Raw genomic sequence first — 72,089 nt, forward strand, 5'->3', positions numbered from 1 at the left:
TTCTGTTGTTGTTGTTGTTTTTTTGCTTGGGCAGTTGTGCTCTTGGAGCTTGGGGCGGCAAAAAACCTAGAGCCAGCCCTGGCTGTGCCTTTAAATTTCAGGACTTTTTCCTGGTCCTGCTTGCAGTGTAGTTACCTCTGTAGCAGTGGCAGAGCTAGTAGGAGAGGTAAGGTGGCAACTGCCCCCTGCTGGTCTAGGTATATGTGTGAGTCCTTTCAAATGGCAGTGGAGAGACAGGTTGCCCTATACCCACCTACCTCCTATATACCATGGGGCTGGGCCTGGCTCCCCACCATGGGCGTTGCAACATGACACACAGGGTCACGTTGTGACCTAATGTACCATGTCACACCACCATTCAGTCACATTTGCCCAGCTGCCCCTCTGTCATGATGGAGGGGTGGCTAGGCCAAACCTGAATGGTGCATAGGGTTCCCAACTTTGGTTGGATGAATTCCTGGAGATTTCATCATATGACATGATCTTTAATTAAAGATTAATCTTTAATTCCGGGAGACACCAGGACAGTCCTGGAGGGTTGGCAACCCTAATGGTGCCGCAACCCCCGGCACCAGGTTGGAACTCCTGGGAGTGGTGAGCTAGGTCCAGCCCCACAGCACAGGGGCTGTCACTGCCAGGTGACTGCAGAGCAGGCTCACTCTCCAGCTCACCTCCAAATATCCATCACATCCCACCTGCAAAACCTGGCTTTGCCACTGCCTTGTAGGGAAGTGTGTGATCTTTGCCTAGCAGCAGTCAGTTTGCGGACAAACAGCCCACAATAATAATAATATGGGGTGAGTTGTGCCTCTCTGCTATAGTGAACAGCCTGCTTTGTCTACCTGTTTCCAGATTATTGGGTGTTGTTGTTCTGAATTCTAAGAAATAAAGTCATGTTATATTGCAGCCTTCCAGTAAGAGTATGTATGGTTTTATCTAACTTCTCTATGTGTGTGCTATGAACATAACAGCAATGTTATAATTATTAACTATGATAAGGCCCTTGCAGGCTTCAGTCACTCTGCATGGGGAAATATCAGTGTGAAAAACAAACACCAGCATCTTGCCACACATTTATAGATCCAACAAATGGCTAAATTTAAGCTAATGATATAATTACTTCTTATAAATGTGATATAAATTGGGGGGGGGGGGAAATCAGGAAATGAAAAATATTAATCACATCTCATGATTTAAAAAAAAAGTGTACAGATAGTGCAGGTCACTGAGGACTAGATCTTTGACTGGTGTAGACTGGTGCAGCTTCATGGAAGCTAATAGAGTTATGTTGATTTACACCAGCTGATCATCTGGCCCTCTGCACCCACAGGCTGAGAAGCACTTGTTCTCACATATGCAGTGTGAACATACCTTCAAAACAAACACTGTAAATTACATCTGGCAGCTCTGAACATCCTACTTATGGTGACAACCTGCTGAAAACAACATAATCTGTAATGCTGGCAGCATGAGATCCTGCATCAGCCAGGATTCTGTTAGGAAGATTATCAGGAGGAAGGAAAGCCAAAATATATGGATTAATTCAGGTAAATTTTGTATCAAATATACTGCTGCTCTGGAGATTAGGAAGACTTAAGCTCCTCCCAGCTGCATAGTTCAAGTAGCCCAGAAGGACATGGGCAGCTATAAGAAAGATTTTCCTGCCTGATCGGCCGCTGCTGGTAATCAGCAGTGGCTTGAGATAGAATTTTTAGTATCTCCACCCTCCTCCAATCGACTGTTCCTACCCAGGCCTGGAAATATCTGCTCCCTGCTTAGAGCAGGATGAGTGAAGGAGATCAGATGCCTGGGTTCCAGTCTATGTGGGCAAGAGTACAGGCTTTTTCATCTCAATTTCCACTGAATCATAGGTAGTACAGGATGGGAGATGTTCAGTTAGCCTGGTGGTGGCTCAGGAAGGAGCATACCAGCAGCCCTATCATGGTTGGGAGAAAAAGATGTTTTAGGATTGACTAAGACGAGATGTAGGAGAAAAGAAAGGTGAAGTGAGGGAGGAATAGGAGTATAGAGATAAGAAAGTGAGGAGCGGGGATATAAGAATGAACTGAGAGCCCAGCTGCGATATTGTGAGCCTTGTTTTATTGTATAATTCTGAAAGTGTACTTGTGGTGTAAGACTTCAAGAGTGTAAGTAGCAACTAAGAAAGGACATATTTAAGGAGATACCAGAGATATCTATTGAACCCCTGTCTATGCAACAATATAAAAGAAATACTGTTACTTGTTTTGCCATGCTTAATACATTATATTCCACAGTCTTAATAAGATATCAAACATTGTTTTGTTTTCCCTAATACTGTCTATTTTCCTCCATAGAAAATAAAAGATGCCCCCGAAGAAGACTTCAGGAGCTCAGTACGGGAAGTGAAAAGCTCAGTTGGAATGTAGTTTGCAGCAAGGGGCAAATTTCATAGGAAAATATCTGAAACGGAACAACATAGACCAGACTCTAGGCAGTAGTGATCATCCCAGTGCAGAAGAAATTGAGGAGTGAAGTGTAAATGATGGAAGTCCTATTACTAAGGAATTAACAGATTGGCCTGAAGGTAAGGAATGGAAATGATGGAGAATCATCCCGTTTTCCTGGCAGCCTAAAGGAGAGTGATGATAAAGAAGAATGTGGCTCATATGAAAAGGAGAGTAATGACAAAGAAAAATCTGACTTACATGGAAAGGAGAGAAACAGCCTCGCATGATGACAGAAACAGCAGTGAGAAACTGCACACCACAAATTGATACATCAGATCCTGCTTTATGCCAGCGATCCTAAATTCTGCCAATATTGATCGTTAAATTTTGAACTGGCCAGACAAAATCATGGCTATGACATTTCCAGTAAATGAGCAGAAGCAAGACTTCTCAACTGCAAAAGAGTGTTTGAGAATGGTGAGAAACTGAATTGGCATTGGCTAGTTTACTCTAAATCACCTGACAAAGTGCTCTGGTTTTGTTGCAAAATATTTGACACGAATGCAGAATTGTTGCATGTGCTTTCCACGTACAATTATTGGCATCACTTAGCAGATGCTCTGCAGCATCATGAAAAGTCAGCCAGCCATTTTACAGCCTACTCCAAATGGATGGAGGTCGAGTCCAGACTCCAGCTGACTAAATGCACAGACTCAGAAAACCAGCACATTATTAATGTAGAAACTCAGCATTGGAGAAATGTGCTCAAGCGTCTGATCTCAATTACTCTCTTCCTTGCAAAGAAGAATTTGGCTTTCTGGGGCTCATCAGATAAGTTGTTCATTGAACATAATGGTAATTTCCTCAGTCTGGTAGAGTTCCTTGGGAAATACAATGATGTCATGCCTGAGCACCTACGTTGAGTACTTCATAAAGAAGCTATGGACCATTATTGCAGCAAAACAATTCAAAATGTATTGATTGACCTTATGGCAAGGAAGCTGATTGATAACATATTGATGCAGCTTGGCAAAGCAGAGTATTATGCAGTAATAATGGACTGCACTCCTGACATTAGTTACCATGAGAAGATGTTATTTACAGTAAGGTTTGTTGATGACAAGGATGGCTGTATCCAAGCAAAGGAACATTTGATCTGTTTCTGGTCTGTGGATGATTCTACTGGAAAAGACCTAACCAAACTGTTTATAAATGTTTTGAATGAAAATAAAATAAAGCTTCAGGACGGCAGCAGCCAGGGCTACAACAATAGTGCAAACGTGGAGGGAATAAACAGTAGTGTCCAGGCAAGGATCCTTGTGATGAATCCAAGAGCTTTCTTCATGCCTTGTAGCTGCCATTCCCTCAACCCGATTGTGTCAGATGTAGAGTCATCTTTAGATACAGTATCTCTCTTTGGAGTACTGCAAAGAATATATGTCCTGTTTTCACCATGAGCTATCAGGTGGAAGATCCTCATGGACAATGTTACAAATGTGACTGTGAAGCCACTGACACTCACTGGGAGAGCCGTATTGACAGCATAAGTCCAGTAAGGTACCAAATGACTGAGATTTACGATGCCCTGTTCAAACTAGCAGAGTCGAGTAAAGCCAAAGCCAGAATCCCACACAAGGCTTAAAGCTTGGCAAACCAGATTACTCACTTCAAATTTCTGGTCTCAGTTGTGGTTTAGTAAAATATCTTGTTCCAAGTAAATGTTGTAAGCAAGGCATTACAAAACTCAGTCAATGACATTGTGACTGCTGCTACTTTGATGAGAAGCTGCCTTGATTTCATTGTGGCCTACAGAGACAACAGATTTGAAGATGCTATCACCGTTGCTAAAGAAATGGTGGAAAACTTAGGAGTTGAGCTGATCTTCAAGGCAACTCGTATTCATCAGAAGAAGCATCAGTTTGTTTGTGAGGGCAGAGATAAGTTGATGGGACACTTGAAAGAAAAATTCAAAAGGGAGATTTTTTGCTCACTTGTTGACACTGCTTGAATATCCACTGAAGAAAGGTTTGGACAAATGAAGCACCATGAAAAGACCTGGGGGACAGGGGGAGTTGTATGACCTTAGTAAGCTACTGGTAGACAGAAAAACACTCTTGAACAATTGTACAGACCTTTACTGGATGCTGACAAATGGGGAATGTTCCGACATCCATTATAAAGACCTCTATATCGAACTGGACAACATCCGTCACATTTCGCAAAATGAGAAGCACTCTCTACTCCAAGTTATCCAATTCATTCATGATGCAGAGCTGAAGGATACTTTTCCTAATGCATGGATTGCTATGAGGATTCTGCTCATGCTGTCTGTTACGGTCACAAGTGGTGAGCGCAGCTTTTTGAAGGCCAGGCTCATTAAAATATATCTTCAATTGACCATGGCTGATGAGAGATTGACATCACTTGCTATTTTATCACTTGAAAATGCCCTTGGCCAGTCTTTAGATCTCTCTGATGCTGTGCTTCAGTTTGCAAGGGCAAAGGCAAGAAAAGCAACCTTTTGAACTAAAGGACTAGGGTTGACATTCTAAGGCTATTTAATACTGGGCCACCCAATGTTGGTGCACAAGTCAATTTCTTGATGTTAGTACATTTCAGTTACTCTTAAAATTAAAAAGTTTCTATAAGCTAGAGGAAATTATTTTTTTTTAATTTGCATATATATGGCATGAATAAAGAACAGATTTACAGATCCTAGCATGTAAATTTATCGTGTTATATGACAGGGATAAATCATGCATGCAAACTGTGCATCAAGGTTGTGAAATGGGCTACAAATGCAATAAAAAATAAAGTATTCAAAAGTTGAACAAATGAGGAGTTGCTGAAGATGCTCCTCACCTGGGGCACCATTTGTTCTAGGGATGGCTCTGGTGGGAGGTTGGGGAAGCAGGGAAGAATGAGAGAAAAAACATGTACAATAGAAGTACACCACATTGAACCTTTGCCCAGTACTGAAGTCCATTGAGTTTGTAACTTGATACATAAGAAATGTATCTTTTAAATATATATACTTTATACTTCTGTAAAGTGGTAAACTATCAGAAGTGTTTAGCCAGGTTACTGTGGCCACACACTCACACACACCATTGAAGTGTATGCGTACAACCTCTATGGGTGCTAGAACTGGGAGTTCTGGGGGGTGCTACTGCACCTGGCTTGAAGTGGTTTCCATCATATACAGGGTTTACAGTTTGGTTCAATGGCTCTCAGCACCCCCACCATACAAATTGTTCCAGCGCACACACCTTCCCACATGTGTGTGGGCACATACGCTGTCATTTTGAAGATTTCCAATTAGAAAAACATATAGCAACTTCCAGCATCAGAAAACAAAAGTGCTTTCTCCACTAGAATAACAAAAAAGTTTTGCAGATTCTAGGAGACCATGCAATTAATGAAAGATGCCTTGCAAATTCTTGATTTGTCATTGTTTAAAACTGTGAAACTTGCACTGTTATTTACTGGTGGGTGACAAGCTACTGTAGCACTAGATAAAATATATTTTTTACCAAAGCTCTGGATTTAAAAGCAACATCAGAGCTCACTGACTCAAACATTTAACGTGATTTATGGGTTGTACTGGGAGAGTACTAAGGCTAAGTCTCACTAAGATCGCTTTAAATTACTTTCAAAATTAAGTAAAGAAGCAAACGTAATTCCTAATCTAAACATGCTGTGAAACATTAATTATGCATTTCAAGTGAAGGGAATAAACAAGAAATAATTTAATCTGTGACATAAAATAAATCCCAAAATGTATCCTTGCTGAAGGCATTTTATAAATAAACACTTATGTTTAAGTCGCAAAGGAACTGAAGATGAAAGCATTAGTAACTGAGTCAGAAGCTGTTTATTATTATTATTTTTGCAGTCATCTCGTAAAAACACAGAAGCCAGTTCTAAAGATGAATATGCTGACAGAAGAGTAAAAGGACCCTAACACGAAAGGGAAGGGAAGATCTTTAATTTATGCCTAATAAGGTTTATTAAAAGAGAGCTCAAGATTTCCGTTGCAATTGCTGAGCCAATGTAGAAGCACATCTGAATGGTGTGTGCAGCTGTAATATTTTTGACAACATTTTACACCCCTCTGAAAAAACTGCCAGCATCTGGAGACCTCAATATTTCCCTAAAGGAAAGGTTCATAATACCTGAGGTGTAAATTCCTTTGTGTTTTATCAATATGCAAAAAGTTCTCTATATAAAATAAGTTGCACACATTACAATATATGTATTTCATAAACATATTCAAGCAGTGTGCAACGAAAGGGGCCTAATCAATACTAGAAATAAGAAAGGATGGGAATACTTACCTGTAAAGTAAAGATCCCTTGTCCCCCTTGAGGAGCTTGCTTTAACCCCTTCATTGTGGTTTCTGTTATACCTTCAGCACAGCAGTGGAACACACCAATATACTATGGAAGCACCTGGAGCTTCAAAGGTATCTCAAGCGAGTGTCACAAATAGCAGGCACATCTATTCAGCAGAGAAGCAGTTAAAGTCAGAGACGCTAAAAGTAAAATCCTCATGCCCTCCAAAAACTATCAAAGAAAGGAAAGAAAATGGGAACAAAAACATTGAGCTGTGGACTGCCTACCTCTTTCTCCCCTCCCCACACAAATAACCCAAGTAACATGGAGTGCTCTAGAGGGGGACCTCGCGAGACACATGTACCGCTCTGCATATTTAATATGGAAGAGACGGCTAAGATTTCAGGATGGGAAGAGACCAGGCAGTCTATCCAGGTTTCTTCACCTATCTGCCTTGTGTTTACACTCTGTAGTGTTTTCCGCCACCCAACATGTGCCTTTCTAACTCTTTACTGACTGTGTTCATAGTTACAGGATCTCTTGCTGCTTTCTATAAGCCATACCACACATTAGTTGCTTTCTAGGTAAATGTGTTTTCCTGAACTATTTTAGGGACTGGATCTTTCTTTTCTTAATTATTTACATCGCTTTATTGTTATTAATGTGGTAATGACAAAACGTCTGAGGGTTGGGGCCCATTCTGCTAGGTGCAGATAAGGTCCTGGCCTGAATGAACATACGGTCTAATTTGAATCAAGATATAACAAGTGACTGTTTTCAGTACATATCCTCAGGGCTTGGAGCTTTTGTTTAGTGAAGGGAGAATCTCCAGAGGGACAGAGGTTAGATTTCCATAAGCATCCAAATGTTCAACATCTTTTTCAAAATTAAATCAATCTACTCATACTATGTATATTCAGTTAGGCCTGATTCTAATCTCACACTGCTGCAAATCTACATCCACTTCAGTGAAGTCAATAGAATTATGTCATCATAAAACACTGTAAGCACAAAGACAGACAACCTCTACAATCTCTTAACTGTTGAAGAACCTCTCTCTCCTTTAAGGTGGCAGGAATCTGTGAGCTGGAATGTGCCTTATAGGCACTTGTACAAATTGAGAGTGCCAGGAGGCATTGTGCTAAAGAGAAGACATACTAGAGGAATGTTGTTGCAGCATCCCTTAAAGGGGGACAATGTGTTTTCTCCTCCAGAGCAAACCAGTTCTGCTGTCCAGTTGTGGAGGGCTTAAGGCCATTATCGCAGTCTTTGAGTTGGCTAGCTGCCCTTAGACTTGTGCAGTGTCTCTGCGTGCAAGCACGAGGACTGAAAAGGTTCTTGCTCCCTATGTGGGAGCATTAGATGGGAAGTTCCTTGGACAAGCATGTATGCATGTCTTGTGCCCCAGTGTGAGCAGGCCACAATCTAGTCCTTTATAGGCAATTGTGCCAAGATTGTGTTGTTAAGCAGATAGGTACAGACAGATTGCAGTGCTGTAACACTAATATCAAAGTCTGTTCAGTTCATGCAGTTCAGGAGTTCAGTAGAGCTGGATTTATGAACTTCAGTAGCTCATTCAGAGGTTAGGGGTCTATTACAGAAGTGGGTGGGTGAGGTTCTGTGGCCTGCAATGTGCAGAAGGTCAGATTAGATGATCATGATGGTCCCTTCTGACCAAATCTATGATGCTATAAGCTTTCCTGTCACGTGAATATTTTTGGGAGTTCAATTTTTTCCTCATCTCAAACTGCAAAGAAAAATCAAAATCTCAAAAATATTTGCAAACCAAAAACTCAAAAAAGTTTTCATTTCTAGTCCATCAAAATGTTTTCTTCTGATCATTTCAGAACATTTAGTTTAGATTTCAATCTTTATTTAAAACTTTTTTTTCAGTGCAATTCACTTAAATTTTGAAACAAAAAGTCATTTCTTTCAAAAATACCAAAATGAAATGGTTCAACAGTTTAGAAACTTTTTACCTCAACATTCTTTTCAAGTAAGGAAATTCATTGAACCCAGCTCTGTTTCACAAACAGTTTTGGCTTTCACAAGTTGGCATTTTTGATGAAAAAATTAATCAAAAATTCCTGATCAGCTCTAGAGTTCAGGTCAAGGGAGAACTCATTTGGGTCAAGAATATTACTAGTTATTCTACCATGGGATTTAGTACTTCTATCATTTTTTCTTCTTTTACTGGATTCTGCCCTATTAATACTGAGTAAAGATAAACTATCAGCCACATCCTATCTCTTAACACTTGCAAATCAACAGAGAAAATTACTGTCTGAGTGTACATTATTTCAGCAGATGTGTGTCTAAGATACGGGCACAGAAGACCACATTCCCAGTTGCATTTCAGGATCTTTGCACCACCTGAGAATTTCCCAGGCTGAACTGGACCTTGTCAGCACTCAGTCCCCATCAGCAGGACCCGGAGTCCTGGACAGATAATTCTGCATTCCAGCTATGCTCAACCAGCACATAGTCCTTTAAGATCTTCAGGTTACTCTAATATATACCAAAGCTAAGGCAGCATAGAATCAAATTTTATCATCTGGCAACCCCACCCATCCCACTCACTGCACCAAACTCAGCTCAGCAGACTAGCAATAACATTTTGAAGTAATTCCAGCAGATTGTGTATGATATATAAAAAAAAATCACAGTGTTCAGTGATGACAGCTTTATAATCATGATTGTGCCTATATGTTTGTTCTGTGTTATAACCAGGTGCACATTATTCAGCTCATAAACATGCACTGGGAGAAGCAGATCTATTGATGACATCTCTCTCAAAAAAGAGACAAGGTGTTTTTAAAGCTGATTATTCACTTGTTTTCTCCATTCTAATATGTTATAGGAAGATACATCATATAAGTTAAATTACGTATAAGAAAAAATACATTTAACTGAAAGGAATGCACTGGTTAAGTTCACAAGAATCACCCTGAAATCTGAACCTTTAAGTGTAGGAGATCCTTCTGGGCACTTATTTCCCTAGAAAAGATTTACCTTTTTTATTCAAGTTATGACAAGTGACGCTTGGATGAAAAAGCAAACATCTTTTTTTTTAATGCTTGATGATACATGAGAAGATCATGTACACACTGGACCAAAGATATTGCACATCTGTGTACTTCAAGGATGGTTTTAAACTCTACTGGGATTCTTAATTGTCTTTTAAGGGGAGGCGGTAAATGAACTTGTGCTGATTTATTTTTCTCCTGTGTCCTTAAAGTTGTATTGCAGTGGGTTATTGTTTTGAAAGATTGAGTGCACAATCTCAAAGGAATAAAAGCACTAAGTTGCATGCTTCTGAAGCTTAATCCATGTGCAGTTTTTTTGACAGTCAAACCTGACCTCACACACAATGCACACACCTGAACCTATATACAGCTCATGCCCTCAGTCTGCTCATGCTGCAGTGTGTTCATTGAGAAAATTACCCCATATATTCAACAGCTCTTCAGGATTCACACTTGGAGTCATTTGAACTTTGCCCAAGCTTCAATAACATGCTTTTTTAAATCAGATTTCTCATCGCAAGGATGACACACCACGGACGGTGAGCCTGAAAGCCTGGACGTGCCATTCCACCTATGCTTGAATCTTTGGCAAGCAGCTTATATTAAACATTTATTTTAGTTCTTTTACAATCATAAATTATTTTGGGATATTCTTCTGTAGCAGAAGAAAACTTTACTAGTGAGGTTAATAAGCTGTTTAAAATGAAGAATAGCTCAGGATATATATAAAGTAATCTGTTACCTCCATCTGCCTTTCCTTTTCCTTTTTACTTTTACTAGCAGGCTGATTTACAGCTGTAGAAAACATGACTTTGAATTCCCTAAGTTTGGTGCATAAACATGAACTGATATTAGGCCGGGGAGGGGAAGTTGGTTCTCTATTATATCTGCCATGATCCCAAGACTGTGTTATAAACATGCCAAACTGCCAGCATTTTTTAATGTAACCATTTCATATATGGAGTGCTACCAATTTCTAACAAGCATGGAAGGATTGGGAGAGCGGCAAGACTGGAGTATTGACTCATGACACAAATATTTTGTCTAGTAATCAAAATAGTACAGTTCTAAACATGCACCTGTCAGCTGGCCTCGGGTCATGCAATAATTTTTGTAAATCTGCAGCACAGCCTTTTATGATAAGAACATGTGAAAATGGACCCAGGAATGTAGGGAAAATGCAGCCAAGAATGTAATGAATGGTTTGCTGCAAACTATAATATCTGGCAGTATCATCATTTAGTAGTTCTACAGTGGTCTCAATCCAAACTTGCACAGATGGCTATTCACTGGATATTTGTTTTTCATCGCTACAGATAACAATGTCACTTCTCTGGGACTTGTGCTGCTTCATCTAAGCAGCACAAGTTGTATTTGGTGTTGTATTTTACACATGTTTCAGAACTAATGGCTTACGTATTCTCAGAGACACTGCATGGTTTGGTAGACTGAGTACAAGCCTAAAAGCTGGGAACTGATGAGTTCTAATTCTGGCTCTGACACTGCCTTGCTGTGTGGTTTAGATTTAAACTCTCTGTCTCATTTTCCCCCTAAAAGTTAGAGGTGGTGATATTATTTATGAACCATTAAGAGGGTTTGGAGAGACAACTGTGATTATGGTTTTACAGTGCTTTGAAAATATAAAACAGTAAATCTGTCTACCATGACAACCACAAGCAGCTGGGGTTGGAACAAGGTTTTCCTGGGCATTGGATGGAGGGACGAAAAAATCTTATGGGCTGACTCCTCTCACTGGGGAAAGAGACTTAGTTAGGGGAAGATGTATGTACTCGTGGTTGTGGGATAGGCCATACTGAACTACTTGGGGATATTATTCGTCCTGGCTGGACAAAAGGATGTGTGGTAGTTGCGGCAGTCTCTTAGTTTGTGGGGACTGCTGGGTTGAGCACTCTGCCAGAGGCAGGGTGAGTTCACTTCCACCTCCTTATTGCCCCTCACCCAGTTGCAGGTAAAAGAGATCTATCCTGAGATGAGAGAAGGCCCTAGGTCACCTGGAATCACAATGTGATTGGAACAAGGCTCATGCCTGGGGCAGGAGCAGGGAGGCAGCCAACCCAAATGCAGGGCCTCAGCAGCATGCCCTAAGTTGAAGCGTAGCATGTGTAAGCAGGCAGATGTTACTGTTGTGCGTTGCACTCTCAGCCTGAGAACATCAGCAGCTTGAGGTAGCTTTGCCAGATGCTTCACAGACAGATGCTCCTTGCTCCCTGCCAACGATCAGGAGCGGAGCAGCTTCCAGGCTGTCTGAGGTACCAGTCCACTGGCCCAAAGTCAATTAGCTCAATCTGGACCTACCTCAGGTCATGGAGTGGCAGAGTTATAATACAGTTACTTCTGCAGCTGTGAGACTGCAGTAGCCTCAACTGTTCTTGTTTCCCTGCCATAAAATGTGGGCCATTGGCTAGGGGAGCTACACACTTCTCTTCCCAATTCAGCGGGCCAGGGACAAACAGCAGATGATGGATGCATGCCCCTTTCACAGAGCTCTTCCCACATAGAATCCTCACACCAGCTCTATGCTTCTTGAGCCCTCAACGATGGTGGGAGAATGTTTCTGATTAAAATAATCCTCTACATGAATGTGGAGAAATGTGGGGGATTGAGGAAATTGGGGCACTGAGGTAAATAGTGTATAATAATAATTAGCAAATGATAAGAAACAAGCAAACAAATATATATGCTTGACTGGGAAGATATTGAATATTTATAGCAAGGGGAAAAGTTACTACATAAGGTCAGCAAATGCTTGGTGCATCTTACTTTATTTAGTTAGTTAGTTGCATACTTTTATTTCAATTTATTTGACATTAGCAATCAGTTGAATAGCCCATTTCACTCCATGAGAAAGGTATATATCCTATATACTTGGCTGCAAAAGCAAGCATATTAAAATCATAATTTTAAAAATTGGTCTTTATGCCCTCTGTTCCCAGGCTACATCTTTCTTATTTTACCAGATCCCCAACTAGATGACATAAACTGATGAATCAAGCTGTGATTTGAGGAATAGCTGGAAAAATTCTGCACCAGCATTAATTTCTGTTCTACTTAAAGCTCACAGGGAATCCACATCTTTTAAAAATATTTACACCAAGGCTGTCAAAGAAAGCAATAAGACATTGGAATCAGAGATTCACTTTCAACATACACATGCTTCTGCTGCCCATTCCACTGCTCTTACTGGATTGTAGGGTCTAGCCTGTGGCCACCAGGATAGGTGGCATACACAGGAACAGCTTCGATAGAACATTCATAAAAAGAATTGGGACAGAAAGAATGCACTGTTCTGGTATTTCTACTTGGAAATAAAGCAAAACAATACAGCTCTATCATGTTTTGTTTCCCAATCTGAAAAATGCAAGGTATTCCAATATACTGGTGAGCATTAGGAAGTCAACACAGTGCATACTGGATTTACTGGAGAACAGCAAGAAGGCTACAGTGTTAACTTTAACAACTATTAGAAATCCTTCAAAACATTGGTTGGGTATGGAGGTGATAGCTGGGTATAGTGGAGGAGAATTAGAATTAATTAAAGACAAATTATTACGCAAAAGGGTTAGAGCTCATGTCCTCCACCCTATCTCCCCCTAAAATACAAACACTTACAAAAGACAGCAATCATGCCACTTTATGCTCCAATCTTGTCAGCTCTCACAAACCAAAGGCCATTGATATCTTTGGGGGACAGGAATAGACCAAAGCCTGGCAGACTAGGTCAGTATTTAGATGGGAGACCTCTGAGGAACACATGGTTCAGGAAGCGGTATAGATGATCCATGAAATGGCAGTCTTCCAGATGAAGAAATACTGAATCAAGTATCCTGGTGTAATGCTCAGGGAACATTTCTCTACCACTCTTTGGCTGAGATTTAAATGACTTATTGTCATTACAGAGCCCCAAGAGGTGATCAGAGAGCAGAATCTGAATTTGTAGCAAATCATCATTGTTCATGGCCATGTAGCTGAAATGAGAGAATTTGGCACTCAGTGTGTGCACGGGGAGGCCGGGAAGGGATGAATCTGAAGTTTTTCTTAAATGTTAAGTATCATGGGGCCTTCACATCAAGGCCAGTTTCAAATGGCATTTCAAAATTTACTTCCCTTCTCCCCACAAGATCCTTGACATCGCTACAAATCTAACTGGGTAAATAGATAGATACTAAGGTCAGAAGGGACCATTATGATCATCTAGTCTGACCTCCTGCACAACGCAGGCCACAGAATCTCACCCACCCACTCCTGCGAAAAACCTCTCGCCTATGTCTGAGCTACTGAAGTCCTCAAATCGTGGTTTAAAGACTTCAAGGAGCAGAGAATCCTCCAGCAAGTGACCCGTGCCCCATGCTACAGAGGAAGGTGAAAAGCCTCCAGGGCCTCTTCTAGGGCCTGGAGGAAAATTCCTTCCCGACTCCAAATATGGCGATCAGCTAAACCCTGAGCATATGGGCAAGATTCACCAGCCAGATACCCAGCCAGAAAGAATTTTCTTTAGTAACTCAGATCCCACCCAATCTAATATCCTATCACAGGCCATTGGGCCTATTTACCATGAATATTTAAAGATCTATTAATTACTAAAATCATGTTATCCCATCATACCATCTCCTCCATAAACTTATCAAGTTTAATCTTAAAGCCAGATAGGTCTTTTGCCCCCACTGCTTCCCTTGGAAGGCTATTCCAAAACTTCACTCCTCTGATGGTTAGAAACCTTCATCTCATTTCAAGTCTAAACTTCCCAGTGACCAGTTTATATCCATTTGTTCTTGTGTCCACATTGGTACTGAGCTTAAATAAGTCCTCTCCCTCTCCCGAATTTATCTCTTGGATATATTTATAGAGAGCAATCATATCTCCCCTCAAACTCCTTTTAGTTAGGCTAAACAAGCCAAGCTCCTTGAGTCTCCTTTCATAAGACAGGTTTTCCATTCCTCAGATCATCCTAGTAGCCCTTCTCTGTACCTGTTCCAGTTTGAATTCATCCTTCTTAAACATGGGAGACCAGAACTGCACACAGTATTCCAGTTGAAGTCTCACCAGTGCCTTGTATAATGGTACTAAAACCTCCTTATCTCTACTGGAAATACCTCGCCTGATGCATCTCAAGACCGCATTAGCTTTTTTCATGGCCATATCACATTGGCGGCTCATAGTCATCCTATGATCAACCAATACTCCAAGGTCCTTCTCCTCCTCCGTTACTTCTAATTGATGCATCACCGGCTTATAACTAAAATTCTTGTTATTAATCCCTAAAGGCACAACCTTACACTTCTCACTATTAAATTTCATCCTGTTACTATTACTCCAGTTTACAAGGTCATCCAAATCTTCCTGTATGATATCCCAGACTCTCTCTAAATTGGCAATACCTCCCAGCTTTGTATCATCTGCAAACTTTATGAGCACACTCCCAGTTTTTGTGCCGAGGTCAGTAATAAAAAGATTAAATAAGATTGGTCCGAAAACTGATACCTGAGGAACTCGACTGGTAACCCCCTCCAACCTGATGGTTTACCTTTCAGTAGGACCCCCTGTAGTCTCCCTGTTAACCAATTCCTTATCCACCTTTCAATTTTCATATTCATCTCCATCTTTTCCAATTTAACTAATAATTCCCCATGTGGCACGGTATCAAACGCCTTACTGAAATCTAGGTAAATTAGATCCACTGCGTTTCCTTTGTCTAAAATATCTGTTACTTTCTCAAAGAAGGAGATCAGGTTGGTTTGGCACGATCTAGCTTTTGTAAAACCATGTTGTATTTTGTCCCATTTACCATTGACCTCAATGTCCTTAACTACTTTCTCCTTCAATTTTTTTTTCCAAGACCTTGCATACTACAGATGTCAAACTAACAGGCCGGATCACTTTCTTTCCCTTTCTTAAAAATAGGAACTATGTTAGCAATTCTCCAATCATACGGTACAACTCCTGAGTTTACAGATTCATTAAAAATTCTTGCTAATAGGCTTGCAATTTCATGTGTCAATTCCTTTAATATTCTTGGATGAAGATTATCTGGACCCCCCCCAATTTAGTCCCATTAAGCTGTTCGAGATTCACTTCTACCTCAGATATGGTAATATCTACCTCTATCTCCTCATTCCCATTTGTCATGCTACCATTATCCCTAAGCTCCTCATTAGCCTTATTAAAGACTGAGGCAAAGTATTTGTTTAGATATTGGGCCATGCCTAGATTATCCTTAACCTCCACTCCATCCTCAGTGTTTAGCGGTCCCACTTCTTCTTTCTTTGTTTTCTTCTTATTTATATGGCTATAGAACCTTTTACTATCGGTTTTAATTTCCTTTTCAAGGTCCAACTCTACTTGACTTTTAGCCTGTCTCACTTTATCCCTACATGTTCTGACCTCAATAAGGTAGCTTTCCTTGCTGATCCCTCCCATCTTCCACTCCCTGTAAGCTTTCTGCTTTTTCTTAATCACCTCTCTGAGATGCTTGCTCATCCAGTTTGGTCTACAACTCCTGCCTATGAATTTTTTCCCCTTTCTTGGGATGCAGGCTTCCATAGCTTCTTCAGCTTTGATTTAAAGTAATCCCAGGCCTTCTCTGCCTTTAGATCCATAAGTTCTTCAGTCCAATCCACTTCCCTAACTAATTTCCTTAATTTTTGAAAGTCAGCCCTTTTGAAATTAAAAACCCTAGTTACATATTTATTTTTGTTAATCCTTCCATTCAGTTTGAACTGATTTAGCTCATGATCACTCGAACCAAGATTATCCCCTACAACCATTTCTTCTATGAGGTCCTCACTACTCACCAAAACAAAATCTAAAATGGCATCCCCTCCAGTCAGTTCAGCAACTACTTGATGAAGGAATCCATCAGCTATCACATCTAGGAAAATCTGAGACCTATTATTATTACTAGCACTCGTCCTCCAGTCTATATCTGGGAAGTTAAAGTCTCCCATGATCATGCAGTTTCCATTAGTATTTACTTCATTAAAAACATTAAAAAGGGCTCTATCCATGTCCAAATTAGATCCCGGCGCACAGGATATATAGCACACCCCAAGCACTATCCCAGGGGAGGCTCTACTTGTTTTCTTCCCCAATGTAATTTTTGCCCAGACGGACTCTGTCTTATCCATTCCATCGCTTCTTATTTCTTTACATTCTACCTCATCATTGATATACAATGCTACTCCACCACCTTTATCTTTATTTCTGTCTTTCCTAAACAGCACATACCCTTCAATACCTGTAGTCCAGTCATGACTACTATTCCACCATGTTTCTGTTATCTCTATAATATCTGGTTTCACTTCCTGCACCAGTAGTTCTAGTTCCTCCATTTTGTTACCTAGGCTCCTCGTATTGGTGTACAAACGTCTTAATTTTTGCTGTTTGGCCTCGCTCACATTCTGTATTGTATGTAGGCACATCCTATTAGGCACGGTCATTCTACAGCCAGTATAACCTATTAGACTGGTATCCACACTGCCCTTCCTCCTTATATACATTCTCCTACCCACGGCTGTATCCTTTCTTACTTCGTTTTCTTCCCTCTCAATGCTAAAATCCGGCGTGGAGATTACCTGGACATCTCCCAACCATCTCCCCCAAATTCCTAGTTTAAAGCTCTCTTAATCAGTTGTGCCAGCCTCCATCCTAGAAGTCTATTTCCTTCCCTACTCAGATGAAGTCCATCCCGAGAGAACTGTCCTCTGTCCATGAATGCCTCCCAGTGGCCATACATCCCAAAGCCCTCCTTATAGCACCACTGTCTAAACCATCTGTTGATAGTCAAAATCTTGTCACACCTTTGTTGCCCTTCTCTAGGAACAGACAGAATCCCACGAAAGCTCTCCTGAGCCTCGATTTCCTTAAGTGTCTTCCCCAGCCTAGCATAGTCTCCCTTAATACTTCCCAGCGAGAATCTAGCCGTATCATTTGTTCCCACATGAAGGATAATTAGGGGATTCTTTCCTGCTCCCTTTAGGATCCTTTTCAACCTCAGGTCTACATCCCGTATCTTAGCACCTGGAAGACAGTATACCCTTCTATTCTCTGGATCAGCTCTGGTTACAGGCCCATCTATTCTTCTCAGTAAAGAGTCCCTGATCACATAGACCTGCCTTTTCCTGGTAACGGTGCTATTCTCCAGTCTATCTCCTGTTTCCTCTGGCTGCAAGTTCTTTCTATTCCTATTCTCCCTTGTAATCCTCTTCAACCCATCCTATATCCTCCTGGGGCTCATATTTGCTACGTTATTCCCCTTTGCCTATAGGACTAGTCGCTCTTCTCTTCTTCCTTGCCCCTTCAGCGACTACCTGCTGAGCCCCTTCCTAATTTTTCAACTCTGCAAACCTGTTCTTGAGCTCTATTTCTCCTTCACTAGCCCGTCTTTTCCTCTGCCTGGTTCTTTTAGTCACATGCTTCCACTGACCACTTTCCTCACCCAGTCTCCCCTCAAAATTCCTCAGTCCTGCTTCCATCTGCAAGTCTAAACTTTTCCCTTCAGATACCTCATGTCTTTGCTCCATAATCTGCTCGAACCCCTTTCTAAACTCAACCAGACTTTCCACCTGCATCTCCAAACTTCGGATCTTTTCCTTCATCAACTCTATCAGACGGCATTTCATGCAGACAAAACTCTTACCAGGTGCCCCCTCCAGGATCATGTACATACCGCAGCTTCCACATCCAATCATCTTCATTGTGTCTTCCACTACATGAGTCACTCCCACTGCTGCCTCTGTATCTGTCATAGCCTTCCCACTTAAATCCTGTTAACCTGGGAAACACAAACCACACCAAAACACCACCACCCACAGCAAAAACAAACCCCAAACAAGTACCACAATACATACGCTCCTTTCAAACTACCACTGAAACTCCCCTGTTTACAGCTCAGTTTGCTGTCTCCTGTGTCGCTACAGTTGTCTGTGCCACTGCCTGACTGGCTGGCTACCTTTATAGGATCCCTAGTCAGAGAAGCCCCACCCCCTAATCAGGGCTCAGCTTCTCTCCCAGCACAAAGCCCCTACAAGCCTCTACACATACAAATAATACAAAGACAAAACCAAATACAAATACCTTCTCCTCCAACAGAACTCCCACCCAGACTCCCCTGTTTACAGCTCTGTTTGCTAGCTCCTGTGCCGGCAGCTGTCTGTTTGCTCCTCCTTCCTGAATCTCACAGGAAAATGTAATTCTGGCAGCCAGTATCTACAGAGAAGAGTCAGAGTCAGAGGTTATAGGCGTAAAGGTAGGGGTTTGTTCCTACTGGTACTTCCTGGATATTACCATGGTACTTTTGGAAAGTTAGGCTAGTTGAACTATTTGATTTTGAAAATTCCATTCAGTTCAAGCCATTGTACAATTATGTTTAAAAAAACATAATATGAGAAATGTTAATTAGTACTCTAATTAATGATTTTAAGAGATTTTTTTAAATTAAATGTAAATGTCTGAGTTTTGAGCAGGAAGCATAAACTCTTTATCTTTGAATATAAACCCTTTTGTATTTTCCTTAAATATGAGTTTACATTCTCTACCAGTCATAATGTCCATTATTCATTCCATTCATGTCCATTATCATAATGTCCATATTATCCATAGGCCAAGTGGTACAATCTTTTCATATATTAGGGCAGGTCTACACTACAGTCGGAATCAACGCTCTGAGATCGAAACACGGTGGTCGATTTAGTCGATCTAGTGAAGACCTGCCAAATCAACAGCAGATCGCTCTCCAGTCGACCTCTGTACTCTACTCCCAATGAGAAGAGTAAGGTAAGTCGATGGGAGAGTTTCTCCCATTGACCCCCCCATGGTGTAGACCCCATGGTAACTCAACCTAAGATATGTCAACTCCAGCTACGTTATTCACGTAGCTGGAGTTGCATAGCATAGGTCAACTTACCATGGTAGTGTAGACATAGCTTTAAACTTTGACCTATGGTAACCAGGTTTTAAAATTAGCTTTAAAAAAAATCCCATGGGGACATTTGTATACATCACAAGTTTGCTCACTCTAGTTTGGCATGCTGGGAGCATAGTAGACAGAGTGCTGAATGGGATTGAGGTGTGTTGTTTCTGTAGGGAAACTTGAATACATATGAACTATAGCCCAGGCTTTACCCTCTGCAGTTTCTGTCATGAGTACTGAAATTCACTGATTTCATTTAAATGTTATAAACATACCAAAACATTATAATAATGGAATAATAATGTAGATTACACAGGGCATGTAGCAGGTCAGTCCTGAGTGGGAAGGCCATTCATCCAGGTTAAAGTCAGACAGTCCTCGATTTGTGCAGCACTGTCCCTATCCGGTAGGGCCTTAGTACCAAATGTGATTTTGTCCGGTGACAATGAGAACAGAGAAGGAGAAGAGTGTGGATGCAGGAGGATGTCAGAGGGGGGCAACAAGTTGTGAACTCACGCAGGTAGGGGTGTGCTCATGCAAGCGGGCTAACGTGTGCAGGGGTAGGGATGATCTATATTGTGGGGATGTGTAGGTGGCCACCTGAGTCCTGAGGCCACATTGCCTAAAGGTTAAGCCATGCCTTCACAATTCTTTGCACTCTCTTTGCTCTGGAGTGGCCCTGCCAGGTCATACACAGAAATCCAAGCCCTTCACAGATGTCCCCTTGGACTTCTGTCACAACAGAGGGTAGGGGGAACAAGGTATGGGGATCCTGGCCTGCCTACTGCAATGGGTCCCAATTCAGGGCCCTAAAAGTTTGTTACAGTATCTTGACCACTCATAGACCCACCACTCTCTCCCCTGGTTTACTTCCTGCTGTGCTGGAGCTCCTCCATTTGAGGCATGGTCCCAGTCTTAGTAGCAGTTTAACCTGTTAGGGGAATACCATCCCTCTCTTATGTCCTCTTTTGGCTTCCCCAACTCCAAAAGGGAAGAGAAGCAGGAGCAGATCCAGATCACTGCTTCCAGAATGACCTTACCCACAGCTCCCGGTATCAGCCTGTCACTTCCTGATGCAGCCTTTAACTCCTTCCACTGGGCTGTCAGTGCCCTTTTACTCTATCCTTGCACATGGAGCATGCCCTGCAGCTGCTGAGAGGTGGTGCTTCCCTAGGCATACCTTGTTCTGGCTTAGTGTGGGGTCTGTAAACCCCATCACAGGGTACAATATTGCCAACATTTACACACGTGAATAAGGGCTCATAGTTAGGTAGGGGTAGTAATGTACAGCATCTGAAGAGATGCATATAATGTAAATTCTGCTGGTAAACTAGAAAATATTTATAGCCTACTCCTGCCCTCTAGTGTACCAAGTATAGCTATTTGCAGTCTTTTTGAAGTGATAATGGGGGAAATTATATGACAAGATTGCTGCAGACACAGAGGCACTTTAAAATGATTTTAAAGTAAAATAATTCCCAGAGAATCCAAGACATTACGTAAAAAATATCTAGTGGTAGTCTTTGATGTTTTTGTATATGCCAGCTTTGGCAAGGTGGAAAGCAACACCCCTCTTATAACTGAGGGAACAGGCATTCTACCTATCAAATGTTTTGCTTCACAGACCCTCTGTTTTGCAACCTTTTTGCATCATGTGACAACAAAACAGATTGTTTGCTAATTGATATAATAAAGCAAGACAACCCAGTGAAGGCTGATAATCTTACTCTGGCTAGCAGCTGACGTTAAGCTTGATAGGAATTGTTATTTTAAAACACAAACTATCCCATTACAAAGATTTTTTTCTCACTATAAAAATAGATATAAAAAGATTTGGAGCAAGCCTGGTAAGCAGTATATTAGCTAAAAGTTTGAGCTGATAAATCTGATACAATAGGTCTGAGATTGGTAGCATTACTGGCAGGGTTAGTGAAATTGTTTAAGTACAGAGGACAAGACAGGCACATTTATAAAGAACTGGAATTTTTTAAAAAAATTAATAACATAGTGAAATATATGTTCATGGAGGCGAAATTGGACAAAGGAATCTGGTGCACAAAGAATTAATATTACAGTTTAAGAAAGAGGGAACTGCATGCACATAATTAGTGCATTAAACACAGAATAGGAAAAAGACAGAAAACAGCAGAAATTATTTGTGCTATGATGTTACATATAACCCCAAGCATAGAGCAGTGCATAGCTGTGTCACCCCAGGAGCAGCCCAAAATCAAAGTTCCTCCTAGGGTTTATCCCTTATTCCAGGGCTGGGGGAAATAATCTGCTACCACCTTTGACAAGTAGCATATTCGTTCCTCATTTCTCCTGCACACACACCTCCGTGCCCTTCTCGGCTCAGTCTCTGCTGTGCAGGAATAGTGACCACATGGAGCCTCCTCTCCAGCCCCCATGCATACCCCAGAGATCCAGGGGAGCAGTAGGGGAAATAGGAACCCTTTCTCCTCTGCACAGATTCACAGTCCCAATTTTACCTTATATTTGTCCTAATTCCTGATTAAGTTACACCAAGGGGTATTGATATATACATATCACTGGTACCTGAGACCAGTGTTGCCAAATATCCATTTTTATAGCATAGTTCTCTTTTCATACCAACCGCAATTAGTTGGTACGGGGGGCGGGGGCGGGGATGGGAAGAGGGAACTGCCTGGACAATTTACATGATCTGTAATATCAAAACCACTTGATCCATAGTAAGGATAACCATTGGTAAAAATCTCATTCTTTAAAGTATTCCTAAACCAAGACAGAACAATTGAAACTATGAAGACAGTACGTTGAATGTCAGACCTGTGCAATTTGATGAACTCGGTTGGAATCCCCTCCCACTCCGCAAAAAAACAACCAAAACTAGAGTTTATCATGGGGCCACTGACAAATTCTTAACTTAAGCATTAGTGAAATGGAATTATTATACTGACATCAGTTGCCATGGAGGATAAAGCAAGTTTGACAAGTTCATTCTTTCAGCAAATCTGATTTGATAACTATTATTATTTTACATGGACCAGCCAGTAGAGGAGATTAAAAATTAAACAGTCGTGGTTTTTTCCCCTCATACTTATTTATGAGATTCCCATGTACATATAGGGCTCACAGTGAATAGTACAGATAGACTCTGTATTCTTTAAAAAGCAAATTCTCCTGTTAAATCAGTTTTATTATGTATTATTTTAATTTTGTTTCCAAATTCTTCAGAAAAGTTTTCAGAGCAGATTGTATTTATAGGCAAGGTTAACCGCTGTGTTAATCTGTTTTTACACCAATGTAACTATCAATACTTATTTAAATTATTTGTTATAGTGTAGTAAAGAAGAGTGAATCAGGCCCAATAGCTTTATTCCTAGATCTAGGGTAAAGTTCTGGCGATGGTAAGATAGCTGCTCAGTTAACTATATTTGTGAGACACACTGCAAGTTGGACTTACATCAGAAACATTACAAAAATATAAAAAGCCTCCAAAGCTATGTAGTTGAGATGAGATTTAAGAATACAACCCAGGGTAAGGAACACCGTGACCCTTCTAAACAATAGGAAGTACTGTACATAATCTCAAAATTCAAATAATAATAATGATAATTGTGCAATTCAGTAGCACTAAGAGTATGTCTATAGAAAGAAAAATCCATGGCACTGAGTCTCAGAGCCTGGGTCAAATGATTCGAGCTTGCACGGCTCAGGCTGAGGAGCTAAAAAAAGCAGTGTAGACATGGGGTTCGACTGGAGCCTGGGATCCGAGACCCTCCCCATCAACAGCTTTCAGAACCCAGGTTCTTGCCTAATTCCAAATGTCTACACTGCTATTTTTAGCCCTGTAACCTGAGCCTGAGTCTAATGACCTGGGCTGAAACTCAGTGTCACAAGTTTTGTTGTTATTGTTTTTTAGTGTAGACATACCCGTAGAAGCCCCAAATGAGATCAGGGCCCCATTGTGCTAGGCACTGTACATATTCATACAAAAAGATAGTCTTTGCCATGAACATCTAAGCAGTCAAGACAGAAAAAAATAAATCAATATTGCCTGTTTTTCTAAAAGGTATGCTCTAATAAAAAAAATAATTACTTCAGAGAAGTCCTGTGACCTGTGTTATGCAGAGGGTCAGACTAAACAATCACAATGGTCCCTTTAGGCTTTATAATCTATGAAAAATGGTGCAAGGTGAAACAGAGGCCCAGAGAGGTAAAGCAACTTATGCAAGTGTAATGCCAACAGACCTTGATTGGCATTGAACCGGGGACCTCTGGAGCTTAGTGCATGAGCTGCTACAGCATGAGCTGAATGTCAACTGGCTGTTAGCTAAGGCTGTAGAGCAGACTCATTTTCTCTCTCTCGCTAAGTGGTCTCAGTGCCATTAAATGGGACAGAACACCATACCCAGAAGGTGTGAGTGTTACACAAGGTCACTCAGCATCAATGAAAGAGTTAGGAACAGAACCTACATCTGCCAAGTTCCAATCCAGTGTCCACACTCCACGGTTGGACAATACTGACTCACTGTCTAGAGGGAACAGTCCAAGAAAACTCAAGAAACTTCAAGGAAATCCAAAACAGAGTCCAACATGTTTTACATCTAATTTCATTTAATTTCAAAACTATAATCCCTGCCAATTTGTTTTCCCATATCCCTTGTGCTTTTATGCCATAGTACCATATGCCACAGTTTGGAGTACTGCCTCACTCAGTTATCCTTTAATTGACTTGACCTATGGGAAATATGGCACAAAACCAAGCTGATTATATAAATTCACCTCAGGCTCTATAAAATCTGCTGCAGAATGACATGTGAGGTGACAAAATTTAAAAAATAATAATACAAATTAGCATAATTTCTGTGTATAGTTTCACAGTATCTTTCCACATGCAGTACTCCATAGACTGTGTTTATTATCAGCCTAGTGACTTTATTCAAAATGTAAGCTGACTTCAGATCTCATACACCTAAATAAATAAATGTTTTTAAAAAAAAAAATCACAGGGCAAATGTCTAAATATCAGAGGATGTTTTTTTTAAAAAATAAGAGATTTCCAGAGAATAAAAACCACTAGCAGTATGTTAGCAGGTGCTGAAACAAGCACCTCCCCAACCCACTTATAGGTTACCAATTTCTGAATAAAAAGACTTGACATTTCTGTCTTCCAGTCAACATGCAACAACAATAGATAATAGTTGCTGTGTGGTAAATTGAAATATTATTTATAAGCTTCTGTAAAACTGTGCACTGATGCCTAGAAAAGACTGCTGCAAGTGATAAGTGACATGAATTAGGCAGTAAGGGAGATCCACAACTATATGAAAGTCACATTCAAAGCCAAAATTATATGTCTCATGTGCCAATAAAAAACATATTATCCCCAGCCAAGTTGTGTCCATTTTATACACTGATATTTGAAATTATGTATACTCATAGGGCTTGAGAAATGCTATCTCTATCATATTTCTAGCTACTTGAGGAATGAATCACTATTTCCCCTGACTAAGATTTTCAAAAGTGCCTGAGTCAGTTAGACACCTACATCCCATTAAAAGTCAATGTAAATTGGTACCTAACTCAGTTGGGCACTTTTGAAAATCTCATCCTTACCTGACAATCTTAAATACATTTTAAAGAGTTTTGTACTGTGTTCCCGTAGTGAAGATGAATTAAAATATTGTTTTCTTCTAACTGTAATATTTAAAAGCATTTAAAAAACAGGGAGACAACATTTTCCAACTCCCTTTTCGTAGAACTGCTCCTATATGACATAGTGTGGGAGGCGGGGAGGGGGTGGTATTATCAACATGAGTTTAGGAACGTTGCATTACTCACAACTGATAAGGCCATGCGTTCCTCTCCCATCCCAGTCCTCAGAAAGGGTTAATTTTAGGGGGGACATTCTACATTCAAGGTGATAACGAGGAGACCTTTCTTTCGTTGACTTCAAATGGTAGTGACTATAATTGAAGATCTTAAGAAGTTTGGAATATTTAATGAGATTCCAGTGGATTTAATCTGAGCCAAGTGATGTAATCTAGAAGGTTTCTGATAAATTGAACAGGTATTTATTGCAAACATGTGCAATTTATTACATGTATATTAGGTTCATTGCTGATAGATGATAGATACACACATAACATACATTAAAATAATATACACACACAATAAAATACCCTTCTACAATGTACTCTGATTACAACATTGCTTCTAGAGATGGGAGAATATTCCTAATAAACAAGCCCACCTTAAAAAAGAATTCACAGAATAACTGTAGAGGTTTGCTAAGGATCAAAGATGCATTTTTAGAACTAAAATAGAGTTTTCAGGTTTCAAGCATGGCTATGGCTATTTTGGGGTCTGTTACTACACCCATTTAAGTCAACTAAAAACTTGAGTTGACTTCAGGGGGCATTAAATTGGGCCATATCTCCTCAGTGAAGCAATTTATATGATGACTAATGCAATCAATGCTACATGTTCCTCACTTCATAGGCTTGAGTGCAAGATTTCTTGGAAACCATGAGACTGCCACACTATTTTGCAGTTTCACGATGTCAAGGTTCCTTCCCCACTCTGAACTCTAGGGTACAGATGTGGCGACCTGCATGAAAACCCCCTCAGCTTATTTTTACCAGCTTAGGTTAAAACTTCCCCAAGGTACGAACTATTTTACCTTTTGCCCTTGTACTTTATTGCTGCCATCACCAAGCGTCTAACAGATATATAACCAGGAAAGAGTCCTCTTGGAAACATCTTTCCCCCCAAAGGCTTTCCATAGTTCCTGCCAGGAAATTAGTTCCTGCATCTGTGAGGATGTTGGAGGGCCAACCTACCCTGGCAAAAATGTCTGCTAGTGCCTGGCACACACTTTTAGCCCTGGTGTTGCTTAGAGCTACTGCTTCCGGCCATCGGGTGGCAAAATCCATGAAAGTCAGTAAGTACTGCTTTCCTCTGGGTGTCTTTTTTGGAAAAGGACCCAGAATATCCACAGCTACTCTCTGAAATGGAACTTCAATGATGGGGAGTGGCTGGAGAAGGGCTTTGACCTGGTCTTGGGGTTTTCCCACTCTTTGGCATACCTCACAAGACCGGACATAGAAACATCTTTGCCCATTCCCTCCCAGTGGAATGACCTCCCCAAACGGTCTTTGGTTCTGTTCACCCAGCACGGCCACTAGGATGATCGTGGGCTAAGCTCAAGAGCTTGACCCGGTACTTAGTTGGAACTACCAACTGTCTCGGAGGATGCCAGTCTTCCTTGTGTCCACCAGAAAGAGTTTCCCTGAAGGAGGATAACTACCCTGCCTTTAGGTAGAGAAAACTCTAGCTCACAGAAAACAATTCCCTTTTGTCTCTGCTCTGGCCCCCAACCAGAGACAAAAAAAAAAACAAAACACTCTAACTGCTTTCAGCCGAAAACCTGCTTTCCAGCAGCCCAAAGGAAAAAAAAAAATCCTTTTTAAAATCTGTGCTTCTTGTTCAAAAAACCAAAATCCTTAAAAAAAACCCAAAAAACTAACACCTTTGTCTCCAGGCAAATAGACAGAAAACCCCTCCAGTTGCTCTTAGGTAAAAAATAACTTCAGGTCTGTGAAGACTTGTGAATTTCCCTGCAGGAGGTTAACTACCCTGCCTTTAGGTAGAGAAAACTCCAGCTCACAAAAGACAATTCCCTTTTGTCTCTGCTCTGGCCCCCATGCAGAGAAAAAAAACCTCTAACTGCTTTCAGCTTAAAACCTGCTTTCCAGCAGCAGAAAGAAAAAAAAACATTTCCTTTTAAAATCTGTGCTTCTGGTTCAAAAAAATCTCAATTGATCTCAAAATGATTTCAAGTTAATCCCACCACTCTGCCACCATGTCAAGGTTCCTTCCCCACTCTGAACTCTAGGGTACAGATGTGGGGACCTGCATGAAAACCCCCTAAGCTTATTTTTACCAGCTTAGGTTAAAACTTCTCCAAGGTACAAACTATTTAACCTTTTGCCCTTGGACTTTATTGCTACCACCACCAAGCGTCTAACAGATATATAACAGGGAAAGAGCCCGCTTGGAAACATCTTTCCCCCCAAAAATCCTCCCCAAACGCTACACGCTCTTTCCTGGGGAAGGCTTGATAAAAATCCTCACCAATTTGCATAGGTGAACACAGACCCAAACCTTTGGATCTTAAGAACAATGAAAAAAGCAATCAGGTTCTTAAAAGAAGAATTTTAATTGAAGAAAAAAAGTAAAAGAATCACCTCTGTAAAATCAGGATGGTAAATACCTTACAGGGTAATCAGATTCAAAACATAGAGAATCCCTCTAGGCAAAACCTTAAGTTACAAAAAGACACAAAAACAGGAATATACATTCCATTCAGCACAGCTTATTTTATCAGCCATTTAAACAAAACAGAATCTAATGCATATGTAGCTAGATTACTTACTAAATTCTAAGACTCCATTCCTTTCTGTTCCCGGCGAAAGCATCACACAGACAGAGAGAACCTTTGTGTCTCCCCCCGCTCCAGCTTTGAAAGTATCTTGTCTCCTCATTGGTCATTTTGGTCAGGTGCCAGTGAGGTTATCCTAGCTTCTTAACCCTTTACAGGTGAAAGGGTTTTTCCTCTGGCCAGGAGAGATTTTAAAGGTGTTTACCCTTCCCTTTATATTTATGACATGGGATTATACATCTTTGAGTTGCCATAGATACTGCACATAGTTTATATATATATTTTTGCAGGCATGCTAGTTTTTCATGGGACGTTCCAAAACACATTCTCCATAAAACAAGCCACTTAGACAAGTTGTATTTGCCTATCTTACTTGATATCTCATTGTGCAGGTGGATATCCAGTAGTCCATGTCTAGGTTGGGATTGTCAGATTATGGGTGGGAATAGGAGTCTGCAACAGAGTCTTGTTTTAGGAGGTAGTGCTTGTGAAAGTACAGGAATGGAGGATGTCAACAGACAGAAAATACATTACACAAAAACTCAAGTTGGGTTTGGAACCTGGATTGTTTCGTCTTTTGCACACTTTACAACAGTTTAAGTCATGCCCATTGTCTTTCTCTCCTATTTTCTAGAGTTTTGGCCTGCTTTACTTTGCTTTTGTTTTTTTAATACTAGAGTCATTCAAATACAAAAAAGATGATTTTGTTAGGAATCCATTTACTTCTGCCACTTATTCCTCACTTATCCTCATAATCCCTTTTTGGTGATGTTTCAGTCAGCTGTTGCAAAGACAATTATGATAGATACCAACCCATGATTGTAAGAACAGGCAATGAAAAGCACAAGCCAAGTGAACTTCTAAACAACTTCTAAGCCAGTTTACATGTAAATATCCTCACCAATTTCAACATAGTCTCGTATTCAGCAGAGTCTTTGATCTCTGCTATCCACAAGGTCAGATTAGATGATCAGAATGGTCCCTTCTGGCCTGAAAAAAAAAAAATAAGAGCAGAAAGAGCTGACAGTATATTTTATGCAATATAGGAAAATCTGTTTCTTACTCAAATTTTAAACTTTGTGGGGAAGGGACTGTCTTTTTTGTTCTGTGTTTGTGCAGAGCCTCACTCAGTACAATCCTGGATCATGACTGGAACGCCTAGGTGCTATGACTATACAAATGCAGAGATAATAAACAACACATTTTTTCAAACTTTTCCATACTACTGCTCTTAATGTGAGCTTGTGATCCTCTTTGATTAGAAGAATTGGCTTTACTTATACCCCTGTTACACTGAACCTTTTTTAAAAAAAATCACAGGTTCCCAGGGGGCTTTAAGAGATGTGACAGACAAATGATTTAGACTCAGGTAAGCATCCACAGTTTATCCAAGATTTTTGAGATGTGCATATCATAGATCTTAAACAGTAGCTTAATTAGGTGAATAAAGTGTACAAGCTATACTGAAAACTATCTCTTGCTGAACTATATTGTAGACATCTCTTAGTAGTCACTGCTGCCTGCAGCCACAAAGTTTATAGTGGCACTGATGACTATTGGGATGTGAAGCCCATCCTGGGTATATATCCCCACCCCCGTAAGGTTGCCTTAGAAATTAAAAACATGATAAGCAAATGAAAACATAAAGATTATTTGTATGTATAAAGTAGAAGTCAAATATTATTTTGCTCAGCAACATAAAAACTACAGATATGATGAGGAGGTGGTGGCTTTGGAATTATGGTCTGTATGAAATAGTTATCTTGCATAATTTTGCCTTCCAAATTGAAATTTTCTTCTCCTCCCTTCCCCCTTTTAAAGTAATTTTGGTGCCTTTCTAGGATTACAAGAGGAATGTTTAAAAATACAAACCTCAGTATTTTCACAGCAAAACTAAATATAAGAATTTGCAATAAACTTCTCAGAAAAATGACATATTAAAGCACCCAGTAAACCAGCCCTAGCACTGTAAATACCATATACAAACATTCAGTTAATTAGTTTCACATCAAGACCACATGCAAGAGTATGGAAAACTCATCCCTGGACAAACATCTGGAATTAGCAGTGAGCAAACCTCAGAAAGGTTTTAAGCTTAGTTTGGTTAAGGATAGAATAGTGTGGATACTTATCCAATCCAATCAAATCTATGGAGCTCCATACGCACCAGTACTGTGGCCTATCAGTCCCTCAGAGACACTTCCCTCCCCATGCCCACAAACAGGCCCCTCTGTCTTTCCCTCATGCCCCAGCACCCTACCTTCTGATAGGGAAAAGTGGCAGGTCTGCTTTTCTCAGTGGTGTATTTGGAAACATCTCCTCCCTCCTTCAAATAAATGCCTGAATAAGCAAGCCAAATAGCTTCATCTGTCCACATGTCATAGGCCAGCTGATCAGGAACTGTGAGGAAATATCATGTGACTTTAATCATAAACCAATGAACTCAGACTGAAACTTGAAAATATACCATGAAAAGCTGCAGTGACATTTTCACTGACATTCAAATCATGAGAAAAAAAATTGTCTATAAAACTTAGGACTTTCATTGATGCGGCTTTTCTGGGGGTAGTACTATGGGTCCCCAACCTTCTTGGTCTTCCAGGTGGTACTCTAATGTAAGTATTAATAATCATAATAATTCAAAATATTTTGCACAATCTACATTTTTATGGAAGTTTTTCAAACTGAAAAAGGGGCATATTAAAGTGGTTTTAATTTTGTCGTGAATGTTTTGAACATCCGTTTTCTGTGTATATTACAGTGGCTGCCAGATTGGTTAATTCTGATCTTTTAATGGTGATCACTGCATATAACAATTGTACTGCAGTTTGGCTGTCATAGGCTTTTGGAGGGTTTTTGATCATATCTCTTTCATACCCAGTAGACACAATATCTCACTGCAATTTATTTGTCCACTAATGTATTTTAATTAAGTACATATGAAAATTGAAATGAATATGAAGATCTGTCTTAGGTACATCTATGGCAACCATCACTACAGTATCTGAATGCCTCATTTTTTTAATGTATTTATCATCACAATACTCCTATGAGGTAGGAAAGTGCTATCATTGACATTTTACAGATGGGGAACTGAGTCATAGAGAAGCTAAATCAGTGGTTCTCAACCCTTCCAGACTATTGTACCCCTTTCAGGAGTCTGATTTGTCTTGCGTACCCCCAAGTTTCACCTCCCTTAAAGTTACTTGCTTACAAAATCAGACATAAAAATACAAAAGTGCCACAGCACGCTATTACTGAAAAAGTCTTACTTTCTCACTTTTACCATGTAATTATAAAATACATCAATTGGAATATAAATATTATATTTACATATCAGTGTGATGCTTGAGCTTGTTTTTCACTTGTGAGCCTTGTCTGAAGCCCAAGTCCTGCCACCCAGGCCTGAAGCCCTGCTTGCCACCCCCAATGCACTTTCAACCTCCCCCCAATCTGTCCCATGACCCCACCTCCCACCCCGGGGGTTGCAAAACCCAGGTTGGGAAACACTGATATAGATGAGTTGAGTACCCCCGGAAGACCTTTGAGTATCCCAGGGGTACATGTATCTCTGGTTGAGAACCATTGTGCTAAATGACTTTCCCAAGGTTACAGATGAGGCTGGTAGTAGATTGATAACTTGAACCCACATTTGCCAAATCCTAGGTTAATACTTTAACTAGGGGACCATCCCTCCTCTCTAGCTCAAGTTTGCATTTGATTTTCATTTAAAATTTGTTATTTTCTGATTTCAGAGGAGAGGAGAGACTGCTGGCTTTATCATTTGTCATTTGGGAAGGTACCTGGGGCCAGGACAGGTGCTTAGTTTCTCATAATAATTATAAAAAAGAAAACTAAAATGAAATAAATACTGTGAACATTAATTTTAATTTATGCTTGTCCCTCTAGGATATATCAATAGGGGAAAAATGTTTTCTCAGTGTTGCAGTAGAGGTGTACAGCCCTTCAAATGGTCAGTGTCTTCTGAAAGGCAGCTCTTTTATTTATTTAGGCAGTGTCTCTTACCATTTCCAACATATTTTTAAATGGTTTGTTGTGGGGGGGAGAGAGAAACAGATTTACAATATCACAGAAATTATTTTTCTGCAGGAACTGTAAATATTGGTGTGTGTGCGCATCTGTGTGTCTATCTGTAATTATAGCAGCCATCAAGCTAAACTAAACAAGCCAGAACAACTAATCAAAATAGTATCTGATCCCAGTGGATAATATCAGTTGCTCACGGTTGCAACTGCTTGTAGAGAAAAATAATCTGATAAATAAGTAGATAATGTTATACAAAAGATATACTGAACTTGCACTGAACCATGTTTTCAGTTTATGCCTTCATCTACTGGTGTGTATAGTAAAAGATGGTTGCAACTGAAATTTGAAGTTCAAATGAGCCAGAGTATAGCAAACATTGAATGTGTTCTGAAGCATCATTTATATTGGCAAAATTCTCAACTAGAATCCCATAAAACTGCCAGATATTAGATAGATTCATTGCATATCAGCTTTAAACCAGAGGGAGGATATCTGCTTCTCATAGTGGAGAGCTATATTATAAAAAATCAACTGCTGTACTCAGAAATCATCACTCAATCAAGTTAAAATGTATGATAAAGTTCCCTTTGTGGTTGATTCTTGTCTAGCAACATCTGCTTGTAAATGTTTTCACAGGGGAAGATGCCATTTGGTTTTAAATACAGAATAACTAAAAGCATTTCCTGGTATCTTTTTGATAGCCCTCTAATCTCCAAAGTTGTTGGCAAAAGCTGCATGAAGCCAGTCTGTAATATATCCTGTCTCTTTCCCAGAAACTCAAAAGAAAAGCAGGGCAGGGAGTGGGGGGCGAAAGTAAGACTCTCAGCTTATTCCCACCTTTGCTGGTCCAACTCCAACCAGTGGTATGGAGGACGGGCAGAGCCTATGTTCTCTGGTTGCTTCCTCACCTATTTGGGGCTCCATGTACTAGAACCATCCCTGTGTTCCTCAGAGCGCGGGGACTAGAATTCTTCCAGGTCTTTCTGTGGGCCACCACAAGGGAGCTAGGGAGGTGTGGGCGGGGGCGGGGAGGAAGGTTCCTTGCACCTTTCCCTTCCATTGCACAACCGTGTAACAGCCAAGCACAGTAATAAAGAGTCCTGTATTTCACAAGAGAAACAGAAAAGTCAACCTCTTTTGAAACAGCGTATACTGCATAGTAAAAGTAACCCATCTTTAATGTTACCACCTTATCCTGTGACAAAGCAATCAGTAATTCACCTCCACTATTGCCTTGCCAAGGTTTGTATATCAGGAAGAGAGGGTGATATACATTTTACTGCTATTCCCTTTGATTTAAATATCAGAACACACAGATAAACAACAGAGCTGAGGTGCGAATGACCACACAAGAGGCAGGGCAGTGGGCAATCAGGACCCTTTTGGAGCTCCTTTGAGGTTTTACTCAGAATATTTTTTATTTTCTTTATTAATTCAATCTGTATTCCATAAAACACCATTTGCTTCTCACATGCTTGTAGGCTGCATATTTTTTCTTTCTCATATTTTATTCTGACTCATTTATGTACAGAGAAACTTTACAATTCCTAATGGAGCTTTAAGTGGGAAGTGGGGTAGGGTTCTCAATACAAATTCACTCTCACACATTGAAATTCACATCTTCTACTGTTGTATCCTTTCTGAAATGTATTTCTCCTGTGAACTGAAATTCATTTCTTCCAAGAGCACTAGGCTGTTGGGCCCCCACAGAAACTATCTGCAACAGGAAGCATTATGCTTTGAGCAGTTGTAACATAGGTTCTCATGAAAGTGAGCTTCAACTCCTTTTCTGAGGTCCTCCAGCAACAGTAAAATGTATGTGCACGGACACCTTACTGCAACAGATAGAATATCTTGTAAGTGTTATCTATCCTGTATTATCTGTCCTGTAATTGTATGTATGCAAAGATCATACCAGAATTAAAACTGAAATTGTCTCCTATGAAGGAAAACATGTAAGAGCTACATTTGTCATGGTGTGTGTCTTACCCTGCAAATAGTTACAGTGCCCTGCAAACAAGCGGAAGTACAAATCAGTACTGTTTTCATCCTGTGAGTGTGAACATGAAGTGAATACAAAGATGGTTTTGTGTCTGTAATATATTCATGAAGTCTTTCTCGGTCTCTTATATATTCCCATTGAAAAGAACAAATCCATTACATTCCTTGAAGATTTTATGGGTGAAAGGTTTGGAAAGTAGTTTGAATGACTTCCCCAGCCACTGGAATGTCCCTCCAGATTCAGATGTAATGAAGTTAAATTAAATGATTGGACACAACTCCAATTAATGGAGAGTTTGGGTTTTTCCTTTTTTTTTCAAACAGTCCTCTGTCTTGCATTCTGTGTCTAGATTACACTGTATGGATTGGATCCAAGCTGTTATGAGGACTGTATTGCAATTGGCTTCACCCAGACAGAGCCAACTGCAGGATTGGTGCCTAGGATTATGCTTCTCATTTTGGTCCAAACAAGAGTCCCATATGATGTGACGATGGTGTTTTTCTTAACTATTCAGGGAAACCAATATCAAGTCTGATGCAACGTACTCAGTCCCAAATATGAATCGAATTTTACTGGAACTAATTCAAAATTGGAAAGAGAAGAAGATGAAAATATTTTTTGTTATGATTGCTCCTAATTTGTGCTGATTTATATGCCTGATTCCTGGAGTTCTCACACACAGACACAAAACTTACGCGTAGCTGCTGCTCATCCTCAGGCTTCTAAATAACGCATTTGCTCTGCTGATGTTGGACATAAAACTACACGCATTATTTAGCGTCTTTTTTCTCCACAGCAACTTTACTTTGTCTTTGATTTCTCAAATGAGGAAAAGAAGGGCCTGGGAGGATCTTGATGCTGTTCAGTGATATCACTGACTTCCATGTGGAATGGATTACTCATTCCCTCTCTGGCTAAATGCAATGGATATACTGCTTCTAAAGGACACTTAAAAGCATATGTACCAAGAATGCTTCCAGATTTGCTAAGGGTAACAAATATTTCAGCAAAACTACTAACTTTGCTTTGAAAGTGTTTTTGTCTTTGCAGATATTCAGTGAACAATTTTTTTTTTCACGAATACATGACTTTGCAATGGTGAGAATATTTTAGACAATTCTAATGTTTTAAGCTCCTTTCCTTACATAGACAGTAAATCTCTTTTGAGGCATCTCTCCCCATCTCACACAATCTAAAATATGCCAGAGTTTATTGGGTGCAGCTGAGAATTTGTCCTGATATATTTTCAAGTAAATACAAAATGCCAGCTCATTGTTTTGTCCACTAGTCTGTTCTTTTGTTTTGATTGAAAAGACATTTATTTAGACTCTGTTTCCTAGAAATCACATTTCTTTTTGGTTAAAGTTGCCAAGGAGTTAGACTGCAAACCATCACATTATCCCAGTCACATCTTATTACCTTCGATTAGATGTGATTGATGTAGCTGATGTTGTGTACTACAACAGTGTGTATGTGAATATATGTTTAAAAGAAAAACAGTTTTCTGAAAGTGTCTTAAAGTTTCAATTAAAAGATAATTTTTGTAGTGATCCTCCAGGATTTCTGCCCCCTGTATTGCGTGCTTGTGAGATTTTTGTTGATTTGATTTTTGGAGTTGCAATAAATTCAGACAAGCAAGTTAAAAAAAAATAAAGACTCTTACCACTGTCTACCCGAAGGTGATTTCCTCCTAACCCACCACATACCTTCTTACACTGATTCACTGTGCTGACATATCAAAACAAGATGCATTGCTCTCACTAATGATATATTTCTGCTTTTATAATGACTCAATCAGGCACCAAATTTGAAGATACTTGCCTGTTGTTCTGGAGATCCCAATCAGATATATGTCTTTGTCCCAGCAGGGTCATAATAAAGGAATTATTTATTATATTATTATTATAATAATCTCCACAAAAAGTTGAGATTATTCAAGAGGACAGCTCTGTTAATGCTTAGTGCCAGTAGAGAGTAACTGCAATTGTAGGTACTTATATGGCCCCCATTACCATAGTATCTACACACTTCACAATCTCACAAGGGTGCTGTGAGAAAGAAAAGGATTATCATCCCAATTTTACAGATGGGAAACTCAGGTAGAGAGAGGTTAAGGGATTTGCCCAGGTCACACATGTAGCCTATGGCAGAGTAGGTTAATGCCCTGATCATTGAACCATCCTTCCTCTTCCCCAAAGAATGGATCCCACTTGACACATGGGAACCCAATTTAGTGAGGCTTTGTCTCTCCTGCTGTCTTGACCACTGCTAACTGATGGAATTATGCAATGCATTCTTATTGAAATGCAAAACTACTCACAAACAAATTTTGAAAGTGAGCTGTCAAGGTTCCTTCCCCACTCTGAACTCTAGGGTACAGATGTGGGGACCTGCATGAAAACCCCCTAAGCTTATTTTTACCAGCTAAGATTAAAACTTCCCCAAGGTACGAACTATTTTACCTTTTGCCCTTGGACTTTATTGCTGCCACCACCAAGTGTCTAACAAATATATAACTGGGAAAGACCCGCTTGGAAACGTCTTCCCCCCCAAAATTCTCCCAAACCCTACACCCCCTTTCCTGGGGAAGGCTTGATAAAAATCCTCACCAATTTGCATAGGTGAACACAGACCCAAACCTTTGGATCTTAAGAACAATGAAAAAAGCAATCAGGTTCTTAAAAGAAGAATTTTAATTGAAGAAAAAAAGTAAAAGAATCACCTCTGTAAAATCAGGATGGTAAATACCTTACAGGGTAATCAAATTTAAGACATAGAGAATCCTTCTAGGCAAAACCTTAAGTTACAAAAAGACACAAAAACAGGAATATACATTCCATTCAGCACAGCTTATTTTATCAGCCATTTAAACAAAACAGAATCTAACGCATATCTAGCTAGATTACTTACTAAGTTCTAAGACTCCATTCCTTTTTTGTTCCCAGCAAAAGCATCACACAGACAGAGAGAGCCTTTGTTCCCCCCCCACCCCACTTTGAAAGTATCTTGTCTCCTCATTGGTCATTTTGGTCAAGTGCCAGCGAGGTTATCCTAGCTTCTTAACCCTTTACAGGTGAAAGGGTTTTTCCTCTGGCCAGGAGGGGTTTAAAGGTGTTTACCCTTCCCTTTATATTTATGACATGAGCATTTCTGTTAAAAAAAAACAGGGTTTAACCCTGCACACTTTCAGTTGGTTCACTTTTCTGGGAAGAGAGGTTTGCAACTACAAAATTCCCAAATTCATGTTTTTTCACTGTGAAAGTAGGAATTCTACCTATTCCAGAGCAAGACGTAGCCAGTGAAATTCCTCATAAAGCAGAATTAGGGAGCAAGGGATATATCTCACAAAATGAAATGGTGAACACATTCTTGCAATAATCTGTGAAATTGAAATTCAGGAAACAAGGCAGAGATGGATTAGTATCACCCTCAGGGAAAGAGACCAAGTGGTTCATGTCCCTCTCTGCCTGCTAAGACCTAAACACTACTAGTGTGAGTGGCCCAGAATCCCCACCATCAAATTTGCCTTGGGTGTTAAACAAAATTCTTGAACATAGGGGTCACATTCATGGTTAGGGGCAATACTCTTGAAAAAGTCAATTTCACATTCATGGAAGTGTTTCCTGAGATGATTTCCAATAGTAAGATCCCTCCATGCTCTGTTCTTTCCTACTGTAGTTTTAGCAAACAACGGAGAAAACTCATGCTAGGTAGAGCTAGTAAGACATCAGTCAGCATACTCCCTGTCCTGCCAAAACATCCAATGATGTGAGATTTAGGCATTTTCCCTATTAGTGATTTAATAGCTGTGTCCATATATTTAAGATAGCCTTAATTTATAAGTGGCAATTTTCCACAGGATCATGTGACATGGTGAATATCAAAACCTTCATAAACTTTGTTTCATAAGCACTTATTTCAAACATACAAGGGACTCCTTATAGACCAGATACAAGTAAAATGTGAAGCTTAATGTTTCAGCCATTTTAAAGCTATTCTCCTGAAAACAAAATGCAATAATTTACCTTTATACAGTACAGTGAAAAAACTGTGGATTTATTTGATCCTCTCAGTGACTGGAGGGATTTTCCTCAAACTTTCCATAAAAGGAAGCAAAAGGAAAAAAATCCACTTCTTGTTAGAAATTAAGCATTGAAAACTTCAGCCCGAGAAGTAAATTTTCAGAGAGTTATGCATTTGTGAAAACTTGGGAATTAAAATGGAAATTATTTAGCAGCCACAACTGTAGAGATTGCTGCTCCGCCATTTGTGGCTCAGTGTGTCTACATTGTCATTGTGTTTCTTCCCTGAAGTTCCTACATAAAAGTCCTGATCCTTGATATATCCCATCATGGTTACTGGTGAGTCAAAGCTAGCAGATTAATGCCAATGTAGATCATTTTTTTTATGTATACCTGAGAAGGTTGCTATGCTGAAAGTTCAAGAATTCATTTCACTTGTGACTTTCTATAGGCATCTCTTATAATGATTTCCGTCAGTCATTTAGCCCCAAATGAACTCAAAATTAGTCCCTCCACTTAAAAGACAGTGAAAGAGAAAAACACTTAATCCATGGGGCCAAGTAGCACTTTATATAATAAAATAAATAAATAAATAACAGCAACAACAATAATAAATAATCCACACCCCCGAGCTACATAAATTACACGGACCTAAGCACCTGTACACGTGTACACTGCTATGTCACTGGGAGGGCTTCTTCTGGTGACATAGCTACAGCCTCTCGTGGAGGTGGATTTATTATGCTGACAGGAGAGCTCTCTCCAGTCAGCATAGAGCGTCTTCACCAGACTTGCTACAGCAGCACAGCTGCATTGATGCACTTGTAGTGTAGACTACCCCTGAGACCCTTCTGCAGGATCCAGAGCCTCTGTCTGGAAGGCTCTTCACCATGGTCCCAACAGACATTTAATCCAAATCTAATATGCTCTGGAGAATGAAATGTACTCTAGAGAACTTCAATTGATCAGCAACAGGCCACACAGAGAGGCTGTTGGAGATGAAAGCCACTCCTAGGAGGAGGATCCCTGGCTTTTCCTTGAAGAAGAACTACCCAGAGGCAAGGAGTACTTCAGGCTTCCCAGCCCAAGGGTAATTAAAAAAACAGAGACCTTAGGGTTTTGGCAGGAGAGGAGGAGGAGTTACATTAGAGAACAATGATGCTGGGATGATCTCTGTAGAAAGGAGATCACAGTTCAGATAAGCTTTGCCATAAGCATCCACAATTACGAGTGCCTGTCCAAAACCACATTTCCAGATTCAGCTAATTACTAATGAATTATCTTTTCTTCAATTTTGTTTGAATATCTGCTTTCGTTTCTTGACATGTCTCTAGCAGTTTGGAGCTTTCCATTTATCCACAGGTACTTAAAGAAATAACAGTTTCTCAGTCTCTAAAGATGTCCTCCTTGGGAGATAACCTATCTGAGCTCAGGGTCAGGCCAGACCAAGAAAAATCATGAAACAAAGAATGTATTTTTTTAGTCTCTTAAGACTTGAATAAACTAGAAATGAGTATCATTTGCTAAATATTTAATAGTTAAATACTCATTTGAGTGCAGAGTGGAAATTAGATGACCCTGCAAGAAAGAGAAATTAGCATGCTTGCCTGTGCACATGATTGTAATAGCATATATATATCCCCCAAACACCAGCTATTCAGTATTTCCACACAGACAACTCTCTGCCCTGCCACCATATTTTTAATTTAAAATGTACATTAGGAGGAAGGTCCATGTGCCTTTTTTTTTTTTTTTTTTTTTTTTTTTGGTACTCAGGGGCGGGAAGTTATGATAGTTTGAGAAAATGCTCTAAATAGACAGAAAATCTGGCTATGCTTCAGGTATACTGAGTCAAGAGACTGTCCATTTACAAAATATCAGCAGAGGCTTTCAAGACATCTGAGCAAAGACTGACTCTTTAGCATGTAGGCCACTAATTTTCTCTTGCTGGTAGTTTTCCAGTGAGCCTATCACAGCGCTGGTCACCATTGTGGAAAGGTCTGAGTACTTGAAACTGAGTAGCTATTCACTGTTTTCTAGTAGAATGCCTAGTCAGCTCAGCTGATCTCAATAGATAATTTTAGATTTTAGAATTTAGAATTTAGGGATTTTAGAACTACAGCCTCTTTCTCCTGAGCCACAGGATACAGTGATGCAAAGCAACCTTAAAGTTGTCCTTACTGCCCATTTTGGGGTTCCCAAAGTATGGGCCTTACAAGATCTCTGGGCAAAGTCTGTGCATTTTCTTTCTTAACACACAAATGCAAACAAAAAGGAAAAGGAAATTCCATTTAAAAACCTTACATACAATTCTTAGGTTGAGAAGTCAAGTATTCATAATTAGGAAATGCATCATTAAGATTGAGAAATACAGGGTTAAGATTGAACTTCATATTTAACTATGCCCTTGTGCTTGTGTCTTAAGATATGATCTCTTTTTATTATGGTTAATTATTTAAATTAATACAATATAGTACAAGCTGGAATTTTTATGCAGCCTTTCATAGGCCAGCTCAAGTAGTGCCTGGAATATTTTGCCCAGTCTATATCCTTTAGCAGGCGTGCTTTAAAAAAAAGACAAAAAAAAAACCCCAGAAATATAACCATGTAAAGGAATCAGTGCTTTATTCATGCTCCCTGTTCTGTGTGTTTGTCTGACAAAGTTACAGTCCCTACTTCCAGGTCACATCCCACTCCACAAGCCATGCTGAATATGAAATTATGTTGATACAATAGTCTCACCCTATATGGATGTATGATACTTGAATTCAGTGTTCTTTCCAGTTGGAGTCTCCATCATAACTCTACATGGATCTGAAGCATCTGTGTGGCTGCTGTGTGCTTCCTGGTGAGTCCAGTGGCCACATTCGGTTTCAAAGAGAACAGAGCATTACTGGAGAGACTGAAGAAAACTAGCAGACTTTGCAGCATATCGAACTAGACATAGCCAAGGTGAGGCCAAGCCAGTGCCATCCCCATGACATTCTCCCCTCTACTGAAGCTCTTTCACCACAGCTTCCATGGGGCTGGGACCTGCATATGAGTTACAGACAAAGATGAGTGGTGGGATCACTCTCTGCAACCTCAGCTCTCACCATCTCCACAAGACTTAATAAAGCCTCACAGCATTAGAACGGACAACATTTTTCTTTCAAAACAATTTGGTTTTCACTGAGAGAATTTTTGCTCTTTTGAAATTTTCCAATTTTGGACCCAACCACGCTCCCCCCTTTTTCTTGGCTTCCAACCCTTCCACTATTTTAGTTTGGGGGGGGTTATCACCATTTTCTCTCTTTTTTACCTCCTCTTCCCCACTTTTTCCAGTTGCAAAATACAAAAAGGAAAGAAAAAAGGGGGTGGGGGGCTGGACATGAAGAAAGGATGAGAACCAAAATCTGAAAAGTTTGGGGGATTTTTTTGAGTGGGGGAAGTTGTCAATAAACCTGATTTTTTTGCAATTTTTCACAAATAAAGAAAAGAAAATTAAGGTGTGTGTGTGTGTTTGTGAGAGAGAGAGAGAAATATATGCTTAACACTTTTCAGTCAAGTCTAGTCAGCACTAATTTACTCTGTCTCCTTAAGACTGGAGATCCAGAGATGTGAATATTGGGAAGTCCTGGCTGCACATCTCCTGAAGTATGGTTTTAGGGAGCAAGAGAGGACTTGAGGAGACATAGGGATACTGCAAATCTCCAGGGATCCAAGACCTAATGTTTTGGTGTAAGCCACCCCTCTGATTCTCATGTCAGAATATCCCTCATCCCTAGTGGAATAATTTATATCCTTGGAATTTTCTGTGCCCAAATACTAGTCTGTGTTGATGACAATAGGACTCTGAGATGTTTTTCCCTGAGCTCACAGTCAGTGCAATACACTTTCTACCATGCCAATTTCAGTAACAAATTAGGGATTAAAAAAAAGTTTGAGAAATAATGTGACATGGAACCTTAACCATTTTAACAACACAGTAAATTCTTATAGAGTATAATGGGGTTGCAACTAACTGTGAGTAGCTCAGTAGTTTATCATCTGTTATCTACATACAGCAATATTTTAAACCAGATGTCTGCTAAAATATGCCAGTGGTAGGTTGCTCTGAGGGCTGGGCAGCCTAGCAGTTAGCACACCTGGCCCCTTGCCTCTCTGACAGGGCAGTAGAGGTGCCTAGTTCTTGACCATAAGACAGGAATCTTCTGGCCTCCACCTGCATCTGGGCCTCAGCCCTTAAGGGGGCATGGTAGGGTCATCCAGACCCTCCCTCGCCACCAGATCCCAGTACAGGTCCCTGTGGGAAGCAACTCCAGCAGGGTCTACCCTGCAGAGAGGTTAGGTAGCCGTGGGCTACTTCCTACTTATAGGTCCCTTCAGTTTGGGGCATGGCCCCTGTAGTCCAAACAGGCAATTGCTTAACAAAAAAAGAATCCAAATGAACAGGACCTTGCAGGTTTTCAAAGGGGGTGGTTGGAGAAGGCACTGCCTCTGAACCTTACCCACTCTGTGGTCCCCTTTCAGGCTCAACCTTCTTTTGGGCTTCCCAGCGAAGGATTCCTCTCTCCTGCAGCCTGTCCACTATCCGTTGCCTGGGCTTCTGAGCAACTTTTCACCCACTCCTCCAGTCGGAGCATGCTTGGCAGGCCCAACAAAGCCGGGTTATCTGGGCCCAATATTGCCTTTTAACCCTTTTAGGCTCAGTTGGGTTTGTATATCCCATCACAATATCCATGATGCCAAAACAGTTCTATTATATAGTAATAACTGGCTTGTGGGTCTAATACCACGGCCCAGAAATTCTCCAGAGGAACCCTTCAGATAGTTTAGTGACTCATTGTAATGACTTTGCCCCATGTCATATCATATTACAGACATTCTCTCTAATACTTTCTGATATGATGTGAAAATCCTCTGTGTATTGCTCTAGCAAATTCCCATTATGCCACATTAGCATGATATTTCATTAGTACCCACCTTTTGCTAACATTAAACAAAAATCCCACTGTGTTAATAACTTTCCTTGCAAAATCCTGCTAAAAGCTCTTATCCCAGGATAGCATTAAATTTGTGTAACACTAAGCTGAATTTGAAAGTTTTGTGGATAATTCCCAGATTAAATATCTGCAGAGCCAAGCATGATAGGAAATATATCAAACAATTCATTGTGACCCACAAGCTTAAATATATCCTTCTGCTAAAACAGCTCCAACGCATTTTAATTTCAGAATTCCTGAAGACTGGTTTCTTTTACAATAGCTAAGTTATTTTTCCCCTTTAGTTATTAATTTTAAAAGAAAGATCACAGTAATTCATTGTATTCTGACACAGTCTGCACTCTGTTGCGACAGACTATCTGTTCTCCTAAACAATTCTAAGCAAATTGCCCATCTCCCTTTTAATTGCCTGTAAACCCTTCCTTTATATCTAAGCCACACTCCTTAGGTTCTAAGCTGTCTGGGACAGAGGTACAAACAATCCCTACCATGGAACAGTGTCTTGCACAAAGGCGCTCCAAGACTTACCAGACCTTTGGGAAAATAATAAATGATAATATTTATGGCCAGATTATGCTCCCAGCTCCCACATGGAAGGGCAACAAGAAAGAAGGTGCAAGATGCCTTGCGTATCCTACACTGGGGCCAAGCACTCAAGGGCCCTGATTTCCCAGTCCATTAGATCATTGACATTAATAGTGCTACACCAGTGTAAAGCAGTGTAGTGGTGTTGGGAGTCTGACCCAAAGATTCTGTAGAGCGAGTGCACTTAGCTTCTCCGAAAAGGAAGCAAGGAGAATGGGTAGATGGCCCCTCCCCACATCAGACACATTAAAGAGAGTGCAGGAGCACTTCCTAGGACATTCTGGAGGCAATGAGCTTGAGTTGTTGACATCACTGTAAACCATGCGTAATTTGAGGTATATTGATATTAGAAAAATTTCTAAATTAAGCCACCCTTTACATTAGTGCACCGGTGTAAATAATTGATGCAGATACATCAATGAAAATCTCTGTAATGTAGAGACAGCTCCAGGTGAAGCCAACAGGTTACACTGGTGCAAAATCAGAGTGAATACAGAATCATTGTGTCTCTCTGAGGCAGAATACTTCCCTGGGATCTCTTTGAAATGTTACACCTGGGCCCTGCCCCAAGTCAGGGCTCTGGCTTTAATGTTACTATTTAATTCTTTATAAGAAACAAGCAAAGAAGCACTCGGATTTCTGGTGTATCATCTAAGATTGAATAGAGAATTAAACTACCTAAATAAATGTCAGGGTTTCCTTCAGGGCCACGATACAGCCAATAAGACATCATTCATTTGCAGTACTCACCATAAAGAGAATCTGTTAAGATCACAGTTGCCGTAAACATCATTAATGCCAACTGCATGATTTTGGAACTGGCTGTGCTTTTCCTAGGAAGGGACTCTAATTATCTGCTAGCAGTAGTGTTAAAGGCATTTACAAATATGGAATAAAAAAATGACATATGTCAACCGACATATGGTAGACAACACAGGAATAAAAAGGCTATCTAGCATCAATTTACTATGTTTATTGAAGAAGAGTCATGAAATATCCAACTTATGATTTGATAACCTTGACCTAGAGGAGAAGGAAGAAAGAGACAGGTTTTTTTTATCAGCGTGCAAAATCATGTTTTTCATTATATTATTAGTATTGTTCCAAAGGCAAAAAGATGCCAATCTCTCCACAAAGAAAGGAAATAGTTTTCCAGGGCTGTTTTTCATACTGATTTGCTTCAGTCTGTTGCTACATAATCATACATCCATATATCTGGTGCTTCAAAATTTGTAACACAGAGACTTGTTCAGGTGATAGCATTAACTGTATGTAGATTTAGTGTCATCATGAAATTCAGTTGATTGGGGAATTGTCCAAAGCAGGATTCAGAAGTTCAGTGTGCGAATCTTATGATCAGTGCTAACTCTTGTGCACTGCTATGAAATGTTGTTATAAGGTATAAATAAGCCTGATATGTTGTTATAAGGTATAAATATTAAATTTAGAGAGCAAGTTTGGCAAAAGCATTAATATCACTGACACCTAATCCTTTAGTTCTCATTTTGCCTCCAGACTGATTATGGTATTTTTATACCTCTGTCAATTAGTCTTTTTATGCTTGTTTTATATATTCTGAAGCTGAAATAAAACTAGAAATCCATATTAAGTACTGCAGGGTTGGGCAGGAACAGGGATCGTTACCCCCACACAGAACTCTTTGAGAACCATGTGAAGACTTGTCTGGCTTTGGAAGAGATGGTCCCTTCTCAAGTCATTTCAAATTCCGGGAACCCAATTTTTTTTTAAAGAAACCTTAAAATGAAACAAATAGTACTATAATTCCTGTCAGGTAGCTACCAGTCTCAACTACCATGTATTAGAACAAAGTTCAAAAACATGGTAAACATATAGCTTACATTCAGTATTCACTTCTGTTCTTCCCAACTAAACTGGTGAATAATATTGACTCCTTTGCGCCAAACTTTCTCTTCTACTCTACACAGTTATATCATAATACTGATTTCCTAATGATTCATAATGAACAAAGTCATATCCTTGTCCACAGAACCCTTCTCTGGGACTAGGAATTTATTGTCCTTAGGTAATGAGGAAAAGCTTTGCAGCTATATAGTAAAAGCATATCTCCTAATGGGCTCTCACTTTGCTGGGCATTGATTGTTTCCTTTTCAAAAGGGAGGCAAATCCTGCTCACCCACTCCAAACTGAGTACAGACTAAAAGGCAGCAGAGTCAATGTGGCTCGATTGCACAAATCAGAGGCAGGGTGTAAGAGTTCACTCAAGTAGATCTGCACCTTCTGCACCCTACAGAAATATGTCCCCTGGGGCTTTACCCGGGGTAGTTGAAGAATGGAGGAATAACAGGTGGATCCACAACTGGGTGACTCTCTCAGCCAAACCTCACTGCTGTCTGTTAGGGGTTAGCTAATACAGCACTGGGACTGCAGTAGAAGCTATGAAGAAGCTCCTCCAGCATTTTTTAATCAAATGCCTCTCCAATTCATCATGTAGAGATCACCACCACATATATGGGCAATATGTGATCATCATGAAGTGAGCTGTGGCTCACGAAAGCTCATGCTCAAATAAATTGGTTCGTCTCTAAGGTGCCACAAGTCCTCCGATACTTAGATACATTACTCCAGAGTACCCCCACAAGTTCACCGTAATCATGCCAAAAACATCATGGAAGAAGTGGGTCATTCCGATTTTACAAAGAATAAAATGTAAACAACTAATTCTTATTCTCTTCTCTTCTCTTTTTTATCCTGTGCCCGTCACTGTGGTATCTGAATGCGTTTCAACAATAAGTGAAATTACTATCTCGCCACACAGCATCAGTCACATGTGATTCTTTCTCTCTGTCTTTCCCCAAGCCAGATCGATGGATCACACGCTGCGCTTGAAATGGAAGGTGTTGCGGGGTTTGGTGTTGTGTAGATTTGGTGGGAGTTGGTTCTACAGTCTTGGACCAGCTCCCAAAAACTTCTCTTTCCTACACAGGCAAGCTTTCCCTTTGGTATAGATTTTGCTTGTGCCAGAGGAATGCAGTCCTTCTCCAGGAGCTTTAGGCCATCTTTTAGGTAACCTAAGCCCAAACCTTAATGAATTTGAAAGGCTGCCTGAAGCCTGAAAAATTTTCTAAGTGTGTGGGGTTTTTTTAATTGGATATCCAATCTATGCTTGAAGTATGTTGCTTTATTTGCTATGCTGCACACATTATAAATGTGAGCTAAATAAGGATTTTTTAAAAATTATTCACATGATTACTCTGCAGATAGGTAATTTTCCATTTGTATTCATACGAGGCCAAATTCTACTCTCAGTTACTCCAGTGTAAACCTGGACTAACTCTATTGACTTCAGTGGAATTACTCCATGTTTACATTGGAATAACTGAAAGCAGGAACTGGTCCAGAGTTTGTTATTTTATTAATTCTGTGGTAACAGAAGACGGCAGGATAAGATGGAGACATGGTAATAAAATGTCAATGGTTACATCTGCCTTCTTGTGAGAAATTAGTAATTATTTATTTTGCTTCACTGCAAATACAGAACCCGATCCTACAAGCTGCTTCCACTTTATTTGTTAGGTAGACATTAGGATAGAATGGGATCAGAAACTGATTTTATGGATCAGTTCAACGCATGCCTAAATATCCACCACCTAACAAAAATCAGCTATCAAGAAAGCTGAACACTGCATCTGAGCAATTTATTAACTCTTTCTCTCAGGGCTGTGAACATTAAGAGAGTTTTACTTGACTGATGATCCCAGGATCTGATCATGGTTAGCTTCCATGATGTGGAGCATGATTTGTCCCAGTCTACACTCACTGCTAAGACTCGCTCAACATCTTGCCAGTTAATTTGAGTTCACAACCATGTTCATACAGTAAGCTTTTGTAGTATAGACAAGGCCTTAGCCATTACTGATCAATAAATGCATACATAAGAGCCAAAAAACTTCAAAAATGGGACTGGAGGCAACAGTTGAAATCTTATGGCTTTCAGAATGAAGATCCTTTAAAATACTTGAAAGTAATTTTCCATTTTACATAACACTTTAAAAAAACCTGCCTTTTGAAAGTAGCCTCCCGTAATATTTTTAACTGTGAATTAAATCTGTTTTGGTCATTATTTGCATGGTTCTCTAGACTCCTATCTTATTTAATACAAGGGCTTTGAGCCTGTATAAAATAAATTTTAAAATGAGATGATAAAAAAATGTATCTGTCTCCAGACAAATGACACCAACAGGAGAGGCAGCTACCTCAGCTAAGAAAGAAGGCACAACACATTTAAGATCTGTACTGCGAAGGAGGTACACTTAAGCATATAAAGTAATGAAAAAAGAAACAGATGTAGTTCTGAAATAAAAGGTAAATGAAAAGAATGGGGGAAGTTAAAACTGAACAATTAAACCAGCTGAAAAACTAAAATAAACTCCCCTAAAAATAACAAAGAGCAATGGAAATGGAACAAAGGCAGAAACCAGATACAAGTCAAATTAAACAAGGGAAAGAACAAAACGAAACTGCAAGTAATAGACAATGCTTTAAAAGTAGAGATAAATGAAAACAAAATAAAAGGGATAAACTGTTTACTAAAATAAAGATATTTAAATGAAAAAAAGATACAAAATTAAAGCTACATGAGAAACAAAAAAGCAGAACATTAAAGTTATCTGTCTTTGAGACAGGGATTCAGCTTGTGTGAGTTTGGGAGGAATGGCTACAACAAGGTTTTAAAATTTAAAGGCTGTAAAAGAAATTCACTGCTAGGTTTTCCCCCCAAGTTTTGTTTATTTTTACACTGTGAAGTGATACTCAGAACACAATAAGAGCTAAGAGATACATGGAATATGATAATAGCAACAGCTTTCTGGTGTACTCTGAATATTTTCATTAAATAAGGGTGCAAGTTTTTGTTTCACGTTGAAATTTGAATTGTTTTGTGAGATGAAATATTCACACATGGAAAAGATTCCAAACTCTAATTATCTTTACACTTAGACCCTTGTGAGTTTATCCCATAGGTCACGCAATCACAGACATGAAGGTCGCTATCTTAAAACAAAAAAACTTCAAATCCAGACTCCAGCGAGAAACTGCTGAATTGGAATTCATTTGCAAATTGGATACTATTAATTTAGGCTTAAATAGAGACTGGGAGTGGCTAAGTCATTATGCAAGGTAGCCTGTTTCCTCTTGTTTTTTCCTACCCCCCCCCCAGATGTTCTGGTTTAACTTGGATTTAAACCTGGAGAGTGGTCAGTTTAGATGAGCTATTACCAGCAGGAGAGTGAGTTTGTGTGTGTATGGGGGTGGGGGGGATGTGAGAAAACCTTGATCTATGCAGGAAATAGCCCGACTTGATTATGTAAAGAGTTGTCACTTTGGATGGGCTAGCACCAGCAGGAGAGTGAATTTGTGTGGGGGGGTGGAGGGTGAGAAAACCTGGATTTGTGCTGGAAATGGCCCACCTGTTGATCACTTTAGATAAGCTATTACCAGCAGGACAGTGGGCTGGGAGGAGGTATTGTTTCATGATTTCTGTGTGTATATAAAGTCTGCTGCAGTTTCCACGGTAAACATCTGATGAAGTGAGCTGTAGCTCACGAAAGCTCATGCTCAAATAAATTGGTTAGTCTCTAAGGTGCCACAAGTACTCCTTTTCTTTTTATCCCATAGCTGCAAAACATGTTGAGTGCAATACAATCCATGACACTTGGTGAAACAAGCAAGAGTTAAAAACAAAGAAATGAAATGTTCAGTCAGATGCCAAGGCTCAAATCCAGAGTCTTGTGCCCAGAATGCTCGATTGGTGCTGAGCAGATGAGTGGGAGGTTAAGGGGAGGGGAGAATCTTTGTCCTCAGGCTGCCGCGTGGCTCCTTATCCCCTTAGCAGAGGCTGCTTCAGTGTCATGGCTGGGGGAGTCTCTGTGACCTCCTACATCTCTTTTTTCACTGCATCCTTGTTTGGGGACAACAGTGAGATCAGCATAGAAGAGGATCCTCCAGCCTTGCCTCTCACCCAGTCAGCTCTGGCCCTGCCCCTTACATGCTATGCTATGCAAAATACCACTTCTAAAGGCAAGAGGGGAGTTTTTATGATATTGGCTGTTGTCCAACTAGGAAACGCTGGGAGACTATTAATTTATTTCATATAGGCTCTTAGCTGGCATGGCTTTCAGTCACTTCCAGTCTAGGTCAGTTTCAAACTGGTGACCTAAAGGTGAAACTAGGCTCTTTTCTTTACCATTCTCAAGAGGCACCATGTTCCCTTCAGGCACAGAACTGAATAGCTTTTGCTGATGCTGGTGAAATACATTCATTGGTCTAGCTGCAGAAAGATGCTGCTATTATCTGGCAGTGATACAGATTTACACCGACTAGCTTCTCTTGTCTCCTCTTTCTATGTTCTCAATTAACCGAGGAAACTTGTTTGCAGGCTTGAGGCTAGCTGCAGTCACCTTCACCCCCAAATGCTCGTATGGCAGTAATTGCTGCAGCTGCACACACTCCATTAGAGTCACAGGGTCCATGGAGCCCGAAGAGGATGCTGCAGCTGTGTCTCCTGCTGTCATATCTCCATCGCTGTGATTTTAAACTTAGCCCCATTGACTACGCTGCTTCTTGCAGCTCTTCGGTTAGAAAAATCAGGGCCTGATTCTCCACTGCCTTGGCCTGTGTGCTGTCATTTACAGGTGTGCAAAGTAGGGCTCGCACACTGCCAAATCAGTATATTAAACAGGTGAAATCAAACTAAGTGAGCTGGTTTCCTTTTAATAAAATCATCAATAAGCCTAAACCCCTGCTTTCCACTGCAAAGTTTTCTGCATAGCTCTATGGTTTAGATCCAGTTGGGGTTGATTCTTTGCAAGAAAAGCTATGCATATTTTCATAGCTGAGCACACACAATCAAGATTGTCACTGTGAAGGTGTTTTCCAAGGCTTACCTAATTCACACAGTGTGCTATTGATCCTATATTATGAAGGAAATTCAGACAGCTCCTAAAATCACCCTGAAAAAACGAGGCCATGACCAGTGGATCAAGGAAAAGGAATAATCATCACAGATAAACTTGCTAATGGGGGAGGGGAGAAACAAAAAGCTTTACCAAGGGGAAAATATTGTAAAGGACAATAGAATTGTTAGTTTTAATTACAGAGACAAAATGGAAGCTCTCTACAATAGATGAAAGTGGCATTTTTTTCTCCCTCCAAATATACCAGAAAAAGAAGTCATTAAGAAACATGGCAAGATAGCTTTAGTAAAACAATTGCAAGAAAAGAAGGATTCAGTGCAATTAAGGACGTAGAAAAGAAGGATGCCGTACAGAACACGTTTGTACTCTCTATCCTTCATTGTACAGGAGATATAGATTACTAATGCCTTGCTTTTATTTTTTAAAACGTCCACCAGTTCTCCACCCCACTTCATTGCCATAGTGTATAATATCCCACTGTATTTCAGGGAAGATCTATTGGCTGTGTTGTTGTCAGGCTAGGTCAGTGGATCTCAACCTTTCCAGTCTACTGTACCCTTTTCAGGAGTCTGATTATTCTTGCATACCCCAAGTTCCACCTCACTTAAAAACTGCTTGCAACAAAACCAAACATAAAAATACAGGTGTGTCACAGCACGCTAATACTGAAAAATGCTTACTTCCTCATTTTACCATATAATTATAAAATAAATCAATTGGAAAATACATATTTTACTTATGTTTCAGTGTATAGTATATAAGAGCAGTATAAACAAGTCATTGTAATACATTTTAATTTGTACTGACTTTGCTAGTGCTTTTCACGTAGCCTGTTGCAAAACTAGGCAAATATCTAGGTGAGTCGATGTACCCCCGGAAGACATCTGCATACCCCCCCGGGGTACATGTATCTCTGGTTGAGAATCACTGGGCTAGATGATCAAAATGGCCCGGTCTCACCTTGGAATTTATACATGCTTAACTACTAATTTTAGAAGTAACAGTTTAGGGTCAAATGTTCTCCTATGTCAGTGGTTCTCAACTGTGGTCCACCGTGTGTTCAGGGAAAGCCCCAGCATGCCGGGCCAGTTTGTTTACCTGCCGCGTCTGCAGGTTCGGCCGATCGTGGCTCCCCCTGGCTGCGGTTCACCGCTCCAGGCCAATGGGGGCTGCGGGAAGCAGCGCTGGCCTAGGTAAGTGCTGGCCACCCTTCCTGCAGCCCCCATTGGCCTGGAGGGGCGAACCGCAGCCAGTGGGAGCCACGATCAGCTGAACCTGCAGACGCGGCAGGTAAACAAACCGGCCCAGCACGCCAGGTGCTTTCCCTGAACAAATGGTGGACCCCAGTTGAGAACCACTGTCCTATGTACAAGTATGCATAAAGGGAAAACTTACCCAAAAAGATTCACAGCTTCTGGGAAGTTGCAGTGGCACAGCATCATCATTCCCCTTGCCAAAAGGGGAAGAGATCATAGGCAACATAACATCCTTAAGGCCTAGGGCCTGTGGACAGCCCGAAACTTGTTAATTTCAGCCCTTTTGCAGGTATGTGCTGAGACTCTATGCAGGCTCGTCCCCCTGCTATACCATCAACATGGCTGAGTGTGTTGCACTGTTTCCATTTGCACCATCCCTGGTGGATTCCATGATGTGACCTATCTGAAGGGAGCCCCAGAGCACGTAGGTCAATTTAATCTGCTCAAAGCAGTGTTTTTAATGTATGCAGCTTGTCTCTGATGGGAATTACACTTCTCTGGAAAGGGGACGTGTTGCACAGAGTAGATGTTTCCTAACTCCTCCTCTTGTTTTTCAGGCCATACACCCTTTCCCCATGTATAGCACTAGTGGCAGTTTGTCTGTCACGGTGTGGGTTTTCCTCACCCCTGGAGTCCTTGCTCCAGCCAGTCCTCCCACAGAACTTGTAGCAGGTCAGCACCAGTGTTTTATTCATAGTATGAATATAACAGAACAAATTTCCCACAGTTCAAGGTTCTTACAGTCTTCCTAGGGACAGGGTCAGAGATCTCACCTCCCTGAGATCTTGATGGTCTGCAGCCCTTCCTTCTAACCTACCCCTTTCCCTCTTCTTGTCTCTCTTTTAGTTGTCCTCAGCTGATGACCTGTGCTACCTTGTTAATTGGTTAATCATTCAATTCTTAACTAATTATCTCCCTAATTTGTCCCATGTGGAGATGCTTACCAAGCGTCCAGAGTGGTGAGTCAGCCATAGGCTACTCACATTCTGTCATATTCTTTCATATTATGATGATGAGCATTGTCTCCATTAGCCATCCCTCCAGGTATCTGTAGGACCCTTCCTCCTGTGGTATGCAAACTGATTCCTTTCTGCATTGTATAAGGGAGAGGAGTATAGGGCCTTTGTTTGGTCATTCTCATACACACTTTTCTGCTTTCATTTTTAATGATACTCCAAATAAAATGTACAATACAATAAAATCAACTCAGAAGACTATTTTAGCAGTCTCCAATAGCCAACAAAGCAAATAAAAAAGACAAAATGGATCAGAACAAGAACAGTAACATACAATTGGAACAATACAGATCTGGCAACCTCGAACATTTAGGCTATCCTCCCACCAACTTTCCATCCATGTAAGCTCACTGGTATCGTCAAGGTTCCTCCCCCACTCTGAACTCTAGGGTACAGATGTGGGGACCTGCATGAAAAACCTCCTAAGCTTATCTTTACCAGCTTAGGTCAAAACTTCCCCAAGGTACAAAATATTCCACCCGTTGTCCTTGGACTGGCCGCTACCACCACCAAACTAATACTGGTTACTGGGGAAGAGCTGTTTGGACGCGTCCTTCCCCCCAAAATACTTCCCAAAACCTTGCACCCCACTTCCTGGACAAGGTTTGGTAAAAAGCCTCACCAATTTGCCTAGGTGACTACAGACCCAGACCCTTGGATCTTAAGAACAATGAACAATCCTCCCAACACTTGCACCCCCCCCTTTCCTGGGAAATGTTGGATAAAAAGCCTCACCAATTTGCATAGGTGACCACAGACCCGAACCCTTGGATCTGAGAACAATGAAAAAGCATTCAGTTTTTTACAAGAAGACTTTTAATAAAAAATAGAAGTAAATAGAAATAAAGAAATCCCCCCTGTAAAATCAGGATGGTAGATATCTTACAGGGTAATTAGATTCAAAAACATAGAGAACCCCTCTAGGCAAAACCTTAAGTTACAAAAAACATACACAGACAGAAATAGTTATTCTATTCAGCACAATTCTTTTCTCAGCCATTTAAAGAAATTATAATCTAACACATACCTAGCTAGATTACTTACTAAAAGTTCTAAGATTCCATTCCTGGTCTATCCCCGGCAAAGACCCAGCATACAGACAGACACAGACCCTTTGTTTCTCTCCCTCCTCCCAGCTTTTGAAAATATCTTGTCTCCTCATTGGTCATTTTGGTCAGGTGCCAGCGAGGTTACCTTTAGCTTCTTAACCCTTTACAGGTGAGAGGGGCTTTCCCCTGGCCAGGAGGGATTTCAAAGGGGTTTACCCTTCCCTTTATATTTATGACAGGTATGATACACGTGCAAAATTTGGTTTCCTGTGCTCGTTTTGTTTTCCTCAAAAGAAAGTGATAACTTGGAAATCTAAAATAAAAAAAAGACGATAACAACTGCCATTACTGACAAACTGGTCTTGCAGTGCAGAAGAGTCCCTTGCTGCTTTGCAATTAGTCAGGAATTTTTGACTCACCACTCTCCTTGCAGGTGAGGAACAATGGAAATAATGAGAGCTAATCAATACTGAGCATACACACCCTTTCATGTCTTTTCTCACAGTCACAACTCTGCTAAATGGCTCTGACTCTTGAAAAGCCAGTGGAAGAAAAACTTGAAACAGGAATAATTATAAATAGATATTTGAACTAAATGTGTCTAGTCAGAAATTTTAGACTAACAAGTATGCGTGAAAAGGATGCACCATCTCTTTCTAGGCTATGCATATTAATGCTAATTTTGCTGCAGTTGGGCTACAAGTAAATGAAGGCACAGTCATTATTTGCTGACCACTATAATTAAAAAAAGTGATTGCTTTAACAAGTAATTGGTAGCAAAATGCCGAACCAGTAATCATAAGCACAGGCCATATGTTTTTAAATATGACCAAATCATTTGCATAGTTTATGTATAATAAATGAAAGCAAAATGAAAAATGTGCTGACAGGAAATAAGTAGCAATAAGGGTAGAGTGATGTGTTACATTCTTCATTCGGGATCATTTAGGTAATGTTCCATTCATTTTAGATTCATGAGTGGAGGCCTTTACAGATTGGGCATACATACCATAAATCTCAGGTTATCCATTATTAGGTGGCATTTTGCTGTTTGCAGTTGTACATGTTTACTTTGTGCATAATTAACTGCATAATAGCTGTCTATGTTCTGCACAGAATTTACACGCAGGCTCTCATCAAAACAAATGACTCCAGAAAGTAGGGCACTTCCATTAAGCTCACTGCAATCAGCATTTTCTAATACAGGTTTGAAGAAATGGCTTTGATTTCCAACTGCAGTCTGACTAAAATAAAATCTTGCAAAAGGCCGCTGTTTGTGTTTCCATTTATTTTACAAAACCTCAGAGAAGTGTCTAGAGCTCCGAAGGATGGAGGCAGAATGAGGCGGAGAATACCTAGGAGTAGCCAGGACAAGGAATTTCCATAAAAATAATAAGTGCGGAGCAGATCTGGACAGGCAATTGATCATTGTACAGCATCCTGCTATGGATCAAAGACATCACCCAGCAGTTCTTTTATTTCAGTGAGCAATTTCTACTACCAGGTCAACTACTCTTGGCTGTATGGCTTCTTTATACAGTCTGTCAGAGAAAGCACCAAGATTTTGTATTTTATATAGAATATAAAATTGGGTAAAAAAAGCCATGCAGAATCAAAGCAATAGGAAAAAGCTGCTAATTTTAATGTCTGTAGTAGAAATGGAATAAGGAGAGATAAAATAGAGAAAAGTGGGGCATTTTAATAATTCATAGCACTGCATGCTGGATTCTGTCCATATATAGATATTGTTGCATATTCTATATACACAGTATTGGTACAAATGCAGGTATACTTAAAGTGAATTTATTTTGCTGATGATCTGAAGTATAAAAAAGTACTTTATAACAGGAGCTTTTTGAAGTAGCTACTATAAAACAAGAGTGTGTGCATGACGAAATCTTATAACTTACCTTATGTTTGAAGGAAGTATTGTTATAAAATGTAACTTTTTTTCTGTAGAGTAATCTAAATATTTATAACAAAGAAATGCACTCAGCTTGGGGCAGCTCTAAGCTAAAAAACATGAAGAATATAAATAGTATACTAATTCTAATGAGCTTCTTTCTTTCCCCTAGAGTGATCTAGGGCTACACTTGAGGGAAACAAATGAAATGCAAGATTAATTGCAAAGATAATTGTGTGTTTTATATAAACTCCTTTGTTTCTATTGTTTTACTGGTTACCGTAATGTAAATTTACCATTTTTCTTACAATCAATCATATACTCTAGTCAATTCTATCCTTTTTTTCCCCTCCTTTGTCTATCTCCATTCCATACCTTTGCCTTTTCAGTTGCAAAATACTCAGCTTTCTTTCAGGACATTTTCCTTCACATCCACCCCCATTATTTTCTAATTGGTTTACTTGATTTTGGGGTTGGGTTTTTTTCCTGTTTCCCGTATTTGATTAATGTACATTTCTGGAAGTATGATTTTGTGTATGAAAACGGTTCTTTCTCACTGTGTATGTGAAATTTAGGAGCTCTTACGCAGGCAGAGACAGTGTCTCTCAGAATGCAATGTAAAAAATAACTATATATTTCTACAACTTGTCATTGTTTTTTAATGATTATTTCCAAACTCTAAAACAGTTGAGATAAAATACATCAGAATCAAAATGTCTTGAAATTCTTTCACCTCAATCATTATGCTAATTGGTGCTCATTTATAGTGTACTCCTTCCCTTTTCTGAAATGTTCAGGACTATGAAACTGGATTCTACAGATGTGATTTTTTATGCTGAGATTTAATAAATAACTAAATACTTACATAAGTAAAATGGCATTTTATGACACTGCTTCTTTACAGTGTCTTTTTAGTAAAACCTATCAGTTGTGAAAATGGCTCCTGTAGACAATCACTTGTTTCATATTCTTTTTATAAGTGATTTATTAACATACATAGGGTCCCATACATATAAGAAGAGATTTTCAAGTGTTGTTAGGCTCCTAACTCCCACTGTACGACAACGGGATTTGGGTTCCGAACTCCAATTTATGCTTTTGAAAATCTTCCCCCAATGTAGTTGTAAAATATGGACTACATATATGCATCTACAAAACGCTAGCTTAGGTAAACTAAGCATACAAACTCATATATCTGCATCACTCACCATCCCCCCATCTGTAAATAAATGAAAAGAGGGGAAATTCTTAAAAGAAAAATACAATTAATGTAGGCCCCTTTCTTGCAATTGACGTCAGTGGGAAACAATGCAGGAGCAAGGGTGCAACCTTACTCAATAATGTACGGGATTGAGGTCCTAGTAGCTATTACAAGATGTCATTGTAAAATAATATAGCACTTCACTTACTCTATGGGGAGTATACAGTTTAATTTTGGAAATTAGTGAAGTTTATATGTAACCCATAACAACAAAGCAAATATGAACTATAATAAGCCAGGTCCTCAGCTGGTGCATAACCACATTGATTTCAATGTAGCTATGCTGATTTGCACCTGCTGTGGATCCGGCTAGATACTTTATTTCTCGTGTATCTTGTAACAGAAAAAATATACCTAAAGAGTAGTTTGCTTTTGTAAGCATGACTAAGTTTGAGTGCTTTTAGAATACTGGGGTATGCGTGTCTTAAATGTCCTTGTGAAAATAATTTACAAAATGAGAAAGATAAGGGATTACAAAAATGAAAAAAGAGCTACTTCAACACTTGCATTAGCCTTGTAACAGGGGGCAGTGTATAGACTGGCTCTTGAAGAGCACTCCTGAAAGAGACGAGAGCTGTAACTGTGAATTTTTATGTATACATATTAAAAACCCTTAAAGTGGTTCTTTTCACCGAGTCTACTTTCTTTGTATATTTAAAGTCATCTCTGATGTTTTCAGTAACACAAAAGTTTGACTGTTACCGACTTCTGTTAGCTCTGCAGAGACAATATAGCTATGGCAGAAAGAGCTGGGTTCTATTTCTTCTTGCACATCACAAATACATATTCTGAGAGACACACAAGGCCCAGCCCAAGGAGAGGTGCAGAGAAATGGGCCTTTCCTCCCTCCTTATTCTGAATTGCTACAGGGGCTGAAAAAGCCAATTGCATAATTTGAGGTAGAATCATAGAATATCAGGGTTGGAAGGGACCTTAGGAGGTCATCTAGTCCAACCCGCTGCTCAAAGCAGGACCAATCCCCAACTAAATCATCCCAGCCAGGGCTTTGTCAAGCCTGACCTTAAAAACCTCTAAGGAAGGAGATTCCACCACCTCCCTAGGTAACGCATTCCAGTGTTTCACCACCCTCCTAGTGAAAAAGTTTTTCCTTATATCCAACCTAAACCTTCCCCACTGCAACTTGAGACCGTTACTCCTTGTTCTGTCATCAGCTACCATTATGGGCACCCCTTTGCACTCCCTGATCTACCCCCTACTCCAGGGCTTGCAATGTGGGGGGAAGTGCAGAGCTGCTTCTTACTTTGGTCCTAATCTGCTCCAGTGACAGGGGAACTCTCTGCTGACCTCTTGAGCTCCTACAAAGCTCTGATGGCATGAAGAATACAGAACAGAGGGGGCAATTGACTCCAGAATTGTTAACTAAAAGCCCAATCCTGTGAAGTTCTGAGCAGCCACAATGCAGAGTTGGGGACACTGTGCACCTTTCAGCACTGAACCCTCAGTTATACCCCTGCAGACCTGTAGAAAACAAGACTATTACACAGGCAAAATTTGGCCTGCAGATTCTGATTTGAGTGGTGATAATATACAAGCCAGAGGAAAAACAAACAAACACAAAATTGATTTTCAGAGTCCAAGTGGAGTTTGCAGGGCTAAGAGTTAGCAAAACTATCTTTTTACTCATAAATTGATCAAATTTGGCTTCAAGCACCCAGGATGTCAGTTTGAATTACTGTTCAGAGAAGAGCTACACATTGAGCATATATCTCAAGAGCAATATCCAAATCTTTTTTGCTGTTTATTAAGTCTCTAAAAATCTATCTTCTACAGAGTAGCTGTTTCACTCCAGCCCACATGTTGTACCAGTCTTCAATACTAGGTGATTTGTCTGGCTTCCAATGTTGTAAAACTTATTTTCTTGGCCAGGAAGCTAGCACAAAGTAGTAGCTATTTCTTTTGCACTTCTGAGAGATCACTTTTCCTTGAAATATTACCTAAAATAACAGGTCTATTTGCAGGAAGATAATAGCTTGTAAGATTGCATTAAGTCTATTACACAATCTGCCACCAAAAGGCTGCAAAAGTAACATTTCCAAAACACAGGTACCTGTGTAACCCTATGGCAGCATCAGCAGTAGCAAGATTTAGACGTGGTCTGGATGTCTAAATCTATTGAAAAGGAGTACTTGTGGCACCTTAGAGACTACCAAATTTATTTGAGCATAAGCTTTCGTGCTTATGCTCAAATAAATTGGTTAGTCTCTAAGGTGCCACAAGTCCTCCTTTTCTTTTTGCGAATACAGACTAACACGGCTGCTACTCTGAAATAAATCTATTGAGTGGTCTGTGTCAAAGCTGACTGGTCTGTGTGGCAGAGGGTGAAATCTCACTGGGGGTTCCACTATTTTCTCAGCCAGTAGATGTTTAATAGGCATGACGATTGTAGGTCTCTGCTGGCTGGTGGAAGATCTTTCCCTCCCACCACAGAACCACCTGGCAAGGGAGGTGAAACCCCACTGCTTTGGCCCTTTCTCCACCTTCTGGCTATGTGGGTCACCAGGGAGGTGGAGAAGGGACCAAAGTAGTGGAGTAGACTGAACTATTCTATCTGACCCCCATCTTCCCAGCTGCTACTGGTGAGTATGCAGAGTATTATTGATTTTGGGTCTTTCTTCCTGTGAATGATTCCAGAGTCTGGCCCTGCTACTGCTCATAGCTTCTCCAAAGCAAGCAGCAAAGTAAAACTAACATGGTTATGGTCAAATTGATTGCTTCCTATAATATTCTGAAATGGTCATGTCAATTGCACACAGCTGCATTGTGGTATCAGAATAAGTGAATGGCCTCAGACTTAGGAAGATGGTGTTGCCTTCAGACATATTTGGGAGGTTATTTTTGCAACCATATATGTGTAACTTTCTTTTCTTTTCTGAGGGCTTAAGTTTCACAGAAAATGATGATGGCTTAAACACCTCAATTCCATTGGGAAAAGTTCCCTGCTCTCCAATGGTCACTAGATTTTTCAAGCCCTGAAGAATGCAATTATCTTTAAACCATTTTTTGAAATTTTACAAAATAGCAAAATGGTAACAAAATTCACATGGGAATTTATTTCACTGAACAAAGCCTTACAACTGCAGACAATCTAGTTATGAAAGGAAAAAGCTTTACACTATAGAAAATCCTTCATGCAGAACACTGCATGCTAATTCCTACTGAATAACATTTATGGTTCTTTGTTCTAGGATCCTAGTAGAGGTGGGCAAATAATTCATAAAAAAAATAATGTATTGGGTGGATTTTGATCTTTTTCTGCAAATTGTCAAACTCATTGCAATTTTCTTAAACATATCAATTACCATAATTATTCAGTGACTATTTTGTGATTCTGCACAAATATAAACAGGATGACTAAATTTATTTGCATGAGTCATATTTGGACTGCTTAGGACATAAAATTACTTGCACGGGTAAAGATCAGACCTTTGATCTGTAGCTGTTGTGTGAATATTTTGTTACGTGTGATGTTTAACTTTTGAACTCAAGCTGTTTTGGTTGGTTTGTTTCTGTTTTTGGTTTGGTCTTTGGCCTGAAAACACTTAAGCATATATGTAACTTTACTCACATGAATCCCACACTGGGACTTCTCCTGTGAGAAAAATTATGCAGACATTTAATTATTTACAGTTGTTATCACAGATGTCACCCGGTAGTGCTGTTACATATAGTCTTCCAAGTTCTTTTACTTATGGTACATCTACACTGGAAAAATTCCCAAACAAACAAAAAACCCTGCAGCAGCAATACCCTCTCCTCTCTCCGGGTTTCACAGCCCAAGCTCCCGCCTGAGTTTGAATGCTTACACTGCTATTTTTAGCCCTGAAGCGCAAGCCCTGCAACCCTGAGTCGGTTGACCTGGATTCTGAGATTCACTGCCATGGGTCTTTTTCTGAGGTGTAGATGTATTCTTAATGTATGAGCAACTGTTCAATCTTAGGAAGACATGCCCGGTGTGGTTGTTAGTTGTGGTTATTCAATACTATGTGTAGAAGGAGTTGTGCCAACTAGAGGAAAGTTTGCTTTGTATCTTGATCTCAGATTGGAGTCAATTCTCAAGGCAGAGTTGGTCCCTGGGAACTGGGCATTGGTATTGGGATGAGGTACCTGAAGCAAGGGATGTCTTGAATCTCTGTTCCAGGACTGGTCTGTATGTGTAAATAAAGCAAGTTACACTTAAAGATTGTCTAGATGAACATTTAGTTTACAGCAAGCTGGGATCTGAATCTGTCCTGCGCTAGCCTGCTACACACCAAGTGTCCTTGCTGATACACATTAACAGTTCCCTAACATGCTTTGATCTACCCTGCTTTGAAACGGAATAGACCCAGACTCCACGTTACTGATTTCTCCTGCACTGGGAAGCTGAGCTGCTAGGCTCTGGGCATCTGCACCCGCTTGGCAAAGGATTAGGACCTGGAGGAGGTTAGATCCAGGTTTCTTGTTTGAATACTTGTGAGCACCAATTCAAAATGTGTTTCCTATAAATATTCTGCAATATTTGCTTAACATTTGTTGATTTTTTAATGCATATATTTTGCCAGTAAACTCATTTACTGGCACATTCATGGAAAGTAAACAGAGTAAAAGTGACTTCATTTAAAAAATTCAAGGAAATGTTATAAAATCATATAAAAATAGAAATGTAGCGTTGGATGGGCCCTTGAAACATCATCTAGTCCAGCTGCCTGTGCTGAGGCAGGACCAAGTATACCTAGACCACCACCCTAACAGGTGTTTGTCTAACCTGTTCTGAAAAACCTCCAGTGAGGGGATTCCACAACCTCCCTTGAAAGTGATTCCAGTGCTTAACTATCCTTATAGTTATTTTTTTTCATAATCTCTAAACTAAATCTCCCTTGCTGCAGATTCAGCTCATTACTTCTTGTCCTACCTTTGGTGAGCATGGGGAACAATTGATCACCATCCTCTTTGTAATATCACTAAATATATTTGAAGACTGTTATCAGTTGTCCCCTTCAGTCTTCTCTTCTCAAGGCTAAACATGCATAGTTCTTTTTAACTTTTCCTCCTAGGTTAGGTTTTCTAAACCTGTCATCATTTGTATTGCTCTCTGGATTCTCTCCAATTTGTCAATATTTTTCTTAAAGTGTGAGTCCCAGAGCTGGACCCGTTACTCCAGCTGAGGCTTCATCCGTGACAAGTAGAGCAGTACAATTACCTTAGGGTCTTACAGACGACACTCCTGTTTATATACACCAGAATGTTATTAGCCTTTTTCGTAACTGCACCACAGTACTGACTAATATTCAATTTGTGATCCACTATAACCCCCAGAACCTTTACAGCAGTACTACTGCCTAGCCAGTTATTCCTCCATTTGTATTTGGGGGTTTGATTTTCCCTTCCTAGGTGCCATATTTTGCATTTGTTTTTACTGAATTTCATTTTGTTGATTTCATACCAATTCTTCAATTTGACAAGGTAATTTTGAATTCCAATCCTGTCCTCCAAAGTTCTTACAACCCCTCCCAGCTCGATGTCATCTGAAAATTTGAGAAGTATCCTCTGGACTCCATCATCCAAATCATTAATGACAATGTTGAGTACTGGACACCAGTGGGATCCTACTAGATCCACACACACATGGTTTGACAGTGAACCATTGATAACTGTTTGAGTATAGTTTTTCTACCAGTTTTGCACCCCTTTATTGTAATTTAATTCAGATCACATTTCCCTAGCTTGCTTGTGAGAATATCATGTGGGACGATGTCAAAAGACTTACTAAAATAAAGCTATATCATGTCTACCTGCTTCCCCTCTATCCATCACATCAGTAACCCTGTCAAAGAAGAAAATTGAATTAGTTTGGCATGATTTGTTCTTGACAAATCTATGTTGGCTATTACTTATCACCCTGCTATCCTCTAGGTGCTTACAAACTAACTGTTTAATAATTTGTTCCTGTACCTTTCCAGTTATCAAAGTTAGGCTGATAGGTCTATAATTCTTTGTTCTTCTTTTTAAAAATAAGTACTATGTTTGCCCTTCTCCAGTGCTCTGGGACCTCCAGTCCTCTCACAGACCTCTTCCTGGAAGATTCACCCAGCTCTAGTCTTCAGGATGGAAGGGAACACCATGGATCCATACTACAGAGAGGATTTTATGTTGCCATCAGAAAAATGTGACGTATATACCAGAAGAAGGTACTTGCACAAACATTAATTATTACAAGGTTTATGGGTACACTTGAGTTCCTCCGTAATCTGTTATTTATAGATACTGAATTGAGAAGATACAGAGCACAGGCTGTGTCACTGTAAGCACAAATGTTGCTCACACATACTGGCTAACAATCAAGTTAGCTTTAAGTTTAAAGTGCTGTTCATGGCAGTTGGTACTCCATGATTGTTGCACAACAAAAAAGATTAGGAATGCCAAGGAGCAATTTCTCACACACTTATAACCCCAGCCATAGCTCATATTAATCAGATCTCTTGTATAGAATATTTCATTTATTTTCCAACCTAAGTGCCTCAGACACACTTGAATGAAATGCATTTCAGATCATAATGCCTGGTTTCTATTCAGTAAAAGCAACTACAAATGTATAGTCTGGCAGTAATTTGTGTCAAAAACACTGTCATGTTATTTTTAAACTATATTTGACAGGGAGATTGAAAAGTTGTGAATAAGGCCATCAGTCTCTTTACCACCTACACCCTCTTTGTAGACAATTTTCATCAGGTGAGGAGATTGTTTTAACACAGGAACGCTTTACTATAAGGTCCAAAAGCTGCACTTTAACATCAGTCGTTTTCTTACATTTTATTTTATATTAATGTGTGCTAGATATTTTCTGAAATGGTTATAAGAAATGTGCAATTTGTCCTTTCTTCCTTACTGAAGGATTTTTTGTAAACAAATTATTATTTGTGTTCATTACGATAATGCCTAGGGACCAACCAAGAACAGAGCCCCATTGTGCTAGATGCAGTGAAAACCCAAAGTAGTAGACAGCTTCCTGCTTCAAAGAGCTTACAAGTTCCTACTGCCAGTGATTGATTCAAGTGCTATCAAATGGTTAATAGGAACTAAAACCCAACAGAATCTATAGTGAAGTAGTGAATTACGAAACTGCCACACATATTAGACAGTGGAACTCATTACAATTTGCCATAAGCTAATGGTGTTTGCTTATGAGATGCTGTAGCTTTGAAAGGGAACTTTGGTCCTAAAGAAGATATTTGCCTCCGGTCTTTCATACAATATTGCTGTCTGCATCCTGCTCTGCCCGTCAGGTGTATTGGAAAGTAGAGGGCAGATCTACAGCTGATGTAAATGAAGTCAATGGAGTTGTGACAATTTATACCAGCTGAGAATTTGTCTCTAGATGTTTACAGTACATTACTACAGGGAATATCCTTGAAAGTACAAGCTGAAATAGAAGAAACAGGCAATCTTTAATTTACCAAATGATCATAGCAAAACTTATGCAAAAGTATAAGGGAGAAAGGAAATTCTCTGGAAATGGTGATTGCTTCTCTGACTGAAGTGCCCCTGTCCCAGAAACTCTGAATAAGGGTTTTGTTTCTCTACTTTTCTTTACTTCCTCTATCCCTTCTTTACCAGTCTAGGAGTGAGAAGATTGGACAGAGAGGATATGCTCTGGCCCAGTGTTTATCATCTTATCAGTCTCCTACCATATGTTTTTTCTGACTTGTTTAAGCTTACCTTTTTCTCACTTCTTCCTTATGTCAGGAGCTGTGAAAGATGGTTGGTCCATTTTATACAAGAAATCCATTTCATAGAAAAAGTTATGCCAATTATTTTAAGATAGAGGACTAGGTGGAGTTGTATCTCTGATGGAGGTTAGCAGCCTAGCTTGGCTTATGGAAAAGGAAATAGGGGAAGGACCCAGCAGCTTCCTTTAGGCTGGTGGAAGCCAGAGGAAAATTTCCCACTGCGTATTACTATTCTGTTTTCCTGTCTGTTTTCCTATCCTATCATGGTCACAGATTTGTGGGGGGAAAGGTTATATGGAGAAGGGCAAGAGGGGGTAGGTCATTTTACCTTGCACTGAAGACCCACATTTTGTAAATCTCTCCTCCCACAAATCTCTGCATATTGCACTAATGCTTTAGTACACAGAAGTCTCATTCTCACGTAATCAGAGATGAATTGAAAAGGATGCCCTAGAGCCCTTCATTAAAACTGTATCATCAAAAAGGGAGGCTGAGTTAGAGTGATTTCTCCATCACTGGTGGATTTCATCACCTGTTCAGATATTGTCTAATGATCCCTGCCATGGGTGATTTATCCTGGGGGTTCCCAAAAATACTTCTGAGAGAAAAGGTAGGGGTTGGTGGTAGTGTTTTTGTTTGTTCAGGGGTTATTTTTGGTTTTGTCCTTTTGGACTAAACCAGCACTTCCTTCCCCAATCTGGTTTAGGCTAGCTGCCTCAGTCTCATTTCCAGGGACCAATCACCTGCCCACATTCTCCACCACATGTAAGCTTCTGGCCTCTCTCCCCAGACTATGAAAGACTCGCTGCCACACCCAGAATCTTTTTCCAGGGACAGTTTTATTCTCCAAACATAAAACTTAGGCAAAATATCCAAAACAGTGTCTTGGCCCACTCTGAGCTGCAGCTCCCAGGAATTTTCCCCTTTGCCTTTCCTCGGTCCCTTCTGCTTCAGGACTCTCCTGTAGGAGACCACATCCCTCTCAGCCCTTTATAGCACTCATTTGATCCCTTCCTAGGTGGACCTGATAAACTGAACAGGTCTCCCAGGCCCCTTGACCCTTAAAGGGGAATCACAACTAGATTAACCACTGCAGACCAGATCATAGGCATCTTCAGCACAGGTAACCAGGGGGTGGCAGAATGCAAAGAATCTGATCTTTTTGTACTCTCCACATAGATAGATGGTCTTTGTGCTCATCTGAACACAGTGTTTGTTCCCCACTGGTACCCTACTTAGCATTAGCCACCCAATGGAATGGGGAGATGGGGCCATGCTAAATAACCCCTCAAGGGATGTAGCAGCAAGCTCAATCCACAGTATTTTAGTCAGGACACAGTATGTTAGGCAGAATTGAGTCCTGTGCTGATGATATATGCCACTTATTTTTCAGGAGGAAGCATTTGCAGTGAAGTGCAATTAATACATACTTAACAAGTGATGCTGCCTGCCCTTCTCCATCGTGGTTATGAGAGAACTGTTTTGTTTAAATGGTAAAAAACTAATTAATAATTCCACCTCCTTCATCCATGCACTCTGGCACACTCTTGTTACAGAAGAAGAGAAATTCCCTCATTGATCACAAGACAGCATATAGCTCATGGCAAAATTCTGCTCTCTGTGTCCATTCTTGACTTGTGTATTATTGTCTTATGTGTGTTAAGTTTCCATTGATGCTGATGTATGTTCAGCACTTGTAAAGGCAGTAAAGAATCACCACGTAAATCTGAATGGAGACATTTTCTCTAACTCCAGAAGCCCACTTAATTGGTAATACTTTGATGACTCTCCATAAGAAAGAAAGAAAGAAAGAAAGAAAGAAAGAAAGAAAGAAAGAAAGAAAGAAAGAAAGAAAGAAAGAAAGAAAGAAAGCTTTTTTTCCAATTAGCACAGTTAAAATGAATCTTCTATAATTTGTTCTAGTCATCATAATTGGTATGCTAGTCATTAATGAACCATTTATGAACTGTCAGTTGCACAGACCTAACAGCAGTAAAGTACAAGTAACAAAAAAAAACAGATAAATGGCAAACTTTGTATTTTAATTGTTGTTTCTTATTTCAGTTTCACCTATTATCCATAATTACTGTAAGTGACAAAAGAATTCTGTATTTACTCCCAAGTTTTCATTCTTTCTCACTTGGTTCAAAGATCTTTTCTGAGATCTGTTTTGTTTTGTTTATTATAGGTGTCATTCTCTCGGGATTAGCTATAGCTGGAAGAGAGCTTTGATCAGTGAAAATGGTCCCACCAGTACCAAAGACCCTCACTGCCATACAATTCTCATCTTGCTACCTGTAACTGAGGTAAGGGACATTATTTTGAAGGAAGATGGTGATGCTACTTCAAGCTAACCATCATGATTCAAACTGTCAGAAGTACCACTCCTGAGTGTCTCGTTTTGACATATCCACCAAACCAAAATGTAGACCGCAAAAGTGGAGAATGGTGAAAATCAGAATATGGGGGTAGGAAATTGCGAAAAAGAGGAGGTGGTTCTAAGATAAATTCTCAGTCTGCTGCACTTTGGTGTCTCCTTTAGGACTAAGAATTACATCAACAGCTGAGGTAGTTCTTGAGAGGAAAGTCCTGTACTGGCTATGTGATGGAGAAAGCTGATGGGAAGGGATGGTATGTGACAGAAGAACCAGCAGCTCAGCACGCTTGAAAAACTATTTCAGTCATACTGTAGCAAATTGCCTAATGAGTATGTGTACCATTGCCCTTTAGCAGTTAGGCTCAGAACTCTTCAGCATTGTCTCATATGTCTTGAACTGTAGCTGAGAGGAATTTTTTTTCTTTGAGCTCAAATTGTGGGGCGTATACTTTTGCAGCAGAAAGATGGGAGGTTTTCCCCTCCTGTGTCCATGAATTTTTAAGGGGGCCACAGTGTGCAATATAGTGATAACCACAGAAGATCTGAGTGTCCACCCATTTATTCTAAGACCTTTAATATTGTTCATTAAAGAATTTGTCAACTGTTGTCAACTGCTGTCTGCTTCAACCTCTAATCTTGACATATTGAAACAAAAATCAGGAATCAAAGATGTGTGTGTGTGATGCTATGCTATTCTTTTTGAGATATGCTTATGATATGAATGTCATAATTAAGATGTATTTTATGCAAGATGGGTCATGTGAGATGTCATTGGAAAGGTTATGATTTACTGAATGTAATTATCCCAATTTGTATGCATGTATTATTTCTGTATCTGAAGTTAGGAATATTGACTATGTACCAATTACAACTGTGTTTTCATCTGGGGAATGCCCACCAGATAGTATGCAAACAGCCTGGATGGGCCATTAGGAAGGACAATAGGAATTTGAAGATACTAATCTTCCACCTTCCTGAGAAGCTTCCTGGGATGCTGCTTTGACACTGCAGGGTCATGTGATCAAATCACCGGGTATTGGACACCATCTTGGAATTCTAGTGTTTTTCCACTAAGAGGGGGTGGAGATCAAACTGGGATACAAACGATTCCCATCATATGCAAATCCTATTTAAGGCTGGAGTGTGAGTTAATCTTGGTTCATTCTTTAATGAATCCCCACCCAAGATGACTGCTGGAAAAATCTAAGAAACAAAAGCAAAGGGGAAGTGCAGGGGAGAGGTACTGAACCTGGGCTAGGAATGGTGTCTGACCCGTGAAGGATGTACCTGGAGTTTTAAGATGCAAGCAAGAGCTCTCTGTCCACAAAGAAATTCTGCTACCTGCTTAAAACAATATTTAGGGTGAGAAATTACTATTTGTAGCCAGTTTCTTTACTGTATTGAGCTTAGTTTTCATGTTTGTTTTATTTGCTCAGTAATCTGCTTTGATCTATTTGCTATCCCTTATAATCACTTAAAATCTACCTTTTGTAGTTAATGAACTTGTTTTTTTTGTTTATTCTAAAACCCGTTTGTGTAATTCATGGAGGGAATGGGGGTGGAGGGGAAGCTGTGCCTATCTTCTTCCACATTGAGGGGGGAAGCGAATTTCATGAGCTTTATGCTGTCTAGATCTCTATACAGCGCAAGACAATAAATATAATAATACATTCCAGAGGATGTGTGCACTTGTGTGCTCAGCAATTCCTGAGCTGAGTCTTCCCACACAGAGCTGATCTCAGTATATGAGTGTCCTTTTGCAGCTGGGTATGGCCCTACCTGTGTGTGTGTACTAGAGGAGGCTTGAGGGCCTGGCACAGCAGGCTGGTAGCACAGGTGGGCTCAGTGGGACCCTAGTACATCAGATGACACCTTGAAGTGGGGGGGGGCAACCCGTCACAGTGTGGCTCTGCTCCTAGAAATTAACCACTCCATAACCACAGCATTGCTAGGTAGGGAGTAATAGACAATTGAGGGGTTCGGTAGGGTAGATACATTATCACTGCTAGTTATTAACCTCTGCAGATCCATTTCAATGAGATGCAATTAGGAAAAATCTGACTGACCTTCTATGGTTCATAGCCTGCACATGGTGCAAGGAAATATTGACCTTATTGTGTATTCTGAATTTGCCTGTTTAAATAACCCTCACTTCTCTAACTTGATTTGTTTTGTAGATATTACATGGCTGATCATAATTTCTAACTTAATTGTTTCTGAAGGTGTGACTTTTTTGTTGTTGTTGTTAAATCATACAAATTTTGACTAAGCATGCTCACTGCCAAGGCACTGCACTGTTGTAGCAGCTGTTCTATAAATGAGATTTTAAAGGGAAGTCTCTTTGGCTCAGCCACATCTGCTTGTCTGGCGAGACAGATGGAAGTTAAAAGACCCCCAGTAGTACTGCAGTAATGTTAATCCCACTGTCCTTGCCAGTATTCCATCTATCAAGCAAGCAAGCTTTGATGTCCAGTGTTGTGTATATGAGCTGCTGTTGAACACACCATGGGTGCTGAGGTTGGCTACATGGTCACTGTATAACCATTATTTACAATTTATTGATGTGATTTCAGATACCTTGATATGCAGTTCACTGTATAACCAAGAGATACTGATCTGAACCAGAACCATAGATCTGAATATCCTTGAATTTGTGGGAATTTCAGATGCAGATCTGGATCCAAAATCTGGGCCTGATTCTGACCCATTTAAGATGGGGGTAAATCAGAAATAAGTCTATTTACTGAAGTTGCTACAGTATGATTTTATATCAATTTCAGACTAAGCCCCTCTGTAACTGATCCTTGTCTCTTTCTTCGGTTGAACCAAACCCTGGATCTAGACATCCTGAAAGTTTGGATCTTGGCCTGAGCTTTAAGGCTCAGGCTGATTTCTAATGTAAGTCAAACTCTGTAGTATTCCAGCCTGCATACAATGACTTAAGGACTTTATTTACTCTTCTCCAATAATTATGACGCTTTAGTTCTTCACTTTGTTTTTCTAATGTAAATTTTAATGACTTTTATATTTGGGTTTTTTCAGTTAAATTTTTAAACTGATACTTTATGTTTGCTCTGTATGGTTCATGCTAATTGCTAAAAAAAAAACACCCTAAAAAAAAACCCAATTAAATATTCACTTTGACATTCTGGCCCCAGAAGAAATAACATTAGCTTCATACTTATCCATCTGGTTATCAGTTTTAGCTAGAGAATCGCTGCTTATAATTTTCTAGGGACATGTGGGCAACCTTCCAGTTGTACCATTAAAATCCCTTAGATCCTAACAACATGCTAATTAATGACCTCTGATGCTTATGCATGGACAGCTGCAGTGGAAACTTTGTCCCAATAAGAACTTTTGGTCTGGAATTCTATTTTTTTTTTAAATGACTCTTATTTTCTTCAGTTCAAAGGAAACCTCATGTTAAATATGGAATCAATTTTTTGAATATTTTGCATTTCAGAAAATATTATAGAAATATTGTTTTAAAGTCAGCTCTCACTTAGAGAGAACTAGCTGACCAATCATGTTGCTTAGCAACTCCATATTCTCACAGGGAATCCAGCATTGGATTGTAATGACTTGGGAAGTGCTAGTTAGAAGTAATAATTTACATGAGAAAGATACCAGTGTCTGTTCTGATTACGAACAACATCTCTTAACTAATATTGGTCAGCAACAGTCCAGAGTCAGCCATCTGTCTATGAATGCTTTTCTTTATGCTCCCTATGAAAGGGGAGCATCATATCATCAAAAGCATATAGAATGGGGGAATAGACTGCTTCACAAATGAATAGAAAAGGGAATCTAGCCTGAGCTTTTGCACTAATAAAACAATAACAATTTGTACTTTTAAGAACATTTTCATCAGAGGATTTCAAAGCATTTTACAAGCATTAATTGATGCTAGATGAAATTACTATGAAGTGGGTGCACAACTGCCTGAAAGATCATATTCAAAGAGTAGTTAGTTATCAGTGGTTTGCTGTCAAACTGGGAGAATGTATCTTGTGAGGTCCCACAGAAGTCAGCCCTGGGTCCAGTGCTATTCAAAAAATTCATGAATGACTTGGATAATGGAGTGGAGAGTATGCTTATAAAATCTGTGTGATACTACATTGGGAGGGGTTGCAAACACTTTAGAGGACGGGATTATAATTCAAAATGACCTAGGTAAATTGGAGAACTGGTCTGAAATCAACAAATTGAAATTCATTAAAGGCAAAGTACTACCCTTAGGAAGGAAAAATCAAGTGCACAACTATTCAATGAGAAATAACTGGCTCAGTCGTAGTACTGCTGAAATGGATCTGGGGATTGTAGTGGATCACAAATTCAATATGTGTCAACAATGTGATGCAGTTGCAAAAAAAGCCGAATATAATTCTGGAGTGCATAGCCAGAAGTGTTGTATGTAAGACCAGGCAGGTAATTGTCTCGCTGTACTCAGCACTGATGAGACCTCAGTTGGAATACAATGGCCAGTTCTAGGTGCCATACTTTAGAAAAGATGTGGACAAATTGGAGAGAATCCAGAACACAGCAACAAAAATGAGAAAAGGTTTTGAAAACCTGATCTGTGAGGAAAAGTTTTTTTAAAAACAGGCATGATCAGCCTTGAGAAAAAGAAGACTGAGGGGGGACTTGATAATCGTCTTCAAATAGGTTAAGGGCTGTTACAAAGGACAGTAATCAATTGTTCTCCATGTCCACGGAAGGTAGGACAAGAACTAATGGGCTTAATCTGCAGCAAGGGAC

Source organism: Caretta caretta, chromosome 3 (genome assembly GCF_965140235.1).
Source record: "Caretta caretta isolate rCarCar2 chromosome 3, rCarCar1.hap1, whole genome shotgun sequence".
Lineage (NCBI taxonomy): Eukaryota > Metazoa > Chordata > Testudines > Cheloniidae > Caretta > Caretta caretta.